A 54784-nucleotide genomic window follows, 5' to 3' on the forward strand; every position below is an offset into this window, starting at 1 on the left:
GTGTGTGTCAACATAAGGGAGAAGCGAGAGTTTAAAGCCGCGGCCGCAATTAGTTGGACCGCACTAAAATATGATTAGTACCCATTTTTCCACCGCCGCCCTACACATTTCCCACTTCCTCGGATGTCGAGTTTGCTTGGTGAGCTCGGGTCCGCAACAATAATGCCCACGTAAACAAATCGGCACTCGAAAAATTCCCCAAAGCGGTGGCAAGAAAGAAACTGCGTTAATTAGAACTATGAAAAGACATCAACAAAGGCTGTGAGAAATCGATGCTAAGCGTGAGATTGTGCAGTCCGCGTTCCACCCAACAGACATGTATTATTATCCTACCGCGGATCTGCCGCTTTCTGCTCCTTTGAAGTCCGAAAGTATTCTCCTTTGAAAATATAGCAAGTACTTAGGACGAACCTGACCGATGAATTAACTTATTTACTAATTACTAATAATTACAAAATATGATCAGCTTGATAAAAATTAAAAGTATTAAAACAAGAACCTTTTACTGTATTACTATAGAAATAAATTATTGATAAAGATTCAGAATTCTTAAGGTAAAGAGTTGATTTGTTTTAAAAAAAAAAATGTTGATTTTAAATCAATTTAAATTTGATCAGAATTCCTGTTCCTACATGGGTTTGATCCTCACTAAAAACCTTACTAGTAATGGTATAGAAATGGTAAGTTATATTAACAGTAAAAAAATACTAGAGGAAATGGCCAACAAATCCATAAACCATTATTTAAATTTTTTCATAACTTTTGATACAATTTTTGTTTCAAAAGAAAGCCAAAAGTCAAAACCGTTTTTGAGATTTAAAGTGAATTGTTTTTAGTGGAAGCATGCGACTGAAGTCTGAAAACTTCTTGGAAAGGAACTCTTAGTCCTTTGTCGTTCGTCCATTGCCGTTCGTCCTTCACCCAGCCACGTCAGTGACTTGGAAATAATTTCGCATCCCCGGACAGGCCAAGGAATTCCAGCACTTGCATTTGCCGTCTAAAAAGCCAGTCTTTGTGCCAGGAAGTTTGCCTTGGCCACCTTTTGTTGACTGCCTCCGCCTGCGAGTGACATTAGTCGTGCAATAAGCAGACAGGGCATAGTGACACATGTTTCCCAGCCGAGGTCCGTGACTGCGCCTGCTCCTGCTCCTGCTCCTTTTCCAGCTCCTGCTCCTGCTGGTCCTTTTCCTGCTGCCCCGCCTTGTTTGAGTTTCCCTCACCTTCTGGCAGCTGGGAAACTGGCAAAGTTTTTCAGCTTGGCATGCCAGACACGTTGACAAAAGACGACAACGTTGCCAGCGACGACATAGACGAATTTATGCTAATCAGCTTGGATGCCTTGCCCTGGAGCCCTGAAGCCTTGGATGTCTGTCCTGCTGGATTTTAGCCACGAGGGTTGTTCGGCCTTTTCGCGGTAAACTGGGGCATGCCAAATTAATTTGATTGTCGAGCCTGATGAGATTACACAGCTAGCACAGCTCAACTACGGCCGAAAGGGTTGCGTTTGTTTGGTATTAAACTCAGGTACAGCGCAGAATAATATAGGTCCCTAGCACGTGGGTAACAATTACCGCGATTCGTGACGCTGAAGATATAAAATGTATGCCAGCTAACGAACAATTTTTGACGGCATTAACAGATGGTTTTTTTATTTGCGAAGTGGTCTCTCAGTTTGTCGCATCCGACACAGTTATTTCTTTTTAGCTGTTGCCTATATTTTATTTCCGTTTTCAACATATAATGCTAATGTTAATACTTAATTAGCGTTATCAAGCCTTCTTATTGTTAAATCATCATTTGTGCTTTAAATTTATGAATGTTGGTAGTTTACAAACATCGAATAATATTTAAATTGTCTTATTGTTCACACGCTCACGAACAGAAATAACAAAATTGGAACTCTTTACGATTACTTTATGCAGATAAAACTACCTTAGGGGCTGTATAAAAAAGTACTCCTCTCGCTGCCGCACGATGAGTTCTTTATAAAGGCATGGCCTAACGGTTTAAATAAGTTTTGGACTTTTTTGGAAACCAAAAAAATACAGATTTCTACAAGTTCCGTGATAAATCAAAATGGTATAAGATGATCAGAGTGCTAGTGTTTCGCTTAGGTCTTTCGGGTATCCAAATTTAATGAGATATATGTGAGTCCCACGACATTTCCCCATGCCATCTTTAAATTCTGCCCTCGTGTGTCGCGGCGCCTGTCCCATTTGATCGCTACCTTTGCCTGTTGACTGGCAAATTATAATGAGGCAGGGTGGATGGATGGGTTTCAGATGGGGGCGGAAAGGAACGCGGCTGCAGACAAATTTGCAGCTATACTACAATAGTTGCCTGGCAGCCATCAAATCCACTCAGTGCACACTTCACGCACCAATTAAGTTCAATTTTCGATAGAGTAACAAAACGCGTTCAGAATTTTCAGACCTCATCTGGGGAATTTTCCTGCCCTTGGCGGCATGGAAATTGACATCATTTGCTGTTAAAAATGTGTCGAGGGTGCTGCGCTCGCAATTACGTGAGTTTGGCTGCGTGTGTGCCGTATCCGATTCGAATTGGAACCGGGATCGGGATTGGGATGGGCATGGGCATGGGAATGGGGATTATCCGGGAGTGAGGACTGCATCTGTTTATGGCCAAGAGTCAGCGGGCGGCATTATAAGCACATTAAATTCTGAAGGCACAGCCGGAGCATGTCTGAAATGTTGACGACTTTCGGGCGATGGGTCGCAAGTGGGTTTTATGTGCATGTATTATTATTGAATATCATTAGGGGCACTCCAACGCACACTCCACCCTTATCTTCTCCGAACGTTAAGGTCCTGCCCTTGGGGTCGATTCACGAACTGTCGAGCCAGCTCAAAGTCAAATCAATACGCCGTGGGGTGGGGGGTCGAAACTTAAAAGTCAGCGTCTGGACTCAAGGCGGTCGCGTTCCGACTGCGTTTAGTGGTTTAATTTTTATTTTTATGGTGGAATTTTATGGCAGCCCTTTCCACAAAGCACAAAGCAAATGTCCCATATGACAAGGCTACACTGAGGGAAAAATAATAATATTTAATAATAGATTAAATAAGATATATCGATGGTATCCTGATATCTACAACATGCAAAACAGATCATTTAGTGTTATACGGCCATTATGATTATTTCGGGCTTGAACAAAATTCCCGATTGATTTTGTTTTTTGTTTTAGGTTCAAAATCAAATTAATTTTACTATTGCTACAATGCTATAAAAAATTTTTTTTAACAATTTTATGACAATAATGGATGTAACAAAAACAACTTTAAAAAGTTTCCTAAGGTTTCTTTCCTGTTTTTCTTAAATTCAATCTAAAACATTTTTTCGAGCTACACTTAAATTCGTCAAGTTTGGTATTCAATGATTTATATAAGAGCTAATTAAAATAAGGAATTATTTAGAGAATTAGAATTAGAGGCTATGGCAGCTACTTGGATCTATATTTGGGTGTGATTTTCGATAATACTTAAGAAGTATATACTTTTAAGCATTTATTTTAAACAAGTGAGCTAATCGCTAAAAACATTCACATCTAACTTCTAATAGTAACCAAATTAACAATTAAAATCCAATTAGTTGAATAAAATATCTAATTGCTTTAAATTGCATTTTAAAGGATGCCATCAATTGACCTGATATTTAAGGACTCCCAGCACTCCAACTGCCAACCAGTTGTAAGTTGAATGATTTTTATCACAAAGCTTGTACAATTTACTAAGACCTGTTTCTCAGTGTTGAGGAGGTACAAGTCGACCTGGTATGGTAAGAAGTTGCCTTTCAAGTGCGGCCCGGGCACAATGTGTTTTTTATGGGCTTCTGGGGCTCCGTTTTATGTTTCATCTTTTAAGTGCCCCTCGTTTGTTGCGGGTCTTAAGCAGCCTCTCCTCATGCGCCGAGTACTTTCTGGCTTTTGTCATTAATGTGAGTTTTTCTCCGTCCCGCCCCATAATTGCTACATTTTGTGTGCTGTTTTTGTATTGCTGCGCAGCATTTCTGCTCGGGCTCATTAGTCGCAGCTCAACTCAGCCGAACTGAACTGAAGTCTCAAGGATACGAGAGCGTCTGATCGGGTCTGAATAGATTTGTGTGCGGATTTCATATTCATAAGGCACATTCATTCGCCGGACTAATTAAACTTTTGCCGCCGCCGTTTTCTGGGAACCAGCCAACTGTTTAAATATTCCCCAGGCAGGCTCACTACACTCCATGAATGGCTAATTAGCAGCCGGGAGACAAAAACCAGACTCCAGCATCGGGAAATTGCCTAATCATGATTTTTGCATAATTTTTTAAAAGCTTCTCCGCCTGCCAACCGCAGCTGAAAGGCTTTCAACCCTCGAAGCCTCGAAATGAAAGTGGTTTCGCATCCGCATCCGTGAGCCCACTCCGTCCGAGAAAATCCTTTGTCTGTCCATCAAAGCCGTGTGGCATTATTATTATTAATAAGAATCCCTTTTCTCGGGGCCTGGCTAAAGCCGATACCGATCCGTAACCGAATCAGACAAGCTGCAGAATTTACAAAAATTAATTTATGACACGCCGCGGCACATTTTCCATTTTCCATGCGCATACAAAACGTGCTACGATTTTTATCAGCACCCAGTCGGCTTTTCCGCTCTTCCCTCGTACCTATTATTTTTAATCCATTAAACAAATGCCACGTTACGAGGCCGTTGGTTCGTGTCCGTTATCAGCGGGGAAATGCTAAATGGGAAATGGGAAATGGGCAAAGGGTCTTTGATTTCGACGGGCGTCGAACAATGGGGCTTCCCTGCGAGGGTAGATATATCTCTCTGGAGCAACGCCTCCGCTCCGGCCATGCAATCGGAGTGTTTTTCTAGTTTTCCGGCTCTTCACGCTGAGTTATCATGTTCGGCGTGATGGAAAGGTAGAAAACAGTCTAATGGCATTTGCGGCCAATCATTAATATCAATCGCGACAGATACTCGCATCGTTATCGATCCATTTGCCCACATGTGGGACTGCCCAGATGCAGTTGGCTGTGACTTCGTCTAGGGTTTCCCTCATCTCACACTTGAGATAATAGGAATCCAGGTCTTTTCTCTTCATCACCAGTGAAGTGTACACTGGGGGTTGGTGTATAGGGTTTCGTCTTCTGGGAATGTAGTGTTCTGCACTTGAATGACGTTCTTGATTATGAATGACGATCTAATCGCATAATGGAATAGTTTTTGTGACTTAATCAAGAGACAAGAACTGACAAGAGTTTAAATTATTTACCCGATGATGGTCGTTGGATTTTATTATATAATGTAGCACTTCAGTCCCGTGTTCAGGGTCTAGGTAAAGCACTAGACACTGTGTATATCACACTTTAAAAGCAATAGATATAATAAATATTAGTAAAAGAACCAGGAGGAATTTCAAAATATCAAACATTACACATTTATCTGTTCTAAAAATACGGCGTTTTAAATTTCATTCAATTTAAATATTCTTTACTACTAGGGATAATGTGATTTAAATAAACAAATAATATGTTTTAGGTTTTCTGACAAAGCGATCTATCATATTTTTAAGAATAGGGGGTTGATTTTTCGAAATGATAATTTTACTATTTTATTTTCCAAAGATTTTTACCACCAAATGTCAAAAATGAAGGTATTTCAAAGTAGTTTTGATATTTTTCAGAAAAAATTCAGCACCACTGCTTGTTAATTCCTCATATTATTTTGATGAAAATCACCTCGTAAAATATTATGAAGAGCGGAGTGCTGGTTATTTTATGGGCGCTTATATACTTACTGGTTTATTATAAAAAAACATTATCTTATTACTTCCATTTCTTCGAGCTGCAAAAGATTGGTGTGTTGGGGTTTCGGGAAATTCAGGTTGTTCTTAGCTTCCCCTTGGCGTCACCCCTAACTAGTTTCGGTTCCCACACACAACAGCCTGGTTATCAAAGCATTTTCCTCGGATTTAAAGCTCATAACGATTCACAGCTCAGTGACCAAAGAGCTCTGAAAAGCAGAAGCACAAAAGCCACTCTGCGGCACTTCCTTCCCATTCCACACCCATTCCACAGTATACTCGTGGTACAGTGCCTCCCCAGAAGTCGCCCGCCTTCCCCGGAGCGAAAAAAATCCAGGCGAACAAAGCAATTTTGTGGAATTACAAGAGCGTCTCTAATTGTTAAGTAAGCATAATGTGTGCAACATATGGCCGAGAGACTTGGCCGGACTTTGACAGCGCCCCTGCTACCCGTCTCTCTCGCCCGGCGATGCCCCGTCTCTTTCTCCATTGCGGGGGATGGGGATGTGCCTGGGAAATTATGGCAGCGACAGCCTGCAGGGCACCAAAAAAAACGAAAAAACAAATATCCAAACTGGAACGGGGGACACAAATAAATTGGCAAAACGCTCGCAAAAAAGATCCCTGTGTGAGTGTGTAGGAATATTAAAAGATATGTCAGCCATAAAAAGTGCTTACAAAAATATTTTATTGTGCATGTGGCAAGTCAACAAACTGTGCACTAAGAGCACATCTCTAGGTCCCACGGAAGGGCAAGTGCCGGGATGAAAGCCGTTTCCACAATGGGGCGCATTCAGATGGAGTTTTTTTTGCCCTCTTCGCCAACTGGAGCTCATTAAAGCTAAATAAAAGCATTGAACTGTGCAAACTTCCACAGAATCCAGACAAGGGGCCGTGTTCTATTAGAAGATGCAAGGCAGAACAAACAAGTAGGATTGGGTATGTCATCATCCTCCGCTGTGAGAGGCTCATAACTCATCCTTTACAAAATTCAGATATTTTTCAGTTTCTTTTCGCTTTGTCCCATTGAAATTTATTTTGGCAGACCAATGAAGATATACTGATACTGCTTTAATCGTCATATATAGTGCTGCTTAATAATTACTATTCGCATATGGCATATATTATGTAGAATAATTATCTTGTTTATTCGGTGTTTTAACTTTGCTCCAAGTTATTGCATGAAAGAAAGTCTAATTTTACATAGTTTTATGATTAGGATTTAAGGACTGAAATAACAAAATTGGAGAGGAGATTTTTTCATCAAATTAGTGTGGCTAATAGGTACAATAGTTAAATAATTAATTTAAGTCTGCTACCCCGAACGATGAACAATTTCCAAATCTAATCTCTATCAATAAATATGCGTGTTTGTCTATGGAAGTTCCTCGTACACCTCACAGCTCTCGTATATGTAGTTATTTCGTTCCGGGAGTGGGAGTGGCAAGGGGAGGTGGTAGGTGCTCGACGGCGGGACAGAAGGAGCCCGATCCCTGGGCGGACTGATATATTTGTTGGACTCCGTGGGGAGGTGATTCGCCTGCTCGAGGTAACGGTGATAGGCGGTGATATATTCGTTATTGTCGAGAGTCGAAATCGGGGCCCTAGTCGGAAGTGAGAAAGATTGATAAACTTATGGCTTTTATCAAAATATTTTAGTGTTTTGTAAATTAGAAAATAAAGTACCTTCTAATAATAAAATGAATTGGGATCTGCCCTCATCAAATGTTTATGTTGTATTTAAGTACATAATTATATTTGTAAGAAATCTATATTTTATTGAAGACTTACCCTTTATTGTCGTACGTGTCCTTTTCAGATTTCCGGGGAATCAGGCCCACGGTGTTGTACTCAGGACGTTCACTGGCACTCAACCAGGAGGGCTTCCATCGGAGCGTTAGGTAAACGATGGCCACCCCGAGGAGGATGCCAACAAAAAAGAGACCCACTCCCAATCCAATAACGAGGTCGCTATTGGTCTCGCACCCCGACACTTCTGTAGAAAGCACACATCTTGTGGTTTTATTAGAACAGCAGTTAATCGAGGAAGTAAAGTTATCGCCCAGAATCATACAGTAATAGAAGGGTGTGATGCAAACCGATTCGCATATCTCCACTAGTACACCATCTCCACATTCAGTCGAACTCTCCTGTTCTAAAGATCCAGTCGATGAGTTAGGAGCCAAATAAGTGCATATCAGATCTTGACAAGAATTCTCGTCGCAGTTCATAGATTCATCAATCGTGGTTTCCTCTGTGTAGAGAGGTGTTGTTGATTGGTTTGAAACTGTTGTCGGTGAAGTGGTCGGGGTACCCACTACTTGAGGAGCAAAGGCTCCTATAGCTTGGACTGTGGTATGCTCCTCCTCATTAATGGTTGTCTCAGCTGTATAACTAAATATTTCCGGCTGTGGTAATAATTTAAGCCCTGAGGGTAAGAAGTCCCACTCAATTTGGTGTAAGCCACTGCCTTTTAGGATGAGTTCTTCTAGAGCAGGCAGATTATCAAAAGAATCCTCACTAAGAGTCTCTCCGATGTTGGTTCCACTCAGATCCAACCATTTTAACTGAGAGAAATTCCGGGGTCCCAAGAAGTCACTGATTGAATACTCTATTTCCGTGGAGTATTGCTGGTGTATTCTGGCATTGCATACAGTTTCAGACACAGCAGAAAGAAATCCCAGCGGCTTGAAAGCGCTATTCCCATTGATTAGGGTAAAGTTTTGAAGCTTTTGAAGACCCTGTAAGGCTGATTGTGTAAGACTCTCCAGTTGCACATTAATTAATTGCAGGCTCAGCAAGCTACGAGTGCGATTTTGATCAAAAGTTGCATCGGCTATATGATTAATAGTGCTGTTTTCGATGGTGAAGTTTTGCAGTACGGATCTGCCGCAAAAAAAGTTTTTTTCAAGAGTGTTATTTTTAAATTCGTAATTACATATAAGGATTAATGTCTCATATTTGAAGCGACACTTGTTCTTGGTGTAATGCGACTCGTGTTCATTTCCCAGATCCGTTGAATTAGAGATCACTTCGGTGGCGTTATCGGAGAAATCCACATTGACCAGGATCAGCAGAAGGGCAAATGAAAAAACTGCCGGCAGGATGATGTATTTTAGCCATCGCATCCGACGCGGCTGATACAGCCGCTCTGGTTGCTTACTCTTTTCCTCACTGACCAAATCAAAGGACTTCGACTTGAACATACTAACATGTATGTTTACAACAATGTGCTGTGCTCGCACCTGCCGTGCCAAAATAGAACTGACTGCTTACGCCATTTGCATAATTTCATTAGGCGAATTAGTTCCGCCTATTATCTGATAATGGTTTATTCCCCAGTGATAAGATTACCAGCTCTGCGAACATCGATGCAAACTAGATTCGGATGGACAGCATGTTGGCTGTTTTTCCAAATTTAGCTACTGATTAGGCTAAATTTATTAAATTCCTTCAATAAAGAAATACCTTAGTTTTTTAATATAAGCCAATTAAAAATTTAATAATGTATTTTATAATATAAATAAAGGAAAGGCAATAAGGATAGGGTTCTTAGAGCGAACTTATTGCATTATTAAATACATTCTAAAGACAAAGGGTTTAATGAAAATAAAAAGTTATGCTCAAGTTCGTTTTTTAAGTAATTGAACTTATTAAACTATATTATTATGACTTAAGCTTTACCTTAACTTTTCTTGGTTTAATAAGAATTGTAGCCTGTATTCCTGTAATGACATGTTGTATTTTTAAATTTCAACAGTAAGCCCATTAGGGCCTCATCTTGGCGGCAAATTCGCCGGCTTGTATTCGAGTGTCTCGGAGGGTTTCGGAATGGGAACCCTTCCTCTGCAACATTTCGTATTCAGCATTTAACTTGTCGTTAGGGTAAATTTATAAGCAGCACAAACGCCAACGTCAAGCGGCTGCCGACTGGCGGCTGTCGACTTTTCAGTTCCCGTTCCCCCTCTCCCTTCGGCTTCCACTTTCCACCTTTTCCCCGACGCCGTCCCAGGGCCTTTCCCACTCCGTGGCCATTCCCGGGTTCCCCCGTTCCGGCATCGACATCAACTCGCAATCGACGGAGGACCGGCCTGGCCACGCTTTATTATCTCCCCTTGGTCGGCTTTTGTTTGCCGGCGACGCCGACTGCATTTCATTGAGCGTAATTCCGTTGCTAATGATTTTTGGCACACGTAGCGCTACTTTCGAAATTAATGCGCTATAAAACAGCAACATAAAGACCCGGCAAGACACTGAGCAATGGGCGCTGGGCGGATAGGAAATTGGCCTGCCAGCCGACGCAGAATTAAATGAAACTCTTGTTTCAATTGCTTTTTCACAGCTCAGGTACACGGAGAAAAGTAAGAGCACGATCCCTGCAGTTATGGAACATAAATAAGGTTTAAGGGATGTGGTTTGGTTTTCTAAAAATATGATCAAAAATTTTTTAAATTGTAGCCAAAAATTCTGCTAAAAGCTTTCATTTTCAACCCCTTTCTTGTAAATAAATACAAATAAACATTATGCATCGAAGTTATTTCGATAATGTTATAGTTTACAAAATAATATTATTTATTTGAGAGAATTAAAATGGAAAGCATTAAATTAAATATGGTCTTAGATTTATAAATATGGCAATATAAACTGTTACTGTAATTTTCAGTTAAATAAAAACAGTTTCTCTAGCTAAACTTTACATGTAAAATTAAATAAAATTATGATTAATGAGCCAAGGAACGCTACGTGTTAATATTGCTATCCAATTGAACATAAATAAGCTAAGCTTATCATTATATTTTCTCTGTGCAGCACAAACACCCCTTTTGGGCAGGAAGTTCGCCACGTTTCTCGCACTGATAACAAAACCCACATGCGTTCGGATTTTGGTTTTGGATTGGTCTTGGGTTGAGTTCGGTGTTCTGCGCTTACTCTTGCGGTTTCGTTTTTTGCTCTGCATACATTTCCATATTAATTCCCCTGATTATGGCCTCGTCATCGTCTGCGTTCTGTTCCCTGGCATTTTTGCCCAAATCCAAATCCGACTGCGAATATCCCAATGCAGACCACACTTCGGCGATGATGTTTCTGTTTCAGAATAATCTAAATCGGAATTATTTATGCATTCAGTTCTCGCATTCAGCACGACCACTTAGCGGTTCCACTTCAACGAACCCACAGATACACAAATATACATAGATACTTTCGTTTATATAATACGCATAGATGTTATGTACATATACAGTTAATGGAACCCAATTCCCCAGGCCAAAAGAAGCGCACATATAATAAAAATAATTTTGATAAATGCTGATACAGGTCGCCTGAAGTCAACATTTTGTGTCACAGTTTGTTTGACTGGCCAAAGAATTCCATCAATTTTTAGATTTTTAGTAAGCTTTGAGGCGCAATCGTGGCTTAAAATATTAAAAACCCAATTCCTGGATTTATCTCAGTTGTTGGACATTCCCATTATTATTTCAATTCCCATGAGATTCTAAAACGAAACTGACAACAACGCCCAATTTCAATTTAATACTGAGGAAAAAAAACAGCAACTACAATCTTATCACAACTTATTTATCAGCCAAAATGAATGGGCGTACACATATATTTATACAATGCTCACGGCCCACAAAAAATACCTATACAAAGAAGTGACATGTCATTAACTCTGGCCAAGGGGCTTGTCTCTGGTGCAATCACATTAATTGGTAGCTGGTTGCGGATTCGATTCGGATTCACAACTCCAGGAAGTGGATGTCCATGGCGTGGTGGTCCACATCCACGGGAGGATGCAGCTGGAGGAACTTGACGTAGGCCAGGAAGGTGGTCCAGCACATGCTGAAGAAGGAGGTGAATATGACCTGGTTCCGCGCCGGCACGAAGGCGAAGTTCACCGTCTGCACGCAGGGCCAATAAATAACGCCCACCTTGTAGGCGTCCAGGAATTTATCGCTGACCTGGGAACGAGAGGGGGAAAGGGGAGATCGGGGGGTGAGTGCAGTGACATAATGCGCCCAGCAGCGGGGGAGTCGGAAAATGCCAGCGCGGAAAATTGTAATTAAGTGCCGTCTGGCCAGTGGCGGTAGGAGACGTTTAAAATTTTAATTATTGCTTGATTTCCCTCCCCCTTTTCTCGGCCGCTAGACTGGGGCGTGGCATTTGGTTAATGTTGTTAATTAAAAGGCAACGCAGGGCAGCAACAGCTATCGGGATGGCCCAAACTGGACGAATGAATGTGTATCCGATATAAAAAGACAGTCGAAGTTTGTCAATTATCTATTGATTTACCACCTATGTGTGCACAACTATCCACTCGCGTGAACATTCTAATGGAAAATTGTCAAAAGATGGCTAATAAGTCTGGAGTTAATCTAATTTAAGAGAAAGCTTTTGTATTAAATAAATAAAACGCTTTCGTTATCCGAGCCACATAAATTGCATATCGGTTTATATATTTTCGACAGTTTGTTTTGACGTGTGGATAAGAAAACGGATGTTAATAAATAATATTCAACAAAAACAAATCGAAAGAAATAAATGGAAAAGCTAAGCTTTTGCAAGTTCCATCAAATTTGCAATTCAAATACATTTAAATACCGTTCAGACTATTAGCACTATTTGTTTTTACTTATTCAATATATATAAAATATAAGAACTCTATTTATATTATTACATTTTATTATATAATAATTTAATGTAATACCAAGTCAGATATGTTTCGGTTTTTAAATCTTAAGTTTTTCGATTTTGTATCATTTGTACGTGCATAGTTTTGTTTTGCATTAGACTCGCTTCCAGTTGAGCATTTTTAACTGAGGATCAGAGAGCAACGTCTCCATCAGTCTCGCACATAACTCTTTTACGGCCAAAAGCAGAGTCGATCGCATCGCTCAGGCATCTCAGGCCATAGATCTTTGGGAAACGCATGCAAAGCAAATGAGACGACGCACGTTTGACACAAATATATGGTAAAACATTTACATTTATCAAGATAAATGGTTTCTAATGATATGGAATGGAAGTCAGCCATCGAACCGAACTCGGCCCTGGAGCCAAAGTGCCCCCAAGTATCTCGAAGTATGGCCGCAGAGCCAACAAATCAATGCTGACAACTCGGAACGGATGACCAGCCGCCGAAGTTGGGAATGGATGGAGGTGAGCGACAGACAGGTGATATTTATGCATGCTTACATTACGGCCTCAGTCGCAGATGCAGATTCATAGATACAGACACAGAGATAGAGAGACTGCCTCGGCGACTGTCTGAATGTGTCGTGAGAAAATGGATTTCCGAAATCAATAGCAACACACCGAAATGGGTGCAAGAAGCCGATGGAAATCGGAGACCCCATTTCCAAGTAAACACAAACTGGTCACAGAGTAATGAGCACATCTGATACATATAAGATAATAACGAGGCTGCAGACAAATATTAGTTGAAAAGTTACAAGCTAGATCATACTATAAATGAACCACTAGAAGGGATAGCTTTGGAATTACAAAGTTGCATTTATACCGAAAAAATATAAATTTGTTTGTTACGATGATCACATTAAAATCTCACTTTTCGTGTTTAAAAAAAATTCATTGTTCAATTAAATCACATTAAAAATAATAGACGGAAAGACTTTATGAGATCGGAAGACCAGAACATTTGTGTACCATAACAAATATGATTTAGTCTACGAGTAACGGGTGAAATTAGTAACATAGTTGGTTTTCGACCTAGTTTGAAGTTGTTTAAAACTATAAACTTAAAACAGATATTGATTGGAAAATGGGATGGGTAATGGGCTGTCATTTTGTGTCATCTTCTCAAAACATATTAAGTTTCAAAATGCCAACAATTTCTGCGATTCTGTGTTGTTCGCTAAGATCCCGATAGACTTATGCTGACTGCTTAAATAAATAATGTTCTGTGCAGTGGGAACCCAAGCCCCAGATAAATGTCGATTGGCATTACCTCCCGTCTGGCCTCCGCGTACGAGTTGCCCTCCATCAAGGTCATGAAGAAGAGGAACGAGCTGATGGCCATCGGATCGTATGCGGTCTGCTCGGTGATCGCCTTGCAGAACGATGACTTAATGTCGGTGCGCGGCCACATGACGCCCGCCAATCTGATCCACACATATATGGTCGGCCCCATGAAAAAGAAGCCGAATAAACTGAACCTGCAACGGAATCAACACACCACATTGGGGCCAATTAGCAATCGAATCGGGCCAAGATCCATAAAACATCACCTGACACACTTCATCCAGTCGTACGTTCGGAATGTCTTCTTCTCGATCATTGTCTGTTCAATCAGGGATCCGCAGGGCCAGAGCGTGCCATATGATATCATGCCCCTGATGATTTTGTATTTGTTTGTAAAATTCATAAAATTACGAAACATTTTCGACGCTCTCGTGTGATAGTCGTCCCGATAGTCAGTGCCAGTCCCAGTTCCACGAAAGTGCTATCGACACGCTGAAAGAGAAATTACTTTTCGGTCAATACGATGCGGCATACATGGCTGAGTTCGCATGGGTTATCTTTATTCCCCCGTGACGTATGCCAACTCAGTGTCATATTTGTCTTGGCGGATTTCAGGTTTGCTCAGATCTCAAGTTTTTAAGAGTTACGCTTTAGATACATTTCATAGCCAATTTATTATTATGCTTTCTCATAAGACAAATTCTAAGTCACATATATTTTAAGGCATTTAATGGTTTACAGCGGAGTAAAAGTGAATTGGGAATAACCGTAGAGTTTTTGAGATCTTAAATTTTATAAATCCAGACATTGCAACAACAACTCGGTTGTTAATTCTCACTATGAATGTAAAAGGGTTTATTTACTCTTCGTCTCACGAATAGCATACAATTGGTCCCTTTTTAAGCAATGCTTTCAATAGTAGTGCCCTCAATACTCATTGAAGCCATCTCGCGTGAGCCACTTAAATGGCATTTCCTATCCCAGTGAAATAACTAAACCTCAAGCCAATTGCAAATAAATGTCAACCATGGAAACACTTGCACAGCTGACACATTTTGGACCTCCTCTGAGCTGATGGATGGTTGAATGGCTTAAAGGTGGGACGGATGTGATCAGAAGAGGGGGTGGTGCCCACCATCCAGTAACACATGTCAAGTATTATTATCGGGGAGCAAACTACAAACGAAATACAAACACAAATTTAATTGCCAAGAATGTTTCTAGCTAAACAAATGTCGAAATAATGTCGGGCCACGGCCAAAGATTTATCATATTCACTCGACTGTCATAAAAAGCAATTAGGCCCGGGCGAAAGATACAAGCCCGGCAGTCCCAAAATGTAATAAAAAATAACAAAATATACCAAAGGGGCGCAGGAGAAAGAAGAAAGAAACGATGTGTGATTTGAAGTTGTTTCTGGTTTTCAGTTTCGCTTAATGAGTGTGCGGCACAGAAAGTCGCTTCGAGGGAAGCGATTAAAGATCCACATCCAATGCGGCACGTCGGGGTTGCTGTTGTAGCTGCTGGTACTGCACCCAGAAAAATTCTTTAATTCTGGGTAATCAACACGAAAGGGAAACGCTTGGAAACGCTGACACAACATATGTATGAAACATGGTTGTGTTTTCTAAACCATAACTTACACTTGCTGCAGTTACAAAAATTATACAATTTTTACCACGACATAAAAATCTTTTACTTAAAAATCAAATTACTTTTTCTACATTTTAAGTTTTTAAACCTCAAAAAACGTTTCTAAATATAAACTACAATGCTATATCTCGGAAGCTATCTTTAATACAAAGTATTGAAGCTAAAAACATTTAAGGTAAATATAATTTAAAATTTTCGCTGTTTAGGAGAAGAATCTTTATATTTATAACACAATACTTAATAATAATACTTGAAATAAAAACAATACTAAAGTGTACAAATTTTGTTTTTCCTGTTTTGAATTATATTTTAAATCTCTTAAGGCGCTCTCACAAAATTTGTATTGACCAAAAATATATTTTTTTCATCATTTATAATTTTTGAAGTCTTGTCATGGTTCTTATTTAATTATGAATACTATAATTCCATTTATGTCAGTTGTTTCTAAAATGAAATGCACCATTTTTTTTTGAGTGCACCGTTGCTGTTGTAATTAGTATGCCCGCACACACGGCAAGCCCTCCGAAATAGAAACGGAAGCGGAGAGTCCCGGCGAACAGTTGGCCCTTTGGGACGGGCAGGTTCACTTTGAAGGGCACTCGTCAGCAGAAACACAAAGAAGGAGCGATACGATCCACGTTCCGTTCCGAAAACAAGCGACCTGGCGATTTGGTTGGTGTGAAAAGTCCGCCCCATGGCAACTGGCCCTTGTTGTTGCCGTCTGTTGCATATTTTCACAAGTAATTAACATGTACCCGACGTTGTCCTTGTTGGACTCGGAGCCAGGGATACAGAGTGTGTGCCAGCAGCAACTGTCCAAACAGGCTGGGCTGTTGTTGTTTATCAGCGGTGCAGCAACAAAATGCTGCCTCCACAGTAATTTGCATTATTTTCACATTTAAATTTAAAATGAGTGCAGTTTCTGGAGTTGCACTCTGGCGGTAAAGAGGCCAGGTGGACCGTGCTGACGAACGTTGACTAAATGTTAGGTAGTTGGTTATATGACTTTGAAAATGTCTACTCTAATGGTTTTCAACAGCCACCGCCGGCTATTGTCTTAATTGAACCTAATCAGAGCCCAGAATTAATTTATTCCACATCGTACAAATTGATTTAACTTGGAACGTAAGAAGTGGGTTGAGAGGAGGTCATTTAAATATTTAAATTGCTAATAATAGATTTTTTTGATCAAACAATATTTATTTTTTATAAACGTATACTTTATGTTGCCCCACAACTTGGTTAACTACAATAATTCAGTGATTAATTTCAGAACTATTTAAAATTGTTATTTATGGAAATATATTTTTACCGGATAAGAACATCCCCAAAATGTGTATATATATATATGTATACAAAGGTATAATTTTCAAACGAAATGAAACAACTATGTTTTATAACGTTCTTTACGTTTTAGGTATATACTGACAGAACATTTCTTACATTAAATTTAAAATAAAAGAAAAAAATGTGTACGTTTTCATAACTTTACATGTTTTATGAGCGGAAAACTTATTTTTTGGCGATGGTGCTGCCCCCATTAGATCCACTTAGTTCGCAGTTGATGATAAATTTTGCAATAAGGCCCCGGGCGAATGTGCAATAAAATGCTCCCCATGCTGCACCCAGCAACAAACGTTGCAACATAAATTAAAGCGCGAAATGTTTATTTACGCTGCGGCCAGCAGGGGGAAATCAGGAGAAAAGGGGGAAAACTTGCCGGCTGTTTCCTGCGCAACATTTGCATTTTGACGCCGTTTTACGCATGATGTGAAGAGCTCCGGCCAGCCCGGCTTATCATCCCAAAGAAATCAAACAGCGCCAGAAGTTGGAGAAGTCGGGGGCTGGAAGATACGGAGCAGATCCACTGCCCGCAGCATCTTGCAACATTTTGTTTTAATTTCGCACTCTTAAAAAGTGGCAGCCGCCACTCGAACGGGCTTTTGAAGTTGGTGTTGGCCAAGTGAATTGCCTCGGTGCCTCAGAGACGACAGGGAATGGAGCTGGGATGAAGACGAAGATGGAGACAGAGAATGGAGCCAGCTGCTGCTCGATCTCACCTAGGGAATGGCCACCATCTCATTCCCCACTTACCACTAACCCAGCTGAACATATCCCCTGCAATACCCTCACAGAAATTGTATAAAATGATTGAGTTTTAGCTGGGGACTAGTTTGTAATTAAAAAAATGTTCGCTTATGTTTTGCAAAATGAATTTTACATTTTTGTGGTCGACTATTAGTGGAAAAATATTTTCGAAGAATGATATCTCCAAACATATTGCTATTAAAACATAAATCATTTGATATATGGTCCGTAAACTTAATTTATCTGAATATATTCCATGGCTCTCATTTATTAGTCATTCTGAAGGACGATTCTAAGCAGTTGGTTTGCGCAGTGTACATTTTTTTTTTTGTGAGCGTTGATTAAATTAAAAAAACATTTTTGATCGGAAATGATTTGCCCAAAACTAATTTATAGATATTCGTTAAAAGCACAAGAGTGTGTGATCATCAGCTTGCTAAATTGCTTTGTGGGAGTACTTTGTAGATTTCTAAAAGAAAAATATTATCGAAAAGGCACTTGCAGCATTTAATTCAATTTTTCTTGTGCGCCTTCTTTTGACTACATTTTTTTTCGCTTCGAATACCCTCTTTCGGTCCAATCGTTCGCTTTATTAAATATGATTATTGTCTTGTCGCACAGCTGTGCTTTCTACAGTTTCGATTGATTTCAATTTCAATGCCCCCTTGCAATAAAAAATCTTCACACTTGGTTGTTTTTTCAGACTGTTAGTATCATGGGGGCCTACATCAAAGAGCATTGCCCAAGAAACGAAGCTAATTGTATCTGTATCCGTATCTGTATCTGTATCTGTATCAATAGCTATATCTGTACTTCGGCTGAAAGGTGCGAGATTTGATTGCACTCGCTCTGTCGAGCACACGGACACAAGGGCGTTTTATTTGATTTCAAGTTATGTAGTATTTTAGTGGGTTCCTCTGGCCCCCTACTTCATCGTTCTTCTGACTTTTGTTTATTGAACTTTGGCTGACTGATTGTCGGTGCTTGGGGGAGTTATGATGGTGCTGTTTGTTCTCGGTGCCCTCCCTGCACCATGATTTGATTTATTTGTACACATCTTTATGATATTCACATGTCTGCATCTGAAGGGGGGCGTGGTGGGGCGATAAGGGGCTGGTGGTGTGGCAAGAGCAGCACATGCAATCTGAGCCAGAACTGTAAATAAATACTGGGTTCAGCGATTGCGTTTGGCACTTCCCCTGTTGCCTTTTTGGTTTGATTGCAGGGGTTAGTTATTAGGTTTTCCTCCGCAGGGGGCTTCCGAATTTCGGAGCGGAAATGTTGGTAAAATTGTAATGTTTACCTTCATGGATAAATGGAAAACCTATATGATTATGTTATGATATTTCGTTAGTAACCTTAATGGATTCACTCGTTAATTGCCAGTGCATCCCAAAGAAATGTATTTCCTAAACAAACTTTAGTTCTTAGCATGGTTAATAAATTAAACTTTTAAGTCCTAACATTTGGGGCTTTATAGGCAATACTACAATTAAACCCACGCAAAGTATACATTTTTTTTAAATTATGCTGTGTTCCATCCACTTTTCATCTTTTTAACATCGCTCGATAAGAAATACTTTGCTGCAGGTCAGTAATTACTCGGCTATAGTGTTTTCTTCATTCATTGTATGCATTCACGCGACTTTTAATCACATAAATAATTGAAGGCATTGATCGGCGGTGGTTCCATCCTGCCTCTCGTTATAATTTTGTTCAAGCTTCTGGGCCAGCCAACTTCCTCTCCTTTGCGCTTTGCAAGCGTTTTGTAAACTCCCGTAATTACCCTTTATTTGGGCTCGGCGCCATTAGCTGCCCCATTCAGATCCCAATCCCGGACCGAACCCAATCAAGTGCAATCATTGAGGAAGCCCTCCTCCCGGTCAGTACTTATCTATCGCTGCTCATCGGCAGTTCTTCGGGGGCTGAACTCCAGCCATTATCAATTCATGTCCCGTCATAATTAATAAGGCTCGGGTGGAAATTGGAGGGAAAACCAACACGCAAGACGGCAATCAGTTGGCATTGTGTCGGGTCTTCGGATATGAGATATGGGATATGGGATAGTGGATATGGGACCTGGTTCTGAGGTCTGAAGTCTGGGTGCGACCTTATCGGGCAACAGCTGCTGTTCCAATAAAGCAGCTATCCCCCTCCATCGGCAGTTACTTTGGCGATGTTTGCTGTTTGTTCAAGCGCTCCTGGGCCAATTACAGCTTCCTGTTGTGCGAATTTCCTCTGTTCCCCTGACCCTTTTTTTACACAGTGAAAAACGAAATAATACTTTTCTTAGTTTTTAATTTAAATCTTCTTGCAATTCAATGTATTCTTTAACTAGCTACATTTTAATGCCGGCTATTGTTTTTGCCCTGATATTTAATTAAATTCAGATATGCGATACAATTACTTGTGTATCACGATTATGATCTAAGTTCAAGATACACTGTTCTTGCTCGTGCGCTGTCTGTTTTTTTTATTATAAAAATATCTCCCTATTCAGCAATAAAAACATGGAAATTATAATTTTTTCTCCGTGCGTGGGCTCTCATATTTTGAGTCAATCTTTTTTTTATCCCACCTACGACCCTTCCCTTCGCCAGAATGAAAACATCACACACGCTCAATTTCAAGTGTCGAAATGTCTGACAGCTGAAATAATAGAATGGAAATGGGTGGGTATCTCTTTCTTTCTGTTTTTTAGCCATCCCTCGGGGCCCAACGGTAACTAAAGTTTCAAAATAAACAACAGCGGCGAACAATTTATGAAATCATTTTCGCATTAAAAATGCTGGGCCAAGGCAAATAAAAATTGAAAAGCATAAAATACAATAACGGACAGCGGCACACATGCCGGCCAAAGAGCGAAAACAATTGCAATTGCAGGCAATTTGCTTGATTTTCTCATTTCCAATTTTTTATTGTTTTTCTTGAGGCAGTAGGAGGGTGAGTTTTGAAACCCGACAGAGCGTGTCGAGGAACAAGAGAATCCAATTTCGTAGAATTTGATTGTCAACCAAAATAACGAGGAAGCCCATAAAAGTGAGATGGGAAAAGCGGGAAGAGTCTTCTGCAGTGCAGTCGATTTGGCTATTTTCCAAGGGCATCTGGTGATTTAAATGGGGGGAATGATTGGAAAGTATGATTTTTTAAATTCCTTACTTTTGATTATATTTGTATTTAATAAAAACCGTGATATTAAAGGTTGTAGAGATCAACAAATTTGAAACAGCTATACGAAAACAGCTAGGTATGTTAAGTACTTGCCTAGATTCTTGTAGCTATTTTCAGCTTCCTTATTACCTAACTACTCCATGAAACCCCTATTTGGCTGCTTTGTTTCCAGGCGGGCCACACTGTGAGTTATTCAGAAAGACAGACAGTCAGAAAGGGCGACAGATTGCCAGAGAGACCATTGAAATTAGAGGCAGCGAAACCGCTCGAGTTCATCGGGTTCATAAATACTTGTATTGCCCATCCGACGCACAAGTGTCAATTGCAGCTGACACGACAACGGGGCTCTCAGTTATTAGTTGGCCATCAAACGTGTATGACACTTTAGTCGGTCTCTGTTTCTGTTTCTGCATCTGTCTCTGTCTCTGCCTCTTCCTCTGTCCCTGTCTCCCCTCGTTCCCTGTCTCTTTCTACACAGTTTGGTCTGACAGTTGCGCCAAATTGACGTTTGGTGTTCGCGGCCACTAGGGAGAGTATTGGAATGCAGGGTGGGCGAGATATGTCACAGTAGAGTGCGAAAAATAATAGGTTTCAAAACTGGTAGTCAATAAAATCCAGACAATTCCTTGAAATTGCGTTGATAAATAAATAAAACGCTATTGAATAATACCCATGTACCTAAAATATTGTGTAAATTACTTATTATTATAATATCTCCAAGTTAGCCAATTTTCTTAAGTTCCTAGAAAATGTTTGTGGGTTAAATGTGGTGACTCTATCTATTTAGTTCTCTGCATCCCGACAGTAAGAAAAACGGTCAGCAATTTGAATTAAGCTACTTATATCGGCTTAACATGTAACTACTTGACACTAGAGCACTAATTAAAAGGTATATACGAACTTGCAGATTTAAAAAGAATGCAAATAAATAAAAATATAAAAAGTATTTTATTCTTCTAGTAAGCTGTTTATTTACTACAATTAAAAACTAGATAATGGAGTGTTGCAAAAATGTAAACTCCAAAAAATTTCAAATCTGTAATGGTTTTACAATGTTGAAAATTGTAAATAAATTGAAAGTGAAATGTAATATTAATTAATTTTAAATTCTAAATAAATTTCAACATTTAAAAGAACAAGAAGAAATATCTGTGTTTAATATTACCAATGGTAAAAAGGCTGTACCAAAAAGATGTGGGTAAATAATTTGATGGCAGTAAGTTAATCGGCATCTTTTTAACATTTACATTAAACTGTCGTCTCATCTCGATTGTGATAAAGGATAGGCAATACTCCTTTGAGATTGCAGTTCCGAGAGTTCTGTCGACCGCACTTAGAAATTTGTTGACACCGCTTCAAACAGTACCTCTGCCCTCCCTCAACTATTCCGGTTCAGAGCACACACTGATCCTTCACCCTTACCTATCACCGAAAATTGAAAACACATTCCCTTCCGAGGAACGGCCATCAACTCACAGCAATCGGTTTATCGGGACCCTCGGGTCGAGTGGCAGCGCCTATGTAAGGTGGAAGCCCCGTGGGGTTACATTGAACCCAGTAAAAAAGCTGTGCCCAAATTTAGCGCCCGGTTCAGTGCACTTGGCTTGTGTGTATTTGCGTGTGTGTCGTCTAGAAAAAAATACAAATAAATAAATGCCGACACAACTGTCAATTATGGTCGTAGTGCTCGTGGGATCGACTCCGACTGAGGCCATACATTCACATCCACGTCCACAACAGCAACAATAGATAGATGCGAGTATGTAGATATTTTATATAAACAGCAGCAGTTCAATTTGTTGAAGCGGCCCGCTTGGATTTCGATTGATGGCAACGTAGGACGCGGACAGGGACAGGGACACCCATTGACAGAGCCGTATGCGGTACACAAACTAAGTCCGCACTGAGCGAAAATCCTAAAGCCTTATGTCTTTGATTAACAGACACAGATGTGAGCTTTCACATAGTAAAGATACATATAAATTACAGCAGAAAAAATGTTGTACAATCTTCTCAGTATGTCCTAGAAGTAGTAAAGTTTTTAAAACCAAAAAACTTAGACTTACGTTTTCCAGTCTAACTGATCATTTTTATAATCAAATAACTTGAAGAAAGTTAACTTCAATTTTTGGCATTACACTGCGTATTCGCATCATTGGTCAAACTCTTAAAGTTCCTGACAGTAGTTTACAGAGAACTTATTTGGATATCAAAATATGTTTAACAAGCTATTACGAATGAGGTAAAAAGTAAGCAAAATATTAAGTTTTGTTTGTGCACTCGCAGTTTTTCTGCGTGTATGTACATACGAAAATGTGGAATGCAACGTCAAAGTCATTTGTCACGCGCCGGGAACGACAACAACCACGGGCGATGTCAATGAGCGAACAATGAACCAGGCGGGCAAACAAACCGCCCCCTCTGCCCTGCTGAACCCCCTGAAAACCCCCTGACAACCCCCCTCCCCAGCCACTGCACCACTGAGCTGCCATCGAACCTGAACCGCACAAAAATAAAAATTGAGCACACACTAAATCAACAATTACAAGATAAGCGAACGGCCAACGGCGAGCCCAATACACTACGAGTATCAAAAAGTTCGAACACATCTGCGTCTCTGCGTTTCAAATGTCAGGCGAGCGAAGGCTCTACACACTTCCGCAATTATTTACAATTTCCCATTAAGTGCAGCGTTCTATGCCCGCCTCATTTCAGTTCGTCACCAAACTAACGCGGCGCTTGAAATTAGTCGGACAAAGGAAACGGAAAGGGTGCAGCCGGTTTTGACCGCCGAACCCCGAAACCTCCAGATCGCGCTCCTCTAGCCAAATCACAGGCAGTGACGTACGCAGGGTTTTTCCAAAAGGGGTTATCGAGAAAACAGCCTTTATCCTAACCCATAAAATGCAATAGAATCAATCAGCATTTTTAGATAAATGCATTTCAACAACGTTCGGTATTTAGATCATTTTAGATTTGCACTCCATGTATTTAAAATGTTTTTTTTATTTAAGATTCGAATTTAATTGAAAACGTTTTCATGTTACGCCACTGATTCCGGTAAAAAAAAACCATCCATCCATGAGCCAAGCCAACTTCAGGCAGTTTGTAATTTCATGCACTTAAACTCGCATTATGTTCCTCTCTCCCTGAATTTTTTTTGCTGCGTTCTGTTAATTCGGCTGTTTGTCTGATTTTCTTTTTTCCCATTTGGGGTTATTGTTTTTTCCAGCTTCGTGTCTTTTTTGGTACGTCATCGTTTCCTTGTTCGTTTTGATCTCTCGCCTGGAAACCTTAGGCGCTCGCCCGGCTTGTGTTTATATTTTGTATGCCCCTGTGCAATTTGAGGTGTAGTCATTACCCGCGAAGGGAACTGGGCGAAGGGGAGTGGCTGACCGACTGCGTGCCGTGTTCGTAATTACATTGATGGCGCGCAGAGTCCGGACTTTGTCTGCTGGGTCGCTTAAATTTTAAGTATGGGCAGTCGGTGCATTTACGGGCTTCCCAATCCCCGATCCCCTTTTCCCGTTTCCGTTACTCCTCGAATGCGTTTCGAGTTCGTTATGTGGGGTATTGCGTTGATGGTCACTCACTATTATTAACTGCTTATCAATCAGGCAGGTTAAGGGTTTTTTGGATGCGCTCCTAATGAGTCGAGCAGAATCAAGGGGAAACGAGGGTCTAATGATGATGATGACAAAATATAATCAACAAAAGCTGCTTGAATGCTATTGAAAGCAATTACTAATGAAATAGATGGGTTTTAAAATATTCTGCTCAAAGCTGGCTAAGTATTACTTAATAAATTTACATACAATTTGTTATAATGATTTTTTTAAAACAAAATAATATATCTAAATACAAAAGTATTACAAAGCAATTAATTGTGAATTATGTAAATAAAGTATTGAACATCGGCAGGCACTAATTAATTTGGTAAAAACACTCTAACCGATTTGTAATTCATTTATTTTCGAAAAGTTTAAGTAAAAATGTCCAAATTCAAGAACATTTTCAATTATTATACCCGTTACTCGTAGAGTAAAAGGGTATATTGTATTCGTGCAAAAGTAAGTAACAGCTAGAAGGAAGCGTTTCCGACCCTATAAAGTATATATATTCTTGATCAGGGTCACTAGCCGAGTCGATATAGCCATGTCCGTCTGTCCGTCTGTCCGTCTGTCCGTCTGTCTGTCCGTCTGTCTGTCTGTCTGTCCGTATGAACGCTGAGATCTCGGAAACTATAAAAGCTGAAGATTGGCATTTTGCATGTAGATTTGGCGTTCCTACGCAGCGCAAGTTTGTTTCAAAATGGTGCCCGCCCCTCTGACGCCCACAATCGCTTATATTTTAAAATTTAAATATTTCGGAAAAGTAAAATTCAGTTTTTTGTGTTTATCAATACCTATCGAAATGTGAGAAATTTTTCAAATCGGACCATTCGTTAAAAGTTATGCGTGATCAAGTTTTTCTCCATCTCCTCCCCCTTTGTGGTACGGGTTCTGTAGTCGCCCCTTAGCGTTTCTTTTTTTTTTTTATTCTAGGAAAGTTTTTAAGGACTTAAGATACATTTGTTAAAGATGAATTCTTTTTCCGAAGCTTGAAATTCCACATTGCGAAAATTATTTTAAGTGTGTATTTTTATTAAGTTACCCTAATTATTTTATTTTTTTTTGTTTTTGGAACGAATAAGCGTAATTATAATAGCTCCCAACATGCCCCAAAAATTAGGAGTACAAAATAGAAAATAAATTAATCTCGCTCGTTCCCCTTAAATCTCAGTTGCCACAGATACACTTTGATGTCTTCCCTGGCGCACAAATTTTTCCCTGCCACATTTTCCGCTGCCCTGAAATATCCGCTTGAGGTGGTGACGGTGACCCATTTCGGTCGTACAGTGCCTGCCATTTAGCATTCACCATTTGCCATTCAGCATTGTGCCAGCTTAACCTCATTTCGAAGGCAAATGCTAAAGAATTACATTAAACCCCGAGTGGCAAGCCGAAATGCAAACGCAAAATCAAAGAAAAGAAAATTAACATGAAGCGAGTTTCGAAAGGGGGACGGACACGGACAATTCGGGGGAAATAGCCGGGGGCGATGGGAAATTTTGGCAAAGAGTCGAGCACGTGCTTATAGCGCAGAAATTTGGAAACTTTTGTATTTCCTCAGAGACCCAAAGAGACAGCTAGACGACATGGACGTGACGGACCCAGACCGACGTGCGGACTAAACGACGAACGGACAGACGAACGGACAGACGAACGGACAGACGGACGGACAGACGAACGACGTAATCATGAGGCAATTTCTTCTGGGTCCGGCTGGCAACTGCATTTTCTAGTCAGCATTTTCTGTGAGCCAACTCAACCTCAGTCAACCCACCTCCCGAATTAACCCCGAGCGGTTTTGGGACAGCTGATTTGGAGTGTTTTTCCGACGGCGGTGACCCACTAGAGAAGCTGCTACCCACTTAGACTGCAAAAATACCAATATTTTCTTTGGCCTTTTCTTTGGCCAATAAATCATGTGGCACATTGTGTCTGCTCTTTTCTTTTCTTTTCGTTTCGTTTATTTGCCCTCAGTTCCGATTCGTTGGTTTGGCATACGCAATTTAAATAAAAAATTAGCGCATATTTTGGGTTTTCCTTTCCAAGTGCCCAAATACCATACAAAATCGTACATATGCACAGGAAAAAAAATATTGCATTTGGTCTTTACCACCTTATACATATACAAATGTATAATATAAGGGATGAAGATGCTTAAATTAAACATTCAAATAACGATTCTATCCATTTATAGATTTTCTGTTCTGATTATTTGTAGTTCTTGTGTGTTATAGTAATAATAAGACTATTTAATTGTGGACATTTTTCCCTGTGCATTTAGCGAACCCCCATGTGATGTGTAGATTCATTCAATTTATTACTTGGCATATTTTTTGCCGCTGCTTTGTTTTTGCTGCTGCCTCAAATAAATAATGCCTGGAGCTGTGCAAGCGGGTCGATTAATATAAATCAACGCCCGACGGTGTCGTCCAAGGGAAGTTTCGAGGGGGGTGGTGCGGTGCGGTGGAAATGGGTGCCTCGCCTGCCGACTTTTCCTTTGTGGCTTTAATGAAAGAAATTTATTAAGTAATTTCTAAGCTTTTAGTCGTGACGCTTGCTGTTGAGAGTTTAATTAATTGGTTTTCATATTAAACGACCCGACCAGGCCACGATGAATTATGTATGAGAAGGTAAGTAGCAATCGATATTGAGATTGCGATTGAATATTGCACAACATCGGGCGGCAACAGAAAAACCCAATTGCCCTGCCCTTCGAACATGATTCACAGGTCGAAAACGGAAACTGTATTTCACCGTGGAGTGGATCTAATGGATTAATAAACATTCCGCAATAATTAATTCCGAGTATTATTTGAGCCTTTCATTTCAAATGCAGATGAGGTCTACACGTTCATTTGAACGCAGTGTGGTTCTTTGGAATGGGATATCTTGTTCTCAGGAAATTCAGTCAGCGGATTAAGAACAATCTCAGACTTAGCTCTTTGAAATGGGAATGGCTAGACAATACGGCAGGCCTGCAGTGAACGTTAAACATTGTGAACAAAACGAGTCTTCAAAGAATGGAAAAGAACAAGTCTAAGTTATTTGATAAATAACCAACTACGGCATAATCACATTTTTTTAAAATTAAGAGCTTAAATTCAAATAAATAAAACGGATTTTGAATATAATATAATAATATTACAATAGCAAATTTATTTTAAACTAATTTTTTTTTAACGAAGTTTAGTAGGGAAAAGTATTTTGGCTTAAAACTAAAAAAATATACCTGTGCCCATAATAAAAGGAAACAAGAAAAAAAAAAGTAATAATTTTTTTAATTAAAACCGCTATTGTTCCTATGAGATCTGTGTTATTTGTTAAAGCTTTCATAAAGATAGCTTTAAAACTAAGCATGGCATGACATGACTATATTGACTCGTCTCGTTGTGTTGTTGGATCAAGAATATATACTTTACTGAGTTGCAAGCTTCTGATTGAAATTATGTAGTTGACTGAAAACGATCACATTGCTTACTTTCCAATTAATATACTAAAGGTTGCCACTAGCGGCCTATCCCATTACCCCATCTACAATTTGCCGAGATTTTAGACTTGCAGCACTGCTTGTGATATTTTAGTGCACAACCGGCTTAAAACTATTGAAACATTTTCGGAACTCAAATTGTGGAATTGATTATTTTATGCAAGCTTCCAGGGGCTTCAAAGCGATTGCTCCTAGAGAACTGAACTCCCCCGAGGGAAGATGTTCCGTTTAAGTCAGCTGTGAGCCGCTTTCAAGGTATTAGGGCAAAATCGATGCGACTGTTGTCGTCGAGGCAATTGCGACAATCTTGCCAGGGTCTGTTGGGAAGTGGGGAAGGGGAATTCGCTCTTCCTTGTGCAAGATTCATTTGTATCTTTCGGTGCGGCGACTGCAACTGCCAGCCATCCAAACGGCGGCGGATGTGCGAGCACGAAACGTGCTTTCCGAATGGCCAAAAGCAAAGCAAAGCAAACCCAGACGGGCAGACAATGAAAACTAAAGCCAAGAAAATAGACGAGAAGAAAAGCACAGGCAGAAAAGCTGCAACCGAAAATAAATAAAAATGTTTCAAAGAAAACTGTCAAGATTTGCATTTATCGTCGCTGGCGTCGTGGGCCAAGAAAATGCACATGCGATAAAAGTTGTTGCCGTGGCTTTGCTATTGCAATGTCTGGCTTCTGGTATCTGGTACTCGGTATCTGGTGTCTTGTGGATACGGGTATCTGTATCTGTACTTGGCCATAGATAGCTTAGTTGGCATTTGCTTAATTTGCATATCGCATTGGAGCGGCGTCTCAGCAGAAAAATATTTGAGAATTTGCACTTTAATTGCACCTAAATCACCATCAGCTCGGACAACATTAATTGACTCTGCAGATACAGACTGATTGGTCTGGGGTCGCCTGCTCTCATTATGCATTTGTTTCCTATTAATTTAATTAGTCGGCATTTTGCGGTTGTGCAATCCGCTTGGTGTTTGCATTTCCCAGTTCCCTTAAACATACGTCAGTCCAACCCCATTCCAGCTCAATAACAATGAGATTAAATAGAAATGTTTTATTTCCCTCGGTTTTCAGCGAATTCCCCCCCAAATTACCGATGTTGCAATACAAATACGGGTTTAATTTTGTGTTTGGTTTTCCATCGGCTTTGTGAGGAAAATGCCATATGCTAAATAAATTAAAAATTTCTGTTTTATTCTCCCGAAATACATTGTTTACTGGACTTAATGTGGTCGTATTAAATATAATTTCTGCATTGTCTGCCGCATACCGCACACAAACTTAAATCAATACAAAACTCAGTGGTAAATGTAGTTTGTCGTAGAAGTTAATTATGTCTCAAACAATCATCAGCAATTTGAATGCGGTGTGATGCCAATCAACATTAAATTGCTAAGAATACTCACTGTGATAAGTTTAGTTTAGTCAACATTTAATTAAATAAAATTATCAAATTAACTTTTAAGATGCATATTTTTTTCCAGCTTTTATCATGCGGAAACTTAAAAGAAAATGTATGATTCCGTTGGGGAAACCCAAACTAATTGACTGAAAGTCTATAATTTTTCGGAAAATGCCTAAAGTTTTGCATTTAGTAAGGCTTGCATAACGGCTGATAACTTTTCAAATATATGGTAAATTATACAGATAGCAGCCCGCAGAAAGAGTGGAATTCCATTTGCGTTCAATCGTAATCGTGAATTTCTGGCAAATTCAAATGCGCAGAAACCCCTCCCCATCCCCATTCCACCCCCAAAACCCCTCAATTTATTCGGTTTACAATTCAATTTAAATGTAATTTCCCTTTTTGCTAAATTGCAAATGCCAACACATGCAAACGGAGCGAGGGAGACGGATGTCAGGTGGGGAAGCGAGACCGACTCAGTCAACTGTCGCATTCCTAAACGCAGTGCCACGCCCACTCACGCACACATACAGACACACATCGGGGGCTGTAAAACACATGTAAATGATAGTGCACGTCATAATATTTCATTTGGCACACGGTTGAAAATCGTTTTACACTTTTGGCATAAATTGACGAAATAAATCATGTTTGCGACACGTGATTGGCGACCCAAACAGAAAGGCAGCTTGGGGGTCCATCGGTCACGAGTGGCACATGTGGGGTTAAAGGGCACCGGGAAAACGAGCACGAGAAATTAACACAGAACGGCAAATACTACCCGAAAAACGCGCCAAAAGTTTTTCAGAAATACTCTTCTTCAATGAGAAATTACGTCACAGGACCAAAAGTGCAGAGTGATGCTAATAATTTAAATTGGTATTTTACGTCCAACCTCTTATCTTTGATGATTTTATATAATAAATTATTTTTTTAAGCCATTTTCAAATTTTATTGGCGTATTTTTGACTATTTTAAACTAACAAATTTTAACTTTAAAGTTTTAACAAACAAATTATTTTCTAAAATAATAAATTGGGCTAATATAAATATCTATGTAGATATTCGAAAAAATGTGGGTTTTTTAAAATAATATTTGATTTCAAAGCTTTTAACATGTAAAAATAAAAATTACACAGAGAATTCTTTGATTCTAGCAAAGAAAATAAGTTATTTGCTTGCTTTCGAGAGAATTCATTTAATTTGGCCATGCAACGTGGCGTATGCGCGATGTTTCATTGCACTTGCGAACGCCCACACACACACTAGTATTTTAACAATTTGTGCTTAAAATTCGAAATTCACCTTTATTGTTGCGCAAAGAAAGCAACAACTTAGTGTAATATTTATTTTACAATTTCATTATGGCAGTATGCCTTGACATTTTCGATTTTTTTTCGTCGTTTACCGGCTGTTTACGGTTGTTGGCGGGGTTTGTCGTCGTCCGGGTGTTTGGCCAATAAGACAAACAGACGCAAAAGGCCACGCCGACGTTGAATGATTGAATTGCGGCCTGCGTCAATTCTTTTTACGTGTGTGTTTTTCAATTTGCCATCACAAAAATCAGCAAATTGCATTTCGATTGTGATTCGGGTTTGATGAATAGCCAGAAACGACTGTCGCGAATTGAAACCAAGGGGGGTCAATTATTTTGAGCGAGTCGATTGAATTTCTAATGACTCAAAGGGGTATTAAATGCGCATTAAGTGGAGTCACATCGCCAGCTGCTTGCCCATGGGGCACACTCACTTATCGATGTTCAACTAACCACATTAGCCTAATGATTTCGCCGAGTTTCCCAGTTCCAGTCACAGTCCCAGTCCCAGTCCCATTTCCATTCCCAGTTCGAGTCCGAGTCGAAGTCCCCATCATCATCATCATTGTCAGCACTTAAATGCAGGCTTCATTTGCTTAATTGCATGGCAAATGTTGCCGTGATTAATGTGACAGGGATTGGGAATGGAACTTGGCCGGGGCCTGTTGCCTACGCACAAACACTCCAAAGACTCTCAAAAAGAGGCAAAATGTGAAAAAAAAGGAAGACAAGCAATCAACATAAACCTGTTCATTATCAATGCTCTTGGCTTTTGCAGGAATTCGGCAGGAAAACTGAAAAGACCGCTTAAAACATGAAAATAAATTTAGACGAAGATTTACTCTCGCTTTTACGTGTACACTAGAAAAAAATATTGCAAAAACACGCAAAAACATAGATTGCAAAAAATTCTGGTACCAGATTAAAAAATTACAAATCATATTTACATTTTATTATATTAAAATGAAGTCGTTTTCAACTTGCTTGATTTATTTATTACCCTGCACTTTCGTTGATTCGAAGGGACAGCATATAGATTCTCAGTTCGACATTTTTAATTTCTTAATTATTTTACTAAAGTATTTTTTTTATTAAGTGGTACTTAAGTATAGTAGATTGAATAAAATTTGTTTAGCAGAAAAATAAGCGTTAATAAATTTAGAAAAAAATTAAGCAACTAATGTATTTCTGCCGCTAAAAACGCGATGCCAAAATAATCCCAGGAAGCGTAACTAAACCGTTTGATTCTTTTTTGTTTATACTACTGTTTTTCTGTGAGTGCAGCCGTTTGCCTTAGGTTTTAACCGCAAGCCGACCGCCAGCTTCTTATGCTGCACTCATGCCCGATATCCCCCCGCATTTATATTCGCTTTGCCCCGAGATTAGCGGAAGCGAGAACATTCAGTGGGCAATGAATGTGGAGCAAGGCTTCTCTCCGGCGATGACGATGTGACCCACTTGCGGGGCGAATGACAGCCGCAATCACGAAGAGGGGGGCTTGGGGGCACAGAAACCCATCCGGCAAACGGAGCCCCACACATTACACCTTGCCCCTCGATGGCGACGCCTGAGTAGCGGGCGCTATTTATAGACGCACTAAACGGGCAAATAACTTCCGACAAACCGCATTTTTGAACTTTAAAAATGCACGGCTATAAATAATCGGCTGGCAATTAGCTATTTGCAATTGCGATTCGCACTCTCGAGGTCTGAGAAAGGCGCAGTTGTAAATTCGCAGCACATTTATGCAAGCTGCCATCGTTTGTCATTACCCGATAATTTCCGCGGAAATTCCTCGCACTCCGATCCTTAGCAGTAATTTGTACGAAAATGCCCGCGACGATTCGCGAGGCGTTTGGTTCAGCCAAGAAATAAAAACTAATTGCAATGATTGCAAATTGCCAGATTTCAATGTCAATGGCGGCCAAAAGAGAGTGAGCCGCGCTGGCCAGTAGCCAGCGTCATCATCATTAGCGAGTGCCCGACGGATTCTGCATCTTTTGCATCTTTGTATCCCCATTTCTCGGCGGAATGCATCTCTGCGGTTGCCAATCAATAATTTGCCTGGTGAATGACTCCGCTGGCTGTAATTGTGTTCTGGCCTCTGCCTCTCTTTTTGTGCAATTTTCATTCACTGCATTTGGCAAGCAACTGCCAATAAGTTGGCTTCCACTGCACTACAGAGAGAGAAACAAATGGCAATGGAGTAATTTTAATGTAATTTCTCTGCAGGTAGTGATAAAATGAAAAATTGATTAATTTAAAGATACAGTTTCTGACTCCCAGTGATGATGAAACAATATTTGCAAGAAAAGTATTAATTTTTTTTCTTATTTAAAAAATCAAGTAAAATTATAATATTTAATAATGATGTACAGGAGATACATTTTTTATTTAAGACCCCGGGCCCTCATAATACAAAATGCAAGAGACCTATTGTTCTAGAGATAAATAAAAGTATTAATGTTTCAGACCAGGCAACAATGAAAATAGAGCAGGTTTTATTGTTGTTAAACATATTCCATAACATTTTTGCCTTTCAATAGAGACCGTTCGGAACTATACATTCTGCAAATATTCTGGCGTCGATGAGGTAGTTTTTATACCCCTTTTCGTAAATTAAAAGAGAATATTTTATTCATTGAAAGGTATGTTACACCCTATAACTTAAAAAAAATAATATAGGAAATCAAGGGCAAGTTTATTAAAATAAACTTTTGCCAAGCCCAGAAATTGTGAAATTTTCTGGCGCCCACAATTTCAATGTTTTTGGTCTCAATAAGTGTATATTAAAAATACCTACCAATTTAATTTCTTTTTTAATTTATTAAAAATGTACCCTCTATGTGGTTTGTGCATTGAAATATTACATCCCCGTGCATGCAACACTTTTTGCAACGGGTAGCGTTTCTTCTTTGTTTTGTGTGAGGGAAGAAAATAAGTCATTGGTTGCAAAATCAGGACTTTATGGTGGTTAACCCAACGATTCTTTGTTTTAGTCGGTCCAAAAGAGTCGCATTGTCTTAGCGAAGGACGAGTTCTCTTTTGTTCTTTGTTTAGATTTCACCGAAAACGTTGAAGAGCATTCGCGTTTTTATGGGTAGACAGATAAACGCACAAGGGTAGATATAAAAAGATTACTTTTTATAGGGTCTAAAGCCCCTCTTTCTGCGAGGAACACACAGTGCCTCGAACAGAATACTTTTCAACCCTGAGTGCTGGAACAAAATATAAATATTATTTCTGGTAATGACCCATTTCTACGAATTTTCCTATTATTGGCCAGCTCTTGTGATAATTATTCTCTGTGTAGAGACCACGGCTTATAGCAGCGGCAGCTTCTATACATCATTTAATTGCACGTTTTGGCCAGCACAAGAGCCATGACAGCAGCAACATCGGCAACATCAGCAACAGCAGCAACAGCAACAGCAACGGCAGCAACATCAGCCGCAATGACAATGCCAGACACAAAATAACCAAAGGCAAGTTTTTGTGGTTTCTGGCAGGTCGCTTTTCAGCTGGCTCGGTTTTGTCTCCTCCTCGGTTCTTCAACTTGGCCAAGTCGGGGCCGTAGAAAATGTCTATATTATACAAAATATTCGTCTGTCATTAAAGCGGAAGAGTAGGGGAGGGGTGCACTGAAGAGAATGGGCTGTAATGAGTTTGTGGTTAGACTGAATCTGCCGCAGAGCATGATGTATAAGTACTCATATTTATATTTGTTCTCCTGCAATTTGCAGTCATACAATGTTGGCTGCTTTCCATTCGGTGGGTACTTTACGTTACCGGACGTTCATAATCACCATTTATATTTTCCACTGACACACATAACAGCTGGGATGTAAATATGAGACAAGAAGTTTTTGTTGCAAAATGTATATTCAATTACCTGCTTGGTGGCTGTAAAAGCTCTTATTTTATTACTATAATTATTATTTTATTTGAAGCCTTAAGATACCCGTTGATACTAAGTTCTTCAAAAATGTCAGTTACGTACGTTGAAAAGCCTATTGTGTCAGATTGGCATTAACGTTTTTCTTCATTCGTCAGCTTTTCTTAGTACAGATAGTTTGTTTTCCCCACTGCTTTGACCTTTTGTCTTAATGTTTAATGTTTCTTGCCCTTGTTGCTGCAACTAATGTGTTTTCCAGCCCGCCTCCACCCCCTCCTCATTTTTCCACGCCAAGTGTGGCTTGGACCTTGCTGCGACCTCTGAATGGTGTTTGCAGCCAAAAGCATTTCAGCATGCTAATTAGTTCGAGGGGCAGGTGGGGGGTTGGCCACTTCCCGCAAAGCTTTTGCGCTCATTTCCCCATGCGTGTTCATTATAATAATTTCTCGTGCTCTTGTCTGGTTTCTGTATTTGGCCAGGTTTAATTAATGATTTGCTAAGCTGCTAGATACCACTCCCAACGAGCTGCGTTTCGCTTTTGTGCATGCCACGGGTTAATTGAGTGTCAGGACGCAGGTTAATTCTGACTAAACAAGGAGAATCTCATGAAGAAAAGGATTTGATATGGCCTTTAAAATGCTTAATGAGTCTCCTTCAACCGATACAATAACTGTGTGTCCCAGAAACTTATTGTATTGCTTGAAATATGAAATCAAGCCATTTTGATTATAATCTAATGCTAATCAAAAATTGTTTTTCACTGTGCATCTACACATCCCGTGGCCAGCATGTCGAATTGCGGCCAGAATACACGACGAATACAATCCAAACGCGTGTGTTTTCGAGTGTGTTTGTGTTGGCAACACGTGGCAGCATCAAATCTGAAATGTAAAATCCGAAAACGGGGCGCCCCAATCAGTTTTCATATTGTTGCAGCTCACTGGGAGCTTTTGTTGCGGCGAATGCTCTTTTCCGCTACCACGTTTCGTTACACAAAAGGCCAAGTTACACGAGTGCCCAAGAAATTCATAGACATTCGGTTGTGTGAGCTTATATATTTTTTTATGATTGTAAGCATGCACATGTTTTTTTCTTTCCATGCCACGCATTTGCCATATTTATTGCATTCACGTTGCGAAATATAATTGCACACACTGCGCAAAGGGTTGTTCACTTTCCTTGTAGTTCTTAAATTTAACTGCTGACATTTAATGAATAATGAATAATGAATTATTAATAATAAAAATTTCTAAAATTATAAAAATATTGAGACGGGAATATTAACTTTTAATCGATTTTCCACTACACAAATTTTCAAATAAATATTTATTATATTTAAATGGTATGGTATTAATTTAAATTATTCTGTTACTTTACCCTTAAAAAGTTTTTAGAAAATGGCAGTAGGATAGGTGTTTATTTGAATCCATTTTAAAACATTCACGCAGAGTATCTACATTATTCATATAAAACTTCACGAAAAGATTTCCCCACTTAATATTTTTGTTGTGCTCTCTCCGCAGCAAAGTCACATGTGCATTTGCATGTGACCGATTGAGGTTTATGAATATAAATTGTTTGTTAATTAAATCCAACAACAATAACGGCCAGCAGGATCAACAATGAGGCAGACAACTGTGGGATGGTTGGATGAATGTTCGGATGGCAGCTGGATTGTTTGGTTGGTTGGTTTTGCTAGACTTTAATACCGGAAATTGATTAAAAGCTCATTTCATTTGCCTGTCGTACGCTTAGCTGCTATTGTTGTTGCAATTGCAGTGGCAATTGTTGTTTCATACCCCTCCTCGCTGTCATAATTTGCCGTTTGAAATGATTATGCCTTACACACACTCGGTAATTGCAATTGCTGATGTTGCAGATGTAGTTGTTCCAGAGGAAATATCCATGCCCAACATGGCGAGTTATGTTGCAGTTGTGTTCAGCTTGTCAATTCACAGACTGATGCCATTCATTTCATTAATATCGAACGCCTTAGGTCTTAAAACTTGTAAGTGCCGTAGATGTTTGAGGGTCATTGTTTATTTGAAAAAAATAAACTAACCCTTTTATAATCCGTCTTTCAATTTAAGTTTGAATTTAAATTGTAAATCCCAATAAAACAAAACTTAATCAACAATATCTGTTTATTAAAATACAGAAATAGAATAACATGACACTGTTGTTATGACTTAATGTTTTTCATAATTTTCTTTAAACATTCTCAGTTGTCTATTTTAAATTTGCATTTGTTTGGTTTCTATTTGAAATTTAAAAATTCGTTGTAAAGGACTTTGGGAAGAATTCATCCCTTTATTTGATAATAAAAACCGTCATTACTTTTCTCTGTGCACTTTTTAAAGGAATGTATCTGAAATGAGAGATGCTGGATTATTTTAATTGAGTTGAATGGCACTGAAACAGGTTGCCTAATTGCAGGATTACGCTCGAAGAAAGATTAGAAAACGCTTTCATATCTGCCATTTTGCCGGCTCGCTGAACTTGCGTATTCTGCTCGAGTTGTTCGGAAAAGTTATCTCATTTGTTTTTATCGGCCGAGGCCGAGGACGGTCCGCTATGCCAACCACCCCCGAAAACACATTTATGGCAACTGGGAATTATTTATTTTCCAAAACATTTGCCCAGAATATGGCCATGTAATGTCCAACTTGAACTTTAATGGGTTTTCCACTTCCCCAAAAAGGCTGTTACATTTTTCCTCTCGCTCGCTCCCGTTTTATGCCGGCCACATCTTTCTCTCTCTGTTTTGTCATAATTTTTCTGCCAATTTCAGCAACTGGGAAAGTTGGCCGACTCTCGCACTTACACGTATTTACGTTGCGATTTTTATTTCCTGTAATTTTTACGATATTACTTATTTTTATGCAGCTCACAGCAGATCGGGAAATGAGGGGAGCGAGGGCCAAATACTTTATATATGGCAGGGAAGTCGGGGAAGCAGCGTTTAGCTTTCATTTTGAATTTTATGCCATTTTTATTGCTTGTTGTGCGCCATGTTGCTGTCGTCGGCGAGGTCGGTTTGTTGTTGACGTTGCTGATGGCAGCCGCATTATTGGTTTTTGAAACTCGAGCTGGGCCACGGCAGAAATTAAAATAAAATGCGAAAGGGGAGTGGCGCCCCGGAGCTATCTGCATGGGAGGATGGCCAGAACAAAGGAACAGCAGCCACTCAAAAACCCAGACACGGCAGCAACTCGTTTCCAAATTCCCCACAGCAACCATTAGTCAATTGGAATTCGACGCCGGTTAATATTTGCCCGCCCGTGTGCGCCTTTGTTGCCATTACGTATTGTTTTTACAGTTGCCCGGCTTATTTATTTCTAGCATTTGTTATTATTTAATTTAAATATTTATGCAGCGTGTCTGGCGTGACTATGGCGCATTATAATTACCGCAACAACAGGCCGATAAGCGGGCAAACAGACCCGTATACTTGATATTTTGCTATGGTCTCGTTTTCGAGGTTTCGTTGTAATGTTCGGCTGACTGCCCCGCCGCATTATATGGGTAATGGCTACGTGCTGCTATGGCCCGACCTCGTTAAGTGGGCTGAGCTCCGATCCGCCGATCCGCCGATCGACCAGGCATCAGCTATAGCTATATCTGTGGCTAACCCGTGTGGGCAGACGTTGTAAGCATTAACATTACGCGGCATTACAATCCACCGGCTGCGGTGTCCCAATGCAATTGGCCAATTATCGGGTATTTCATGCCGCAACTGATCCCAGACTTTCATAGCCATCCCAGGTGCATTTCAAAAAGTTGCGCCTAATACTGATGTAAATTTTTAATTAAAGTGTCTGCCACTTAAATTATGCAATCAAGAAGGCAATATATTTGTCGGAGATTTTTACTTAGCTTAGAAAAGCACTCCAACCATTAACCTTAATTCCTTAGAAATCCTCGTAAAAACTATTTAAGTAAGCCTCAAACATGTTTTCAAAATTTTCAAATCGATCGTATCAATTCTTTCGGATTTATGACCTTTGGAAGTTATGACCCTTAAAACCTTAATCAATAATACATTTTTGAGATCGTCAAACTCTCTAATTTTAATGTTTTATTGTAATTTCTAATACAAGTTAAACATGGAATTAGAAATTTGTATGAATTTATCCTCATTTTAAAAACCAAAAGATGAGACAAAATTTAAATTTTTATAAGTTTTATTTACAAATCTAAAAATTAAAGTTTTGAATTTTTAACTTAATGTGCACCGATTGTTTTTCTTTATGGTTTCGAGCAAATAGATATCAGTTGGGGAAATTTTATAATCTCCTAATGAGATTTTTTTTTAAATTTCTGTTACATTCTAAATTTTTTTTAAATTTTTGAAAATTTATTTATTTTCTATAATACCTATTTGTATTTTGTATAAAAAAAAAGGTGAAAGGTTATTATTAAACGTTAAAATGATACAACCATATTTCTGCAAGTCAAGTGCAAATGCTTAATTTTGCTTGGCTTACGTAGCTTATTTAGTGAATGATTTTAATACAAGCATATTAAATTCAAGCATATTTATTCTACTTTTCTTATGCTGAGCACAGTCTTCACTGAATTGCATTCAGCAATAATAGTTGAGATTAGTCAGTCAGGCACAATATACGTTCGTGTCTATATAACTTAATCAAATTGGTAGTTTTTGCTACATTTTATTTAGTAATTTGTTCCCAATTTGAAGTCAAGTGTGGGTTAGTATATACAAAATAAATATAAACCCACTTAAATACAAGGCTTTAACTTGAAAGTCAAATCATTTTAAGAGTTTTTAGCCTCATTTAGCTTTCAGCTTTTCTCGTTATTCAACACAACACATATTTGTATGCCATCGGATTGTACAGACGCTGTTCAGTAGTTGAAAAAGACTTCTTTGGAAAAAAACAGCCTACTAAATCCCCTTTTTATATAAATTGTAGGCATTTACCTTCCCGCTTCGATCCCCTTCTCCGCGCACCGAACATTAGTGTGTCTGCAATTAAATACACATTGAAACCTTTGTAAGTCCGATAATCATCTGGATGTCTGCCTAGCCACATGCGTTGTTTGTTAATGTCTGCGCCATTATTTGATTTATATTTTCCATATAAACACTCCGTTGCCTGTGCTTCTGCTGCTGCCACTGCCGCTTATTGATGTTTGTCCAACTCGCAATCATTCAAAGACCAAACCAGTTGGTCACTCGACCATTTCCAGTAAACTCAGTTAAGTGGGGCGGTGGGAGGTGGGCGGGAGGAGCGGAGGAGCGGAGACAGGCACTCGTCAGTGGCCATCGATCAGGCGATGGTAAATGTTTTTCCAATTTATTTCCATGCTTTACTTGGCCGACGAGCAGCGCTAACTTGGCCAGGGACTTGGCTGCTAGTTTCAGTTTCAGCTCAGTTTTTCGTGCAATTAAATTGAGTTATTTGCGTTTTGTCTGGTCAAAGTTCTTGCCGGTCCTAGTCGCTTGGACGACTATCTACACGCCGAGAAATTAAATAGGAATGAAAGTAACTTAATAATAACATTACAAAGTAGCATTTAATTAACAACATCTGAATATTTATTTATATGACAGCCCTCTAGTACTTAAAAGAGTCAGAAGATACTTATTTTGCTATTCCCAAAAAGGCTTAAAGAAGGTACGAGATTATTTAAATATATTTGATGGTCAGCCAAGAGCATGTAATTCATATATGAAAATTTTTTAGAGTAGTATGTAATTTTATTTTTACTGGTACAAAAAATTTGTATTTTAGAGCGAAGAAATGTAGAGGAGAGTAGGGTGACTCCGCCTCTAAAACTTTTTCGCAAGAAGCCATGGGGACAACATGAGAAAAATTATACATTTAACTCACAAAAAATTCATCTGAAAAAATCATTGCAGAATTAACTCACTCTACACTTGGTGCTTAAAGTGTTGATTTAATTAAATAAATAAAGTGAAATATCAACACAAATATATGTTATATTATTTTTTAACTGTCAAAAATGTGAACTTACCTTTATTTAAAAGTCTAGATCTCGTTAAGCATATAGAGTTCAGACAAGGGAGTTTTTTAAATGACAACAGGAATGTGAGTAAGTGATATTTTGCAATTCCAATATATATGGCATGCTCATATTTCAAATTTGTAATAAGCTAAACTAGATATTGTTTCTAAAAAATAAGTAAAAGATCAAGGTGACAATTAGTCTAAGTGTAACCAGCAGTCCATGGAGTCCGTCTGCATGTCTCTTCTGCTTTAAATTGAATTGGCCTTTGTGCGGACACTCGTGCACTCATGTATGGCATACATGTTCCCATTCCCCATCCGTCCACACAATAAAATCCAAACAGAGCGACGCTCATTGAATAAATAATCGAATAAAATATGCTGCTGCTGTTGCTGTTGCTGCTGTGCGACTTCTTCGCATTTCTGCTCTCTTTTTTGTTGCAAAATATCCAATTTCCAATTTCAAATTCCAATTATATTGCTCTACGCTTTTTATTATTATTATTGCTGTTGCTGTTATTGTCGTTGTTGTTGCCACTGCTGCTGTCGCCGACGAGAGCAATGAAAAATCAATATTGACATGAATGTTGACTGGAGCCGGAGGAATCTGAATTTCTGCCACTCACACACTCGCCCACTTAGGCGAACAGCTCAATAAGGACAAAGCTGTCAGCTCGGAAGGGAAGTTGCAGCCACGACAAAGTTACAGCCACAGCCAAGTCTTGGCTTTTGGCAAACAAACTCATACCCGTCTTTATAGGAATGTCCATAAGAAGTTGCCACAAACGCACACATTCTGGCATTTTCCTTGTGCAGTCGTGTGAGTGAGCCATGGAAATGCAACTGCCACGAACATCCCATGGAGGAAAAGTTCCGCTGCTCAAATATTTGATATCTTGGCTGGTCAGAGGAATACGTCCAAGAAACCATATAGGGGTCCCCAGAAGTAGGCAACGAAATATTTTCAATTACTTAGAGCCAATTTTAAGTTACCATTAAGATGTACAAATATTGTTAATTTATGTTAGAAACTCTTAAGAAAATATACGTAAATGGGCTATACCTTATAAAAATTAAAATCAAATTTTACTGAATTAAAACATTTTGTTTACATCATTTTTATTCTATTTAATATTAATTACTTCCAATGCTAATTAACAACTATGTTAAAATTTATATTGTGACCAAAAAATGTAAATGCAAATTTGCCTAACGTTTTTGAAATTCATTCGGAATTTACTCATCAGGTAAATATTTATTTAATTTAAAAACCCAAAAACAACCTCTTAAAAACTTGGAGTATTTTGTTTTTCTACGTTCTTTTTCTCACTTTTTATACCCTTGCAGAGGGTATTATAATTTTGGTCAAAAGTGTGCAACGCAGTGAAGGAGACATCTCCGACCCTATAAAGTATATATATTCTTGATCAGGATCACCTCCTGAGTTGATATAGCCATGTCCGTCTGTCCGTCTGTCCGTCTGTCCGTCCGTCCGTCTGTCCGTCTGTCCGTCTGTCCGTCTGTCTGTCCGTCTGTCTGTTTCTACGCGAACTAGTCTCTCAGTTTTAAAGATATCGAATTGAAACTTTGTACACACCCTTATTTCCTTTGCACGCACTATATAAGTCGGAACGGCCGGCATTCCTATAGCTGCCATATAACTGATTGATCGGAAATGCCATAACTCTGTTGTTTGTTAAGTTAGGAAGTTGGGACTCTCTATGGGTATTATATTTGGCCAATCAATCCGACGTAGTAAATTTCATAAGGATCGGACGACTATATCTTATAGCTGCCATATAACTGATTGATCGGAAATGCCATAACTTTAGTGTTTGTTAAGTTAGGAAGTTGGGATTTTCTATGGGTTTTATTTTTGCCCAATCAATCCGACATATCTTGATATGATGTATATAGATGCCATATACATAACTGAACGATTGGAAATGCCATAACTTTGGTGTTTTTACGGTTAGGAAGTTGGGATTTTTTATGAGTATTAAGAACGCATCATATGAATAATTTTGGAGAATATAATTTGCAGAATATTCTGCAAGGGTATTTCAACTTCGGCTCCGCCCGAAGTTAGCTTTCCTTTCTTGTTTAACTAACAGAAACCTCGTTTGTTCAAGGTATGAATTTTATTGACCAAATTTGGTTACCAAAGACCGACACTTTTCTGCTCTTAGACACGATTATAAGACATTGCGCATACGCCCTGTTCACAAGTGCCCAGGAAATGCCCTTCGCCCTGCAATCCGAATTCTTTTCTGTGAAAACTTCCACACTAATTGCTGCCATGTTACAAAGCCAAATGGTCACATCCGCTGCACATTTCCCTTCCGCTTCGTTTCGCCCTGCTCTTCAATCAATCGAAAATAGTTTTCAGTCTTCTCTCGCCTTTATTTTAGCTTAGTCAAACCGGAAATGTTGCTTGGCAGCAGCATCCACAGCAGGCGGCGGCAAATAAATTGCTTAATTACAAATATTGTAGGCAGCCTCCGAAGTTGGAAGGAAGTGGTCCCCGAGAACTTCCCAGGCGCTGTGAGAGAAAAATATGCGCCAGTGACTGTCATGCAAATTAGCAAGAAAAATTGCATGCCAAATGTTGTTTGTGTAGTCGCAGCCAAGTCAAATGTCTATAATTTAAGCAGAAAACAAGCGACAGATACATGCAGCAGCAGCAGCAGCAGCAACTGCAGCAGCAACTGCAAATCTCTTGCAGTTTCTTTCCTTTTTGCTGCTGTTGCAAAATTTATACGCGCGGCTGCCGCAACAAAAAAAAATAAATTTATAAAAGGAGAGAAAAAACATTACTTGCTGTTGCTGGCTAATTTGCCACAGCAGGCAATGGAAATTGTTGATGTGCAAAAATGTTGCTGCTGCTGTTGTTGTTGTCGTGTAAATGCCATAAATTAGTTTGTGTCAACAGACACAGAAAAGCGGAATTAAAAATTGCATTTTGCTTATATTTTTATTTTTACTTTTATTTGTATGTTTTTAGCCTTTTTATCTTATTTTTGTGATGCCCATTTCAATGCTGCTCTCCTCCCCAATTCAATTGAATTTATTATGTTGGCTTGGTCTTTGCCCACGGGTTTTGGATTAGATTTAACTTCTCCGAATAGTTTGACTGGTTTTTTAGCAGCTTGCATATTTGGCATTGGCATGCACACAAAATTATTGGCCATATATTTTGGCGCTTATGGCCGCACAAGCTGTGAAGGTCGTGTGGGTGTTGCTGTGGGGAAAATGGGGAAATCAGATATGCAGCAGTGTCAAAATCAATGGGACCCTGCCACACACATACACATACACACTCTCTTGTGTAAGCCAGAGATTGGATATTTTGATTTAATGCCATTGGAAAATGTTTTGTAATGCCCGTTGGACAATAAAAGCAAATTGAATTATATAAATGGAAAATGCTTATGGAAATTGTTGCTGACTTTTGTTGGAACTTCCATTTGCAGATAAAGTTTGTTGATAAAATGATTCTCTAAGTATAGCTCAGATAGTCTTTCAATCAGCACGAAATTATATAAATCCATTAAACGAAATGTTTTAATGTGTAAAAAGTTTTAAATGAAGTGAAAAATTTAATTAGATTATTCTCAACTATATCTAATATATTTATTCTTATGTAATCTTGTCTATTTGTTCATGGTTATGATTATTTTGATTGTTATGGTAATTATGATGTATTGAAATAAAGTTATAGTCGAACTTTCATAACTAAAACTTCCCTAAATCGAGGGGTTTAAAAGTCAATCTGGATTAGTGGCCATAGAAGTCATAAAAAGTTAAAATTAATTCTTTCTGTTGAACTTTTAAGGAGCTTATTTTGGTGTCAGAATGTGGTTCATGTTTCAGAAGTTGGATTTAGTACTTGACCAATTCAAATAAATTTAATGAAAAATTGTGTAATAAATCTTGACGAGATTGTATCCAAATAAAAGTTTTGGAAATTGGACAGCATAAGATAAGCACATAATAAATGTTTTGCCCTGTTCCACATGAAAAAATTAATTCAACTATAAATATATTGTTCTTAATTAAATATTAAAATTTAAGACCAAATAAAACATTTTTCACTGTGGTCACACGTGACCAAACATATATTAAAATGGTTAAAAATATAATTTCGATACATATAATTATTTCAATAGTAGACATTAGAGTGGCATTCAATTAGAATAAATTGGGTTCCATTGTGAGCGTATTAGATTTCCTCATAGTTCCCATCGTGACCTCCTCGCATTCTGCCTCGATGGCTTTCTTTGCAAGTTGACAATTTGTCAAGATTTCCGTTGCGTCATAAAGTCAGCAGCTTTTCTGCTCAGCTCATCCAAGCGCGTCGCATTCACTCGAAGGACCACTTAGGCGACATACATACATACGTAAATATCTATATATATAACATAAAAAATATATCAAAAATATATCTTAGTCCCCATTTTGTGGGTGCCAGCAATTGAACAAATTGCCAAGCGTACAAACAACCCACGAGCTGCGAGCTTGAGCTCATAAATAAAATGCCAGAAATCCTAATTGTAAAAGTTTTCATTTTTATGACAAAATTATACCAATATATTACGGGCGAAGACTCAGCGTCGACCCACCACCCACATGGCTCTTTGGTAGCTTGTTAGGCCAATAAAAACGACGGAAAGAAAAATGAAATCAATGGCAGGGCAATTCCCGAACCAGCAGCGACACACAAAGTGCTGTGAGGAATTTCGAGCAACAATGAAAACCTAGAAAAGCAAAAGGAAATCCCACAATTCACAAACAACAATGGCAAATAAATTAAATTAGTCACAAGCATATTTCAAAATTATATATATGTACCAGAACAGCCTCATCCACGATCTGTATAAATGGTTCTACCTACCGCTCTCTTTCCCTCCGAGTAGTCCTATCTCTTTCGGTGGGGCCAAGGATGCAGGCCGGCAAATAAAACATAGAAAAGTGGGGGCAGAGGCATTTTTATATTTTATTTTATGTATGCCGTGGGCGAATGTTACATAAAACTCGTTTATGGCCGAAAAGGGTTGGGTCCGAAAATTTTACGATGGCCTGCTCGCCAGAGTTGCATCTATCTATCTATCCGGCACCCTGAAATTCAGTCAAATTGCCTCCCAAAACGGGAGGGCACATAAAAAGAAGCTTTTCTTATTCCCGTTTTGTTGCTTTTCATGGGTCGCGCCTTTAAAGGAGTTCTCTAGAAGGACTTACTCCCCAGATACAGATACAACCTCACGGATACATATACTCGTATTTATATATATATGGCAGCACCCACACATGCAGACACTCAACTGAACCTAACGACATAATAAAACCGGCATTTTTATGCATGTCTGAGTAACTTCATGAGCCAGACCAGACCGTTTTCCCCCACACCCACCCATTTACCCACCCATTATCCCACCCCGACGCCCGCCGCCCACCGCCACGCCTTGCAGGAGTTTTCCTGCTTTTCACTTCCAGTGCAGACAGTCGGCTTTTTCTGTTTCAGGTTCATTGGAAGCCACCAGCGATTCCCGTGGGTTCACGTTCACCCACAGAACCTTGCTCCAAGGAGCGATTCTGCGCACTCTTCCCTCGCCTTTCTCCCGACTTTCCCCGACTTTCTCTCCGGCTCTCCGCTGAATGACGAGAACCTGCGCAGTAGAAAGGCGTGTCACAGGAGCAGCCGGAAAACAAAGGAAAGCCGATGCAACAACAGCAACAACCGCCGCATTTTGGGAAGGTCGTTTGCCAACAGTTGTAAAATGGCCCAAGCCGCACAGCTGGACATGCGAAGCGAAAGAGACGGGGCTCGTCCGGGCGAAAGAGAGGGCACTACACCCGCAGAAGAGGGTCACACATTTATGCAACGAGGCGTCGACCGGCATGTAATTAACTTAAGCCGAGCCAGCCCGACGACATCGGTGGGTGGCATGGGTTAAGCCCGTGATGTGGGGTGGGGGGGTCGTGGGTCGTGGCTCGTGGGTGGCATAGTGTGGGACCTCGTTCTGCGAATACCGAGACACTGGCTGATATATCCAGACGAGGACTAAGGCGAGTCTGGGAAATACATATGCCGTTTGCTGTATTCGGTACAAGTGTGCTATGTACAACTCGAGGTCGTTTGCCGGCAGATGCTCAAACAAATGAGCCAGCGCTCCTACCAAGATATGTACAAATTTCGGGGCCTACATGGAAACCCACACAGCAGGGGTGAGTATAGTAGCTAGAGCTGCCGTAATTATACAAGTAAATTAATCAACGGGTTAGGAGCCAAAAATCCAGCGTTTATTAGTCAGCAAAAATAAATGGATCAAAACGTAGGACACTACATTTAAATTAATCATTATTAGTTAGCAAAATACAAGGGGCTTAAAACTTAAGGCAATAAATTTTGATTTAGAAAAATTAAAAACTCATTAATACCGTTTATTTATTTTTATATATATTAAAGACATACTTATGTTCTTTATATAAACTTTAAACGTGTTCATTTGAAGTTTGATTTTTGAAAGCTTATTTGTATATAATATAAGTACTTAAAAAATCGAAATATATGAAATCCAATATACTCCATTATAACTATAACTTTTTAATACTTTTTCATATTTGTGTGTTGAACAAAAAGGCGTAAACATACGACATGAATGCTTTGCCCTTAAATTAATTATATTCCATTTATTTACTTTAAAGTACTATATATTTTCAATAACGACGCAACTTTGGTATGTATTATTTTTGTCGCATCTGAGTACGTTTCCGTACGGAATACATGTGCTTCTGTTAGCTCAAGTTAACAAAAGTGCCAGGCACATTTGCACTTTGTTGTTGCTGCTGTTGCTGCTATTATTGTTATAAAATATGCTGCATATGCCGCACGGATGATTGTGCTTGCTCAACTTCAAAAATAAAAGTATTAAAACGAGAAAAATGAAACACTTGCGACAACAATGCTGGGCAGGAACCAAAGGCCCGGGAAGTTTACTTGGCTGTGGGCCACTGCCTTCCTCTTTTCCATCGCCACATGTGTGTACATAACTCAGGAAACTTTGCAAAGCCTTTCTTGACACGACCGAAGTGACGGAGTCTCGGGGCGTATGAATATTTCACGGAAACGATGATGAAACTAAGGAGGAATTCCATTAGCCCGGAACATGACGAAATTTAGACATTGAAGCATATTAATGGGGTTTCTTGAATATGAAATAAGAGAAATAGTGGGCGGAGAACTCAACTTTTATAACAATTTTTTTCGATTCGAGCATTTTAAAGTTTGTATTCATTTTTTGTATTTATGTCTGACAAACTCAAAAAGTGATTATTTGCAAAAAAGAATGAATGCCTTACTTAATTTTGATCCAATTTAATATGTCTTCCTGAAACTCTAAACCATATAATCTTCTGTTAATATTTGATTGATTAACAACCTATTTACCCAATTCTCTCTTATACACACAACATAATTTGTATTTTGATTTGCAAATAAGTAAGTCTTAAAAACGTTTAAAAATATAACTTTGCCTATAAACAGGAAGTTATTTAATTGTAAAATCTTATATATATCTTATATTAATATCATACTACTAACTTCCCTTTGTATCGCCTAACTTCTTTGATTCATCTATCAAAATTCGCATCAATCAAACGCCCCTCCACTCAGCATAGTTCCCAACTCAATCAACTGAATGGCAGCCACACCTCTCGATCAAACGACCTACCTCTGCCGTAAATACCTTACATCTCTCCATTCCATTCCGTCATTCACAGGGCCTTAATTGAAAATTGCTGTCATGAAAAATACTCATAAACTACGTTTCTAAGAAGTAGCTCAGACAATCGAATGTATTGTGTGTGTACAATATAAATTTCACATAACAATTGTACAATATGCATAACAATGACGAGTTCCAGTTTCAATACACCGAACCTCATCAAAGACTGGGGCCCAACAAAGAACCCAAGTGTTCCGGTGGACACCAACTTGACAGAAACCCAAGTGATCCGAACTCAACCGATCCGAACTGAACTGAATTGAGCTTGAACTCACAAAAATAGTGTTGGGATTATGGATGGAAAACTATTGTATGGGGCCTGATCACGAAAATAGTAAAGCCTGTATAGATCTACATTTTTCAGATTTCATGGGCTGAATTTCGGCTGCCCTTATTAAAATATTAATTCTATACGATATTTTATAGTAAATCATTTATCAGAAATGAAGTGATGTTATGTAGCAAATATGAATTTGTATTTTTCAAGCAAACTAAACATGTAAAACTATGATTTGATAATATGTTACAAAGAGAATGTTTGTCAATTAATAACCATTTGGACATAAAATTATTGGTTTCTGTGTATAGTGGTGCTCGAGTGGAGAAATTTTTGAGAACCGCCTGGCACTTCAACCCATTCTCCGGGTCGAGGCCTCTCGGTCCGGCTCAAACGCACAGTCGGGCGTATTCGAGTAAGACAAACAATATAAACTTCAAAAACGCTTCGTTGCATATCAAATTAATTACAGAGCGAGGCCCCAAAAACAGAACAGACACGACCGACCAGTCCGTCCCGTCCGCCGGTCTGTCAGACAACCCTTGAAGATTGTTTTCTTCTGCAGGGCCCGAAAACTTTTTGCACAAAAGGCGAGTTAAGCTTTTGTGACTGCACAGGGGAGTGGAGTGACTATCTGGTGGGTGGAGGGGGGTTCGGGGCGACAGCTGACAGCCAACAACTCATGCACAGTGAAAACTGAAGGCATAATTTATGCCTTCAAAGTGGATTGTTCAAAGAAAACTTGGAACATTTTTCCCCTGAACAACAACATCAACAGCAGCCAGAGCACGTCCTGTCCTCGTACTCATCCTCATCCTCATTCTCGTCCTCGGTACGTTCTTGTCAACATTGAGAACAATAAAGTCGAAAACAAGATGAATAGCCGGGCCCGAGGATGTCGTCGAATTGGATATGCCCTTTACATTGTTTATTTCAGAGAACCATAGGGATTTCCCCAATGACGATCCTCAGAGGATGACAGGAAATCATGTTCTTTTATCGAAAATGAAATAATGCGAGAAGAGCACAAAGTACTTGTGTAGTTTAATCTCGTTTTCAGGACTGGTTTTAATTATTTGAGAAATCCCAACACATGATTTCACCTTCTCCTTTTCGACCAGCTTTCGCGGTATTGGCTTCAAATAAAAATCCTTTTTTACAATAGTTAAGTTATTAATAATAAAATCGGATATTATTGACTAAAAGACTAAAATTTAAAATATAAATGGAATTTAAAGAATAGAATAGAATAGATTAGTATCTTCAGACACAAGTATTTGTTATATACATTTTTAAACTAGCAGATTTAAGATTTGCTGACAACTACTATAACTAAACATATATGTACTTTAAAAATTTATTTCAATTTATTGAACACCTTACATTTAAGAAATTAGAATCCCCAAGTCCCTTCGGAAAGGGCATTACAAATCCGTGGAAACTGTTTCCAGACCCGTGCGGTTTTTGTGTGTTTTTCGGTCATGACAAAACAAAATAAGAACTAAGAAAAAAAGCAACTAAAACTGAAAATTTGAAACAAAGAGATGTGCGGCTACAGAAACAAACGCAGCCCAGGACAGAAACAGAAGCAAAACCTAAGGCAGAACTGAAACTCATTCATTCCCCAGTTCGGTGTTCAAACAGAATCACCCTGGTCTCCAGAAGATTCCCTGGAAAGGGGCCGGAAAGAGTACCCCAATAGTGGGTTTGGGGATTAGGGATTGAATGGGCTAAGCTCACGCACAGCCACGCCCCCAGCCTCGAAAATGTTATTTTAACTACATTTCGGCTTTTTACGGCGCTCGAACTTTTGTCTGTTGTCTGGACGTTCCTTATGGCGAAATATTGTACATTTATTAATATGTACATAATCATCTTTGTTGTCGAGCTGCGGCAACATGAGAACCGGCCACATGGAGATTGAGGCCTTCAAAGGTCCCCATGGAAGACTTTTGTGTGTTCCCTCTGTGGGTTCCTCTCGCCCATTCAAAAAATAAAGCAGTAAAATCGTAATAGATATGAGAGCTCCTATCCCTCCACGGTCGAGCCTGCGGTCTATTGTCGTGTTGTTCGGATCGGGTTCTGGGAAATCCAACCTAGTTAGTAAATTCGAGCTGTCTGCCCCGAAAATGTGTTTTTTGTTATTTTCTTTTCGGCCTTTGTTTTTACTTTCAGTTTCCCCTCCTCTCTATAGGGTGTTGTTTTTGTTCTAGCTTGTTGCTTAGTTGTGCAGAAAGGCCGATTACTCGAATGAGTATAATTTGTTCACGTTCTAGTGGCTGCTTCTGACCTAAAAGAACCAGTCGAAACCCGCTTCTTCGAAATTTAGACTACCGAGTATCTTATGAACATGTCTGAAAATTATTTTCGTTTGAATGCATAAATCTAGGAATTAGTTGCGGAATAAGGTGACACCACAGATTGAGGCCAGGATTTTTAAGGGGAGGATCAGAACAAGTCGTCGATGTTGCCCAAAACATGCTGTGAATTTCATATGGACATTAATCTCAGGATTTTCACAGAACGCACAAACATCTGCCGGATTAAATCGGGAACGCTTAAAAAGTACATAAATTTATTACCGGTTAAATTAAAGTGACAATAGACTAACAAAATCGTTTTTTGTGTAAATTGTACTTTACATCATGTCATCTTCTATTAAACAAATCAACGAAAATGTATTCTATATCTTCCAACCAACTTTAAAATTTGTCTGCAACTGAGCACCCAAACTCATAATTCAAGTTAAAAGAAAGCTTAAAGAGTACAGTTTATGTGTAATTTTATGGGTTAGACTTTTATTATAGAAACTTCCTTTAAATACAATATAACGTGAGTGCACATTTTGTATTAATTTTATGAAGTCGTAAATAAAAACATATTCAAGCAGTGGCACCATTTTTACTGCCTTTCCTGCAATCTTAAGTGTATAGAAAAGGTGTAAGGTGCCTTTATCCCATGTTGTCCCAAGGCAAGCCATTTTGGCTATTGTGGATATATTCCATTTATGCTAATGAGCCATTGTACAACCCCTTTCAGGCGAGTGTGCAAATCATTTCCGGCCATCTGCGAGTGGCTCACAATTAGCTGGTCACAAAATTATACCCAGATGCGAAAGCAGATGAGTCTAATCACAATCATGGCCACAGATCCGATCCGATCCCATTATCTAAAGCTCGGGACGAGACAAGCGGCCAGTTCCTGTCGCCCGAAATTGGCAAGAAAAGCAGCTCAGCGGTCCAAAAAAGAAATGCTAATGAGCAGCGAACAAACGAGTCGAAACGAAAACTGTTTGCCAGTCCATTGTTGAGTGACTAGTAACTAAAGTGACTGCACCGAAAAAAAAAACACCACTTAACCATAAACAAATATTCCTTTAAACAAATAAATATATAAAAAATATTTTGTATCTGTTGGTATTTAATGTATAGATTTATTCCAAGGCTTTTTATTGCGGTCTGGCCTGTTTAATTTGTAAAACAAATATTATTTATATAATTTTTTTTTAAGATAACAGATCTGTTTGAGTGATTATTATTGGCACAAATTGCCACACACTAAATTGGAAATTTACTGGTGAATTAATTTTATTTTATTTGATAATTCAGTGTCAACAACATATATCACTTTTTTTGTCAGTGCTCCCGACTGCCAACTGAATGCCTGAATGACCGACTGAATGAATAAAGGAGGGTACTGCTCTCCATGGAGCGACGCACAATTCAATTGAAACTGTTGCCGGATCGGGACTGGGCTTGGAAGTGAGTTTTGGAAGTGGATGTGGAACTGGAAGAACTGCTGGCTTACCTTACCTTTCAAATTGATGAACAGCAACAAAGGCTGCCCGGGGACAAAAGAAAATCGGGCATAGAAAAGCGACTTTCAAAGTTTCCAACGCGACAATGTGAGTGTATTTTATATACATTTTTCTTTCTTTTGCGAAATTAATGAACTATTCAAATGTCAAAGGATCTGAGGGCAAGAAACGCCGAACAGTTGGTGACAAGAAAACGGGCCAACAATAAAAATGAGTCCAGCCAAGAGAAAAAAACCATAAAAAGATTTTTCCCGTTTTATGAGCCAGTCCGCTCTCCCAACCCATTTTGCCTTTTTCCCAGTGTGAGTATGCGCTTCTACGAAGTTCAAAAAGCAATTTACCAAAGGCTCCGTCTCCAGAACAAACTCGGACTCAAAGTGCCTCCAAAGGAGGCGTCAAAACTCAGACGAAGAACGGAATCCCAGGCCAGGGCGAGGTCTTCAGCGCACTCATATAGTACGTAAATGAGTCGTCCGTGCCGGGTTTTTATTGTCATTGCGTTTTATGGACAGTTTTACGAGCTAACGAAAGTGGTTCTGCCTGCCAGGCGAAGGAGAGGCCCCGAGATAATGCCCCCCAATCCGATACGATGCCGACATATTTGGGTTTTACGACCCCGCCGCCTCCGCTGCCATTGCATATTGGGAAAATTTTAAATCACACTTGCCTACGGACCCACGGACAGACATCCGCGGTATTGCCCCACATTGGAGCAGACCCCCGCGATAAAACATCGCACATAAGATGTGTATTAGCGTGTCTGTTAAATTGTTTTTAGTTGCCGACGCGTCTGCAAATGAGCCATTGTTGAAGGGGGAAATGGGGCGAAAGGGGGATCTGCGAATACGGGGTAACGGGGTACTTAAGTGCCGGCATTGAAGCGCTTTAAATGTTGCTACTTGCCCCTGCGTATGTCTGTATGAGCGGCTGTGTGAACCCATTCTCGTCTGATGTTGCATTACGAAATGGTTCCATGCATCTGCAATCCACACACACACCGACTTCAAATGTGGGAGGTGGGAGGTGTTATGGGGGTGCCAAATGGTGTGAGGAGGTGTGTACGGTGGTGTTACATGCCAAGAGGTGGTGTGAACTTACTGTGAATGGCCATTCACCGCCGCAGTTGTGTTTGAAGCTCGTAACTCCCGCAATGTTCGATAATTTACAATGTGCCGGGTTCCTCATTCGTAAATTTCTGTTAGTATCACGAAAGGTGTGAAGTGATCCGTATGAAGAACTCTACCAAAGCATAGGAGAAAATCACGATTTTTTGAGATCATTTGGAAAGGTCATTACTATCTTATATTAACAATGTACATTTTACAGTAATAGCTCCACTGTTTAAATCTGAGTCGGTACTGTATACATCAGGATTTCATTTAGGTATTTGTCGTTTGAGGTCTACATAGGTTTCAGAATGAGGAAAAAAAATCATCCACCCAAATATTTTGGACAAATTTTTAAAAACATTATCCGTCCACTTTTTCAAATTGTTTGAATGTAAATTACAATACTACGTTTAATAACCTATTATTAATATAAACGAACTGCACAGATGATGTCCTTCCTTAATTAGGATCACTAAATTTGATTAAGAAAACAATTTTCTGACCAATATATAATTTCACTTATTTTCTGGGTTTAAATTTATGGAACCTTATGGTTTCAAGAAACCAGTAACAATTTTGTATACGCTCACAAAATATTTTTATTTAAAAATATCACATATACCATCAGATTACTGAGACAATATAGCATGTTATAAATAAATGAATACATCTAAAAGGATTTGTATATTTAATATGTTCTTGCATGACATTTATTTCCACAAAACTAATCTTGAGTACCTTTCCCGATTCCAGTATCTTTGCGCACACCCAATTACACTTTATAAGTCAATTTAGCTCCCACTCATCAACAACTTCCAACGGACTCCCTCCCCGGAAGTCTTGCCAAGCGGCTTGTAGTTGACGATTCGCGAGATTCAAGTGTGAGTTTAAAATGTTTTGCAAGTATCTGTTAATTGTGCCGCATGCATTTTTAATGTCATTTACCTGGCGACCGCCGCTGGCCCTCGGCTGATTTCTAATTAAAATGCACATCGGGCGGGGCGGCAGTCGGCAGTCGGCAGCTTCTTCTTCGTTATCACAACAACTTTCAACCTCATCAAAGCGACTGGCACTTTGGAAATTAATTGCTGACTCTGAGTCACGCCACTTGCACCCTCTGGATCTCTTTTCATCTGCCTCTTGAAGACACTCGACACGTTGGCGCAATAAAAATAAAACTCATTACGATAAATTGCATGGGGAAATGGAAAGCAGAAAGCAGAATCGAAAAGGTCGCTGCCATAATTCAAAGGAAATGCTCAAAAGTCGTTTCATCTACAATCCGATTCAACGTTCGGTCACTCGAAGCTATTCAGAAAAGCGAACAAGATTTTCGGTCGAATTTTGAATTTCTAATTCGTGTGTAGTTGTCTCTGTGGCTGTAATGAAGCA

The 54784-nt window shown here is 39.3% G+C and overlaps 2 protein-coding genes across 2 annotated transcripts; both read right to left on the reverse strand.

Annotated features, from left to right (window-relative positions):
* Positions 1-7164: 7164 nt before the first annotated feature.
* On the reverse strand, positions 7165-9008 carry LOC108047698. The gene is made up of 2 exons (XM_017127992.2): positions 7594-9008; positions 7165-7406 (listed from the first exon to the last, which is right to left on the reverse strand). Exons 1-2 carry the CDS (start codon positions 9006-9008, stop codon positions 7178-7180), a joined length of 1644 nt encoding a protein of 547 aa, XP_016983481.2. The 3' UTR covers positions 7165-7177.
* Positions 9009-11358: 2350 nt separating this feature from the next.
* LOC108047699 (mpv17-like protein) lies at positions 11359-32379 on the reverse strand. Its single transcript, XM_017127993.2, has 4 exons — positions 32287-32379; positions 14049-14274; positions 13769-13976; positions 11359-11762 (listed from the first exon to the last, which is right to left on the reverse strand). The coding sequence occupies exons 2-4, from the start codon at positions 14198-14200 to the stop codon at positions 11541-11543; spliced, it is 582 nt and encodes a 193-aa protein (XP_016983482.1). The 5' UTR covers positions 14201-14274; positions 32287-32379; the 3' UTR covers positions 11359-11540.
* Positions 32380-54784: the final 22405 nt, after the last annotated feature.

Source organism: Drosophila rhopaloa, unplaced genomic scaffold, assembly GCF_018152115.1.
Source record: "Drosophila rhopaloa isolate 14029-0021.01 unplaced genomic scaffold, ASM1815211v1 contig_155, whole genome shotgun sequence".
NCBI lineage: Eukaryota > Metazoa > Arthropoda > Insecta > Diptera > Drosophilidae > Drosophila > Drosophila rhopaloa.

Excerpts from the sequence above, each read along its gene's own strand:
- LOC108047699 (XM_017127993.2), bottom strand. The coding sequence starts at position 14,200 with ATGTTTCGTAATTTTATGAATTTTACAAACAAATACAAAATCATCAGG. Across the intron at positions 13,977-14,048 it reads GACTGGATGAAGTGTGTCAG|GTTCAGTTTATTCGGCTTCT; the intron begins GTGATGTTTTAT and ends ATTCCGTTGCAG. Across the intron at positions 11,763-13,768 it reads ACGCGGAGGCCAGACGGGAG|GTCAGCGATAAATTCCTGGA; the intron begins GTAATGCCAATC and ends TCTCGTTCCCAG.
- LOC108047698 (XM_017127992.2), bottom strand. The coding sequence starts at position 9,008 with ATGTTCAAGTCGAAGTCCTTTGATTTGGTCAGTGAGGAAAAGAGTAAG. Across the intron at positions 7,407-7,593 it reads GACACGTACGACAATAAAGG|GGCCCCGATTTCGACTCTCG; the intron begins GTAAGTCTTCAA and ends ACTTCCGACTAG.